This window comes from Balaenoptera borealis (assembly GCF_965194805.1).
Source record: "Balaenoptera borealis genome assembly, chromosome: 13".
In the NCBI taxonomy this organism is placed as follows: domain Eukaryota; kingdom Metazoa; phylum Chordata; class Mammalia; order Artiodactyla; family Balaenopteridae; genus Balaenoptera; species Balaenoptera borealis.
The window spans coordinates 77,667,575-77,739,663 of NC_138870.1; positions in this window are offsets into that span (position 1 = coordinate 77,667,575).

The window sequence follows — 72,089 nt, forward strand, 5'->3', positions numbered from 1 at the left end:
TAATTAAATATATAGCACACTCCTCTACAAATTCAGTATAACAGGCTCTAGTGTATATGTGAAGAGTAGTGGAGTGATGGAAGGAAAATAAGAAATGGAACAGAAGACAAAGATTTCACTATAGGCCAACTAGCGGATGTCCTTTGGCAAAGAACTTTGCCTCTGACCGTTAATATCTTGGGCTATAAAATGGAAATAATGACACTATATCTGACAAGAGTTGTTAACTACTCAAATGAAATCACATATTTAAAAAGTTTTTTCTCAGTCTTAATGTGAGATAAAACATTAATTATTGATATTATTCTAAAATGTTCTTATAGTATTTCTTTTCCTATAAACTGTATTTAGTGAGACTAGCAAATTCTAGGATTGTCCACTGCAAAGCCCAGAGAACATTCAATAAGCTTAATCTTAGGTAATATACTATAACTGATGTTTCCTGTAACAGTTACAAACATTGTTCCTGTTAAAGAGATCGCTAGAAAGAAGAGAAAGGTAAAGTTAGGAAAAGTATTTACACCAGGCATCCATAGGCAAATCAAAGATGAAATGTCTCGATTCTTCAGCAAAAATATAATCATCAAAGGGAGCTATCAATACATTTTTTAAAATCTGAGATGTATTTAATTTTTGACTTTTCACACGAAACTTTAAAATCATATTAACACTTAAAGTTACATTTACATTTCATCTTTTACATTTCAATAGATTTTTGTATATTTTAGATATGAAGGAAAGCATCATATTTTAAAAATGTATATGTTTGCCAAAGTTGCACTTTTTTTTAACCAGACCGTATCTTAGATAATCACTATGTCCCAAGATGAAAATAAGTAGAACAAGTGGTCTTGACAACCACAAACAACAGAATTAACTGCAAGGACAATCTGGCAGATTATAGAGAAATTTATAATAATAATAATAATAGTAATAAGAACAACAATGACAGCAATTTAATTAAAGCTAGTTGAATTGGTTGGCATATTAATTACATATTTCAAAGAAAACAAGATGTGATTGAAACACCTTGACCCACAGCATTAACCCATTGCATTCCACCTATGTAAAATTCTCATTATGACCCACAAGATCCCACTGGGTCTAATCTCTGTACTTGCCCAATTGTCATCACACATCAATGTCACCTTTTCTCTCTTAATTACAGCCACAAGGGCCTACACTCAGTCTTTTTGTGTACTGTACTCTTTTTGTTTTCCAGAGACTTTGAGCACTCTGTCTACCATGTTCTTCCTCCTATGCTTTACCTACCTCTGACTTACTCTTATTTTATCTCAAAGTCACTTCTTCATTGAAACTGTCCCTATCCCTCCAAACTTGGCTGGATTCTCCTCTTCTCTCATGGTGTTCCATATGTTTCTTGCTAGCACTTATTTTTATGCTTATTAATGCCTGTTTCTCTTACAAAATAATAAATTCCTTAAGACTAAGTCCACATATATTTTTCTCATTCTTTTATCCCTAATACCTATTGATATGCTTGCATATAATAGGCAATTTATACATACCTATTAAGTGAAGGACTAAATATTTAGTGTCTAAATGGTAGAGACCCCATTTGATTCTCAACTCACAAGTAAATTAATTCATCCATTCCTTCTGGTAAATCCAAATACTAAAAATTATTACGTAATATTTATTTTGTTGGTTGTGTTGAACTAGTTATATGAAATCCATGGTAGAAGGGAAATGACTAGGTTTATGTTCAAGGGAACACTTTCACTCAATGTGTGGAGCACATAAGGACAGGCTGCTCTATTTTCTGTTTATATTTACTCCCCATTTTTTTACCTGTGGTGGGAGAGTATTCTTGTACATAAGCTGAGGATAAAGTTGTCCAAGTGTTTCAGCTTTTATATTTTTGTTTGTGTATGGTGTATGTGCATGCACATGTATATATGTGTGTGAGAGAGACATCTGATAGATTGATCGATCAATAGATAGATAAATCATCTGTAAAAGCTCTTGCAACGATTTCCAAAAAAGCAATTTGTACTTTCATTTGTGTGAAACTCAGAAATTCCCATAGCAGTCAGTACATAAGAACTAATCAATACCTGGCTTCCCTCCCAAGATCTGCTCCTGAGTTTTATTATACTGTGGAACCATTGTGCTCAGACTAAAGATGCCCATTTTAAGGGTGCACTCTAGATTTCAGGCCACACCAGCCACGCTGGCATAAGATCTCCTTCAGAGAAAGGAGTGATAATAATACAGCTCCAGCACCATGTTTCATCATGATTAATCATTAGAAGTGTTTAGATCTATGGAGTTTTTAAAAACATCATGAATGAAGCAAAGTTGAGAAACTCTTCAACTGAGCCCCCTCCTTTATGGTTTGAAAATAAATAAGGGAAAGCAGCATGGTGAAGTAGGATTTACTTAAGAGTCAAGATCTAATTGAATCCCAATGTCAACTTCTTAATGGCTGCATGACTTCAAGTACATTTTTGACCTCTCTGAGCTTTACTTACTTATATGTGTTAAATGGAAAATATAGAAATGACCTCATGGGGTTCTACTTAAAACAAAAAACAAAAAAACTTACTAGTGCCTACCATTTGTTAAATCCTATGCTGTATACACTTACCTGTAGTTTTCATCTAAACTTCCTGTAAAGTTGTATTAACATCCCCAGCTTACAGTGAGGTTCAAAGATGTCAAAGCCACACAACTACTAACTGTCAGAGTGAATGGTATTGAATGAGATCTTTAGGGGCCTTTATCAAAACTATGAGACTGTTTTGCTGTTGCACAGCTCTTGAAGCTTCAGACCAACTCGCAGCAACCCTGGACCAAGAAATGATTCTTGGTGGTCTTTGACCTTGACCAGCAGCACTGCTTGCCTTAATTGATGCAGCATTAGGTTGTTTGTCATGGGAAATGCCCTATGATTCCTTATCTACCACTTCCAAGTTCAGTTTCTCCAAACATGAGGTAAATTGAGCAGGGACTTTCTCTGAATATGGATGTCATAATAGTCATCATAATTGCCCTTATACCTGTATCTTGTCATGGAGAAATTGTATAATTGACTTTTAATATTTGCATAAAAGGCATTTATGTCTTTTGGATTTTGAGAGGCTGAGTTTATCATATTTAAAAGTGCTCGAGGTCGAGGCACACCCTCTTCACAATGCCTGCTTGCCTGAATATTCGTTCACTCTGGCCTAGCAAAGACACCATATGCAACAGGAGTAGGACAGAGTGGGAGAACAGTAAGTCAAATTACCTCTGTGGGAAAATAAAATTGTATTGTAAAATTCTGAACCCCAAAGCTTTTATATAGAAAATATTCAGAGCATGTGTATCAAACATTTAAGTAATATTTGTAGAAGGAAAGCCAGCATTTGGGGGCAGGTGGCCTGGGTGTTTGAACACCTACTTGTAAGTCTTGGTTCCACCATGTATTAGTTGTGTCATTTTGTCCAGTTACGAAACATCAGCCTGCTTCCTTACTGTGAAATGTCCATAATGATACCTTCCTAGTCCATCTTCCTGAGTGTAGTAAAATTCAAATGAAATAGCATGAGACAGTGGGGCAAGGATATGATTCCATATTATTGTTTTGATTTTATGTAGTAAATTCTTTCCTTATAGGCAGTATTTTCCAAAACATGTTCAGCAGAACACAAAAAAAGTAATAAAGCAATGGAAGTTACTCTTACAAGGGGTTTTGTGTTCAAATATGTTGGGAAAATTCTCGGTTAAACGAAGTTAACGCCTTATCTCAAAACTTCTCAGAGCCTCTAATGGGCTAAAAGAAATCTCCAGAAGGGGAGAATTTGATTCAGTACTTTTTCAAGTTTATTTAACCTCATACCTTTTATCTTCCAGAATTAATATTATGCAGAACACATTTTTGGGAAACTTAGCTCTAATGGATAAATACTGTGTTGAGGTTTGGATTTTCATATGAAACCTTTTCTGTGCACTATAATAACAGCTGCCACATATTGAGTATTTTCTATGTGCCAAGAACTGAGCTAAATGTTTTAAACCTTGTAACATGATTTTAACTGCTTAGAATCATTTGAATTGCATGTCTTATCCCCATCTTAAAAGTGAGTGAAGTGAAGCTTAGAGAGGTTAAATAACTTAGCCAAACTAATGAATCACAAGGCCAGATTCAAATCCAAACCAAAGTCCATGGTTTTGTTCACTGCTGAGCATTTGTTTAAATGACTGGCTGGATAAGCCATGTGATCATATGTGAGATGTATTTTTTCCTAGTTTTATTGAGATATAATTGACATACATCACTGTATAAGTTTAAGGTGTACAACATGATGGTTTGACTTATATGTATTATGAAATTATTACTGCAATATGTTATATGTTATCATCCATCAACTCATATAGACACAACGAAGAGAAAAAGCAAAAAAATATTATTTTTCTTGGGATGAGAACTCTTAGGATATACTTTCTTAACAACCTTCTTATGTAACATATATCAGTGTTAACTATAGTGATCATGTTGTACATTACATTCCTAGTACTTATTTATCTTACAACTGGAAGTTTAAAAAGCACCTTTCTCCAATTCCCAAGGCATATTTTAAATAGCACAAAGCAATTCTGTGAAAATTGACAGATTCTGCCTTTTTCTCTGGAAGTCAGCCCCTCTGAGCTTCCACCAAGAGAAGTCCAGCTCATTGATCAGAGTCATGGACAGCCCCTGAGCCCACTCAGGACCGCTTCTGTGGCATTTTCTGCTCTACAAGTGCCAGACCTCAAGCCAGGCTTAGCCTTCCTTTTGTTCATATTCTTTGCTTGTCAATGTGATAAGCAGGCCTGCCTAGGTCTTTCTCTTTCTGTCCCATCATTTATACACTTGTACTTAGGGTAGGCAGTTGGCTGCTATCTGTACCACCCAGGAGCAGGGCAAAGGACAGGAGAAACTCAAGAGAGTCCTTAAGCCTATGCTAAGTGTTCCAATACAGTTCTTACCAGAGTGCAGAACTGTAGAACTGTGTTTGGCTTTTAATTTCAATATTCTTCTTCAGTAGGGAATTCCAAGGAACAAAGTAAAAAATAGAACCTTGTTGGATGAGTAACCATGAGGTCATCAAAGTACAATAAAAAAGAGCAAAACCTCGAACAGAGAACATTGAGATAAAGATTAATCCTTCAAGAATATATATGTAACTCAACTCAACAATATCTTGAACCAGAATTTTAGGATTTCAGCATTTTTGACCCTATTTTTTTTAACCTTTTAGATATAAAATGATCTAATTTTATTTCATGCAAACCAGGTTAATCATTTCCATAGTAAATTGTTTAAGGAAATTGACGTGACCCATAAAACAAGATGAGTTAATATTATCAAATTTACTAAAACTTAACTCAAGAGTTTATAATTCAGTCATGTAAGAAAAACATTGAATATAGAATTATTCCATTGCCAAGGTTGATACACTCTTGTCAAATAGCTCTGATCGGCAGTTTTCATATTTTTAAAAATAAAAAAAAAAACTTTGTTCAAGTAGTTTTTTTTACAAAGAGCCCAATATTTTAGGCATAAAAAAACAGAACCTGTCTGTGAGAAGCAAGAGAAGTCTAGAAAAGCTTTCTGCTCAGAGCTTCCCTCCACCAAAGTCTGCAGACCCTGAGGTCTAGATTCCTAGAATCCCTAGGAATTTATAGAGCACTGCCTATGAAACTCTGATCCAGATAACGCTCCAGACAAAATCTGGGGGAAGGTGATTTTTCTCTGTTATTTAAGTTGACAGGTAATACTAAGCATATGCATAAGACCATGAAATAAAAAAAGAAATTAATTTTATAGCTGGAAGGAACCTTGATAATCATAAAGTCTAATGTCCACCAATTTTATGAATGAGGAAACAGGCACAGAGAACTTAACTAACACAACATCACACAGCTTATTAGTGGCAGGGTCAGTAATAAAAATCCTGCCTCCTGACACAGCCTGGTGCTCTCCTAATACACTACATGGCCCTGCATAAATCAGTTGGAAGTAGCATATTTTTTTTCTAAAATGCTTTAGCATGAGAGAGAATGTACAAAATATATTAAGAATTTATCTGACTGTTCCTTCAATTTGAGACATAAGGATAATGTCTTCAGTGAACCAATACAATAATCAATGTGTATTATATATCCTGAGGTTTCCTCCTGGTACTTTGCACAGAAAAGCTTTGAGACGGTATCTACATATTAGTAACCCTGCCTCTTCTCTAGTGGAAAAGCCACTGCCTAGCTGAAGACTTTTGTCATTGGTCCTTTCACCATCCAGGACACATGCTGAATAACAATTGCCCAGCAGATGATCCTGTAGCAGTTCCCAAGGTTTAGGTTTTTCATAACCGAAGTATTCCAAAAATTCAAGGATCATAACAATTTAAAGTTCTTAGCCTATTCTGGAATGTTCCAAGTAATTAGAAAATGTTTCTGACAATAATGACATTTTTAATGAGAACATTTTTTCATATATCATATTTTTAAAGTACTCAAATTGATATGAACATACACGTCCCTTCACATTTCCTCTCCTACTCCTGTTCCAGGAGTACTTTGTTACAGCAGTCCTAGAAAACTAATACAATGACCCTGTCAAGATTTGTTTGATTAGGTGGATCCATATTAAAAGCCATTTTTTAAATCAAAGGTAGTCAAATAATGACAATTTCATATGACTAGCCTATACACATTAGTTATATACTAGACATTTCTATGGCTTGTTATCTACAAAAGAGGTTTCACAACTCGAGGAGAGAGAGAAATTAGCAAACTTTAAATCATAATATCAATACTGTAGTCCTTCTTACATGAGGGCACCTTGAGAATGTAAAAACATGTTCTACTATCTGACTTGTTCGGCACCACAGAAATGCATCTATAACTTTGTATGACTTACAGATTTATTTCTGAGATACTTGCTTGACCAATTCCATATGAGGTAAACAGTCTTTGCACTTTTCTGGATCTGACCTCATAATTCATTTTTCTGATCATTGATCTTACTCCTTTACCCTCTGAACCCGAAATTCTCATAGTCTTTTTTTTTAAATCTGAAAATATCTTCATTTATGGGTATCTAGTATACTGAGTTGTTTAACTATTTAGAACTGTGTAGTATACAAAATGACATCACATAGTACACTGAGTGGTAGATATGTAATTTTCTAAGGATAAAGCGTTCAAGATGTAACTACCATAGAAGAGTTTCTATGTGAGAGTAAGACTGATAATACAAAATCGATTGTAACTTTCAAAGGTAGAATGAGCAAGGTTTATACAGACCATATTGTTATGGTTCCAAAAATGTTACTGCTCCCAGTAGTGATGCAATGACAGTTTGTAGTAGCATTCACATTAACTGGGTGCAAATTAAAGTGGGCTTTGAATAAACGAAAGTAATTGGGGCATTCATTCATCAATATTTATTATTTCCTGATGAAATGAGGAATATCTAGGCCATTTTCCCAAGATTTGCTGGAATACTGTTCAAAAAGTGACACATCCTTTAAAACCTATTACAAAGACTAACCAAACTTAACGTTAAAGATGTTTTCTTTGTCTCATCTAATTCCCTCCAGCTATTTAAGCTTCTTTTAGTCAGCCTGTTCTTTCTCATATTTTAATTGGTTCTCACAAAGGATATTCTTGACATGGATTTTCAAGGAACTAAAGTTCCATTTAAGAAAGTTTGGAGGCCTGAATGTTAAAGGAGAACTCGAAAACAACAGTAAAAACAGCAAGATTGCATTTGTGTTACAAGATGATCAGAAAGAAGAACAAATAATCATAAACATCTGATGGGAGAATCATAACATTCCTTTTGAACTCTGCATAAAATGTTTTCTATTTTTCTCCATGATATCTTAGCAAAGGGAACAATTTAAAATTTTGTGTCTATGGATAAAATCTGAAAAGTGCTGAGCTTCCAAATACAAAAATACAGTGTTTTTTTTTTTTTTTTAAAGGCTCTTTGAAAGCAGAAGTGATTGAGATTCTACAGCTTGCCAGGGAAGGATTTACCTTTCTGGTGTCTTCAGCATTCTTAAGATTTGTGGGGTTTTTTTGTGTGTCTCATATTGTGCTTCCTAAATCTAGTTGGAACTTGGACAAGTACTGAAATCTTCAGAGACCGAGGAATTAAACAGAACAGGAATTAAGGGTTTTGATCATACAACAGGCAAAATTAACCTACTGTCTTTAAGAATGTTTCAGGAATTAGAATTTTTGAAGAACAAATGTTTCTAAATTTTCTAGTCTATGCAATAATAAACATAATTTTCCTTAAAGGCTTCCTCAGTGTTTTATCATGAAAAATCGTGCTCTTGTTACCTCATAAAAATTGTCTCATATACAAAATCACTATTGTGAATACTTATTATGTCTGAGAAATATATACATGGATTTTTTTAATCTTACCCTTCAAATAGCTCTGGGAAGTAGGTATTCTCTTATTCATTTAAAGGATGAGAAATTGCAGGATCATAGAAATTAAGTAACTTGATGATGGTTATAAAGACAATGAGTGACCAAACCACAATTCAAATCCCAATGAATTTATCTCACTCCCACTCTATGAGAGCAAGCATACTTTGAATTAGGTGTCCAGAAATAATCTTCTGATATTTATAAACATAATTAAAATAATTAGCCTGTGGATAGGAACATATTAGTCTTGTCCCTTGAATCCTTTATTAAGGGGTTCTGTTTTACAATAAATGAGAGTATTTTCACTGTCAATATTCCAAAACTTTAATTTAATTCACATTATACTAATTTACATAGCAATTTTATTCCAATTTCTATTTTGCTTATTTGACAAAAAATTCTAGTAACTAGTAAAGTTTACTTTAGAATTCATCTAGGAATACAACTCACCCTATTGATAGCCTTAGGCATCCACTGATATGTTAAAGCATAGCTTTAAACAAATATTAGATATAAAATCTAGGATGTATATCATAGTGAAGGATGGTAAGAAGCTTTGTTCATTTATTGATAGGAAACATCAGTTGTGTTGTGGAGGCTAAATATTAGAAGGGAAAATAAGAGTGATCTAGTAACTTGAATAAATAAGCCCCCAAAATTATTCTTATTAGAGCATGTGTGTGTTTGCACGCATGTACATGTGCACGTAAGATGAAAATAATCATCTCTGGTAAGGGAATAGTAAGATGAATATTTTAAATACTGTCAATGAGAATAATCATTGCTTCAGTGTCAATAAGAATGTACGTTGCTTCACTATATATACGTGTGCTTAAAACTATTTGCCAATTGTCTTAAAATATTTAAAATTTTGACCACATAATTGAATTTCTAGAAATCTCTTAGAATAAAAATAATCAAAGGTGCAGACAAAACTGTGTACAATTTTTGATCATGGTATTATTTTATATAGCAAAATGTTGGAAACAATTCTATATCCCACAATAAGATAATGGCTAAAAATTATGCTAGCTTCCTATTGTGGATAATTATAGAAAAATTGAAAATTATATTTTCAAAAATGTTTGATGGTATGATTAAGAGTAAATTATAAGAGTACCTACAGTATGAACCCATATGTACACTTGCTCATAGAGAAAATGGAAAAAAATTCCAAAATATTAATAGTGCTCATCTCTGATAACGTTTATTTTCTTCTTTATTTGTCTTTTTATTTCAAAGAAATTGGGGGATTATGTATTGTATTTTTAACAAAAATAAATTATCTTTAAAAATAGATAATTTCTTGGGAGGAGGTGCCCTTAAGGGTTAGAATGGAGACCTCAATAGGGTGATTCCAAAAAAACCCCGACACCCACCATAAATGCACATCTCCATGTGGATATAGCTGCTCACATCCACATTCAGTGGCATTGCTTTATGCCATTCAGGTAGTGCCTGAGCACTTTGCACACGCCTCTGTTTGGAGAACTTCTAAAGGAAATGATGCTACAGAAAGTGTGATGATTATTTTTTTTCTGATTTATCTGACAACAGTTTTAGATGTAAGTATTGTATCTCAGTAGAGCTAATGCACTGGGCAGAGTGGTTCTAAGAGAACCTTTCCTGAGTTTCTAGTTTGAGAGAAATATCTTACATACATTATTCTTTTAAGCAGCACAATAACTCATTTTACGGATTAGGAAGCTGAAGCTCTTAGAGACTATGTAATTTGCCTGTATAAGCATGGTGAGTGAGAGGCAGAATTAGAAGTCTGTATTCTTTCTACTAATATACTGCGGTACTGCCTTAACAGAATTTTCCATAGCATTTAAGCTGTATTTGTACTTGATATCAGAAATATAATTGTCCTGGTGTATAAGTTTAGAGAGAAACTGAACTGACAGACTCACCTATAAAGTAAAATTGGGCCAACCTATGCTTTTCTAAGATAGTCCTCACACTCTACATGGAGAACATAGCATGTGTCATTAAATTTGCATATATAATAGAAAAGATTCTGAACTAACTCATTCTTGAATGAATACAGGCAGGCTCACACTGCATTTTCTTTTGTTTCATACACGAAAATAAAAGTAAAATATATTTAGACTTAAATCCATAATTACTCAAACCCATTGCATTTTACCTCTGTAAATCCAGATAGCCCTTAATATAAAACTATATACAGATATTGTTTATTTTTATTTATTTATGCCCACAAATTTATGATAAAAATACAGATAAATTCTATACCACTAGATTCAAAGAGAAATGAAACACAAGATTGACAGCAAAGGGGAAGATTTTATTCCATCTGTTAGAAATATGCTTTGAAGAGATCTGCCTATTTTTCAATACACAGTGGGACTCTTTCAAGGTAGCAATTCAAAGCTGTATTTATCATTTTGGAAAAATCACAGCAAAATCCCTGCTTGCTGATTTGTTGTTGTTGGAAACTCAGTTCATTTTTTTTTTTTTTTTTGGTACCAAATACTTGAATATACAGCACATTAAAGAGCTGCTAGGTCTAAATCCACTGTTTTAATTAATGCTGAATAGCAGCACTGAACTGTCAACTATTGATATAGTTGACATCCTTCTCCAACTACTCCAGAATGTTATTTTAAAGGCCTCAGGAATTAAAATGAAAACAAATGCCATAAGGCTTTTCAAAACTCTGGCCCAGAAAATAAAAGCCACGTGCTTGCTCTTCAGAGCATTACGGAGAGATGCATTGGCTGAGATGGAGAATATATTTCTTTAATGTGAGCGGCTAGAAAAGCTACGATTGAACTATGCTAAATAACCCTCCTCTGAAGACTGAAAAACAAATTTTAGGGTTATTTAATCATCAAAACCTATTCTAAAACAGAAAATGATGCTTTTAGATTTAAAATCATTATGCATTACTTTAAAATATAATTTGGCACAAATAGCATTATGAATAAGTAAAATTAAGTCTCCAGTTCTCCTTTAATACTCTTTTATTAGAACAAAACAAAGCAAAACATAACCCATCTCAACTAGCTTCTTTTTCCAAAGCTATAGTTTAGAAAGGAAAGCTGTAGAAAGGTTGCTTCCCTTTGATGGAATTCTGGACACTTAGGTCAGTACAAATGATGATATTTTGGTATTTAAGGAGTAACATAACTGAAATTTTAAATGCTCAGTATAAATCAAAGATGAGTTACCTTAATGTTCTCAGATATTTTTTCCAATTTTGTACTTCAATAACATTTTTAAAAATTAGATTTAAAATACGTTCATTTGAGAACTGACTGTAAAGTTTTGAATAATTGTGATAACTTTTCCCAATAAAATTGAGTGGAAATGATTTGGACTAGGAAATCCAAAATGGATTATCCTAGTCTAACCCAATGCTTTAGAGATGGTTAAACTGAGGCTCCATTATTGACAATTCTGAGAATGTGACACCAAGGTCCTACCTCTCCACCTAGTACTCTTTCCCCTCTCCCACATTGCCTCCACCTACACAATAAATACTAAAGAAAATATTATTTATTTAACTTGACTCCCTTTTTTTTTAAAGTAAATGCTCTAAAACTTCAAAAGGGTGAGCTTTTTGTTTGTTTCCTTAACACCTCCCTCCTTGCCCAATAGGTATGAGCCAAAAAGAAAATTTCGTAATGCATGCTCATTAGAGAGGCATGTTATAGACCAAAAGTGAGTAAAATATGCATTGTTTCTTTTCAGGATTTGAGCGCAAGACAAAACTCAATAAGGCACCAATCTGCTTTTAACTCTTTATTCATTACAATGATACACTGAAATAATAGAGGTCAAAATGGTAACATTTCCATAAAAAGCTCCTCAATGGGGTGCATTAAATTGATATTTCAAGGCTAGAAAATATGAAGTTGTTCTTGTTCATATAGGGAGCTATAATATTTCAACAATGTTTTTAGGAAACTCTAGATAGGAAATAAGTCAAGGTAACCAACTCAATAGAGGACCTAGGAAATTACTTAGTGGTCATAACTATTCCATTATAATTAGTGAGACTTTTCTATTGCAATTAGACATTTGTCAGTGGTTGTCATGCCAATACAAATATTACCCTATATCCTCTGCTGTATTACCTATCTGATCAAGGAACAATGGCTTAGCTACACATAAAGCTTTCAGAGAGAGAGATATGGGATATTACTTGTTTTTATATTTCACTCTCAAAGAATAAAATGGAAAATTAACTTTGTGTTTTTGTTTGGAGAGGACTAACAGAGAATGATTGGAGCCCTTAACAGATGAAGCTCCGTTTGACTTTTTTATTTTCTTCTAATTTTTTCATGAATTGGGGATAATTGTAGGAAGTTGAAAATAGTGGCACAGAACTTCAGAGATTTCTGATTTTTAAATGCATTTTAAGCTGTCGAACTTTTTTCCCAAAGAAAATCTTACGCAGAGCTCCGATATATAACAAAGGTAAGTGTTGAGCTTTTATCTCTGAAGTGGATTGGGAGAGCTCAGAGTCCAGGAAAAGCTAACCCCTTGTCTCTGTCCGACATTGGCATCTTTGCAGAATCCCAGGGCTCTGCAGAATGCAGCTTTAAAATTGTGGTTTAGAATCATACAAAAGACTAAGAGAACAAGTGAAGGACTTCGTCTACAAGTGTCATTTCTTTGTGAGGCTAATAAAGCTTATTTATGGTAGAGAAACAAGTCCTCAGGAAATCTGATGCCTAGGGATAGAAATTTGAGCTCAAATGGCCTAGAGCTTTTGACTAAACCTAGAAATGAAAATGAACTTACAACAAACATTCTAAATGAAGTAGTACATATCATAGCTGGATTAAGTTTAGAAAGAATGATTAATGAGAATAGGAATCACTAGCTACTTTAATAGTTGTTCCTCTAGTAATCAAATAATATACATCCTTTTAAAAATTATTTATGTGTTTGGAAATTTCTGTGTCTGAAAATAATTGTACAGGACAAAAAGAAATAAAAGCCTAAGCTCTTAATATTGGCCAGTACTTTGTGTCTGTAGACCAATAAAAGACCAAGCTATAAAACTAAAAATAATATGTGTCAATGAAGAATCAATCTTAACATCCATATTAAATCATTGATGGGCGTATGAAGTCCTTCCTAAAGTCTTTTCCACATTAGGAATTAGTTATATTAATGGAAATTATTAATATACTTAGTAGATTTGGTCAGGGTATTGGCATATTATTAGCCCATATATTTAGGTCTTAAGAAGATCTTTATTATGTTTCTTTTCTCCAAAAAAGAAAATGGTGGAAGAGAAGCTGTGTTCCATAGTATCCATTCTCCTTTTTTCTAAGTTTTTTTTTTTCTTTTTAATTTAATTTGGTGACCAGGACACATGGCCATTTAGCTAGAGACTGTATTTTCTATTCTCTCTTGCAGTCAGTGACTGTGTTTGGGCCAGTGGGGAACTGCAAAAATATGTGCAACTTCTAGATTATTGCCTTGAAGAGAAAGCTGCTCTCCCAGTACATCCTTGTTTCTCTTATTCTTGGCCAAGAACAGCAGCTAGAGCAGATCTTAGACCCGAAGTTGGAAGCCACATTTTGATGATGATATAGCCACCTGACCAATCAGAGTTCTTATGGATCACACTCTTATCACAAGAGAGAATATTCTTCTATCTAATTCAAGACCTTGTATTTTGAGGTTTCTTTGTAATAAATCTTCAGCCTATGCCTTAGCTAATAAAGAACTTGGTGTCATAAGAGGTGTGCTGCCATAAAAAATATGTGGCATTGTTTTAGCCATTGAGTTGTAGGCTACAACTTATACAAATACTGCAGGTTGGAAAGCTAATGACCTTTCTTATGGCATGGCAACCTATTTAGTAAAACTGTCAATTGTAAAGAAAAAAAGGTCATACCTACAAATTTGGTTATAGTAAGTGAGATTAAGAAAAGGCTAAATATTTGTCTATGTTAGCTGCCTCTTGATACTTTTAGCCAAATACAAGAGAGAAAAGCTTGTGTAAGGATTGCCAGTGTTCGTGTAGAGATAAAAAGGAATAGACCTTGCTAAGAGAGTCTCTGACCAAAGTCTAAACATTAACGCGACCATACATCAGTATCTTTTATAAAAGGGAAATCCCTTGCTTGTATGTCCCAATTAGCAGAAGATAAGACTTTGCTATAGACTGAATGTTCGTGTCCTTCCGAAATCCATATGTTGAAACCTAATCCTCAATGTGATGGTATTATGAGGGAGGAGGAGGGTCTTTGGGAAGTGATTAGATCATGAGGGTGGAGCCCTAGACAGTGAAAAGAGAGACCCCCAGAGAGCTCCCTCGCTTCTTCCATCATGTGATGACTCAGTGAGAAGATGGCTGTCTATGAACCAATAAGCTCTCACCAGACACCGAATCTGCTGGTGCCTTGATCTTGGACTTCCTACCTTCCAGAACTGTGAGAAATAGTTGTTTTTTGTCTAAGCCACCTAATCTATGGCATTTTTGTTATGGTAGCCTGAGCAGGCTAAAACTTGCTCAGAGCCCTTCTCAAAAACCTCCCATTTGTATTCCACAGTCGGACAGCAGCAGCTCTGCCCACTTACAAAGAGCAGATAAAATCACAGTAATTTCTCACCAAAACCTATAGTCTCAGAAAGACAGCCCTTAGAACAGAAACCGGAAAATAGAAGTGAGGAATCTTCAGGTCTAAGAACTATTTAAGAGAGATCATCAAGTATGAGAATTTTTATATGGAATCTGATTGGAAAGCAAATAGAAGCTTCACTAAATTTTTGAGGGGATGAATATGGCTTAAAAATATAAAAGCCACAAGTCTGGCCAACAAGCAAGACCTTAGGTTTCCAAATGTGTATCAGCCAGAAGTGAAAATTATATAGCCTCCAAAGAAAGCATACCCTTCAAAACTCACTTTGATTTTGGCCACAATGTATAATATTCAAGTGAAAACTTCAGAGGGATCCAGATGTTATGAAAGAAAATGGCCAAGAGAATGATCCAAAGGAACAAAAGCAGGGAGAGCTAAGCAAGGAATGGGATATTTCAAAGTTCCTACACACCAGGATCTAGCAGTTATAGACCACTAAGTGCTTTATGTTTTCTATTTTTATCTCCATGAATGAATTATTTTTTACTCCATTATTGTGTATTAGATGATGGGCCTGAGTGAGGCTTGTCTCTTAGTTTATAGATGAGGGATCCCAAGAAGAGAATGGCACATTAGTAAGAGATTGTGGGCTTCAAACTGGACACAGAAAATGCCATGGGTGACTCCACTGAGGATGATGAACATGTTCTGTGTGTCCAGAAAAAGGGGCAGACTTTTGTCAACAACCCCCCAATATCTATTCTGCTTTTATCTCCTTTAGCAGTTCATGTATGTTTAAGGCACAGGGGCAGACAGAAGGATACCCAGAAAGAGATTATGTTTCCTAACAGTGTTAGCAACTAAGGTAGCCATGTGATTAAGTTTGTGCCAATGGAATATGAATGAATATTAGATATGAATGAATGAATGAACATGGAAAACTTCCCCCTAAATACAGAGGGGAAATGCTAAAACTAAAAACGAAAAGTGTATGAATTAGAATTATGATATAATGAGAAGAATCACAGTTCCCCACTTAAGATTTGAATTATACCATAAAATTCTCTCTAAAATGTCGTCACACCTCCCCAGTGAACTAACAATCGGTTGATAATTTAGATTAGTTCATATAATTTGAGTTATTCCTGATTTCTAACTTTAAGCCAATTGGAAGGAAAAGTATTTTATTTGGAATTAAACATTTTTATTCTTTTTGTTTCTTCATGCTTTGCAAATTGAGCATAAATTAGAAAAAAGGCATGCTAACAATTTGGTAGCAGACCCAAATTAGTTTTTGCTAGTTCAAATTTTGAACATATACTCTAGGTATTAAATTCTTTGTTTTTACTGATATTTAGAACTTATCAATATAATTTTAATTCTACTTGACATGGTTTATTTAATTATATGTTTCAGCATTTTAAATTGCAAGATTTTCTCAGTATGTTCTTTTTAAATTTCATAGAAAAGCACAGGTGCAGATGGTCCATTAATAGCAATAAAAAGGCAAATTAAAATTATGCAAAACCCTTTGAAAAGCAGTTCATTCCACAGCTATCTCAAGGAAAGTGTGTTTAAAATCTAATGTAATAAGACTTCCTACTGATATGACATCACCCTAAAAGAAGTGTTGTATCATCTGAATTATCTGCTTTTGGCAAGAAGAACAGACTACCTAATTGATTTTAATAAACAATAGCTATGAATAGTGTTTCAGTCTGTCATGGTTAAATTTTAATTCCTTATATGATTTGATAGACAATGACATTCAAAACCACAAGTTTCTGAATCCTCTGTCTACTATCTACTAATGTCTCCCTACTGATATGATAGAATTTTTCTATTATCTAGGATTATTATGCCCATTAATATTTCTGTAGGAGTAGTGGTTTAAGAAGCTTTTGGTTGAATCAGGCACTGTGATGCAATGGATACCAATAAACTTTGGAACCAAAATACACAAGGGTTCAAATCTCTCCTTTACTCTTTGTTATTTGTGTCTGTTTGGGTATATCTCAATCTTATTTTTCACATATAAAATGAAAATAATTCATAATAAGCCTTTAAAGCATTGTAAAGATTATAATTATAGATGTGAAAATAATTCAAATATTTTAAAGTCCAAGCAAATATTAATTAGTATGATATATCCAGATTGGGACAAGAGGAGGCAAGGTAAACTAAAAGGCTTAAGGTTAGAATCTGACCCAAGTGACTGTCTTTGAGTTAATTTTCTTAGAGGTATGAGGAATGATATGAAGAAAAGCTTATGTCAATGGCAGAAAGGAAGAAAAATGCCAACAAATTTCTGTAAGAGGAATAGAAGAGATGAATGGAGAAGCAAATTGGAGAAAGAACCAGTGAAGCAAGAATGGAGGAGCATGCTTAAGGAAAGATATTTGAGCAAATGAATAAAGCCTTTTCCACTGATGCCTTGTCAGAATATTAACACGGGAGAGGAAAGACTGTGGCACAGTAAAGAATCCTGATAGATTACTCTCCGGCAGAAATTTATTCTGTCGATACCCCCAGCTGTGACCTTATCTACATGAGTAAAAGGATTAGGTTAAAACTATACAAGACAAATCTCATTCTTAAACTAATTAGCCAGTAGATGTGGAAATGTCATACTTCAATGAGAATTTATTTTTGGAGATGGAGGACCAGAGATACTTCAAGCAAGGAGCATAATCAGATTATATCTGATCAACAAAGAAGATAGCAGTGTACCTTCAAGTTTCTGGAGCAGGTGTGCAGTAATTATAACATAATTAATTTCCATTGTGTGTGTGTGTGTGTGTGTGTGTGTGTGTGTGTGCTCAGGATTTTTTCTTCATTTTATTCAACAGTTTAAAAGAACCTTAATTTCCTGGAAGTTGTTTAGAGTTTATTATACACCAGGAGGCTGAGATGCTGTTTAGAGTAACTTCCTTTGTTGTTTCTTATAATGCTGCAGTTGAATTGCATTCCTTGTACAAAATGTATTTACGTTTTTCCTAAAAATAAGGGAAAACCAGTCTGTATTCATAGCACAAAAGGAGCTGTATAGTGAGCAGTCTCATTTCTGATATGACTATAGAATTCTGATATGAAGTCAATCCAAAGAAGGGTGTTTTTCCTAGGGCCCATTTTCTCTTAGCTTATCACTTAAAACCCTTTGAAAGATTTCACAGGGATTAATGGGCAGCACCCAGGGAGGAACTGGGTCTGTTTCAGCACTTCTGAGCTTGGCTTACACAGACTTCATTCTTCAGTGTTCTGGGGTACCAAGCACACATTTTTAGCCTTCATCACCATCCTAAAGAGATGAAAGCCCCTTGAAGTCAGTGGGAGATTCATTTTAAAATTAGTTCTGTAGGAAGCAGAGTAATTTGAGAAACTAGGCTGCAGATAGTATTTGAATTAGGCAGACACACACAATGCCAACTTTGTTATTTGAATTCTAGTTTTGGTGTGGGTGGCTGTGTGTGTGTACAGGAGACATTGTGGGAAATGTGCTTTTGAGCTTTTATGTTGCTTCAGAAACTTCAATAATTCAGTAAGCCTCTCAGCATTTGTTTATACAATACCTGTATGCACATAATTTTGCATAAATATCAAACCTGATGATGCCCATCAAGAACAGACTGAGAGTCAGCTCTCTGTATGCTTGTGTGTATTTTTATCCTCAAAGTATGGTTTGTTTATGTTAGTTTATGGCGTGGTTCTCATTGGAAGCAACTGATATATCTAAAGAAGATTTTCAAGACAAGATTTTAAGAACCTAAAATGAAGCAAAAATAAGGAATACTATGTATTAGGAAGAAACCAGGACATGTTGTTCATCTCATACCTCAAACTTCCAGCAGTAGCTAAGTTGAGAGAAGATATTAAGAGTCCACACAATGTAATTCTCCTTTTACTACATGGCAGGAAGGAAAAAGAAAAACAATTTTTGAAACTCCCCCAGTAATTGACATGTCATAGAAAAGATGGGAACACATTATTTCAGTCTTGTATTCCACATTGGATCAGTCGACTTTCACAAAAGTGTGTAACCCTTCCTGTCCTTTTCCTTCTTGGAACCAGTTTAGTAATTGCAGTGGAACAGCTCCAAAGGGTAAGTTATTGAGGGAGCTGTAATCAGCAAGACAGACTCTGGGAAAGAATTGTAGAAGAGACATTTTCATAGATGCCTACTAACAGAGCTAACAAAGGCAGTTATGAGGAGGAAAATGTGTACGTCTTCACTAATCAGATTAGAAAACTGAAGATCGAAGATAAACAAAATTGATAAACATGTAACCAAACTCATCAAGAAAAAAGGGAGAGGATTCAAATTAATAACATTAGAAATGAAAAAGGAGAAAGTGCAACTGACACCACAGAAATACAAAGGATCATAAGACACTACTACAAGCAACTATATGCCAATAAAATGCACAACCTGGAAGTAATGGACAAATTCTTAGAAAGGTACAACTTCCCAAGACTGAACCAGGAAGAATCAGAAAATATAAACAGACCAATCACAAGTAATGAAATTGAAACTGTAATTAAAAATCTTCCAGCAAAGAAAAGTCCAGGACCAGATGGCTTCACAGGCGAATGCTATCAAACATTTAGAGAAGAGGTAACACCTGTCCTTCTCACACTCTTCCAAAAAATTGCAGAGGGAGGAACACTCCCAAACTCATTCTATGAGGCCACCATCACCCTGATACCAAAACCAGACAAAGATATCACAAAAAAAGAAAATTCCAGACCAATATCACTGATGAACACAGACACAAAAATCCTCAAAAAAATTCTAGCAAACAGAATCCAGCAAAACATTAAAAGATTCATACACCATAATCAAGTGGGATTTATCCCAGGGATGCAAGGATTCTTTAATATATGCAAATCAAACAATGTGATGCACCATATTAACAAATTAAAGAATAAAAACCATATGATCATCTTAATAGATGCAAAAACCATTTTTAACAAAATTCAACACCCATTTATGATAAAACCTCTCCAGAAAGTGGGCATAGAGGGAAGCTACCTCAACATAATAAAGGCCATATATGACAAACTGACAGCAAACATCATTCTCAATGGTGAAAAACTGAAAGCATTTCCTCTTAAGATCAGGAACAAGACAAGGAAGTCCACTTTCGCCACTATTATTCAACATAGTTATGGAAGTCCTAGCCACGGCAATCAGAGAAGAAAAAGAAATAAAAGGAATACAAATTGGAGAAGAAGATGTAAAACTGTCACTGTTTGCAGATGACATGATACTATACATAGAAAATCCTAAAGATGCCACCAGAAAACTACTAGAGCTCATCAGTGAATTTGGTAAAGTTTCAGGATACAAAATTAATGCAGAGAAATCTCTTGCATTCCTATACACTAACAACGAAAGATCAGAAAGAGAAATTAAAGAAACAATCCCATTCACCATTGCAACAAAAAGAATAAAATACCTATGAATAAACCTACCTAAGGAGACAAAAGACCTGTACTCAGTAAACTATAAAACACTGATGAAAGAAATTAAAGATGATACAAACAGATGGAGAGATATACCATGTTCTTGGATTGGAAGAATCAATATTGTGAAAATGACTATACTACCCAAAGCCATCTACAGATTCAATGCAATCCCTATCAAATTACCAATGGCATTTTTTAAAGAATTAGAACAAAATAATTTACAATTTGTATGGAAACACAAAAGATCCTGAATAGCCAAAGCAATCTTGAGAAAGAACGGAGCTGGAGAAATCAGGCGCCCTGACTTCAGACTATACTACAAAGCTACAGTAATCAAGACAATATGGTACTTGCACTAAAACAGAAATATAGATCAATGGTACAGGATAGAAAGCCCAGAGATAAACCCATGCACCCATGGTCACCTAATCTATGACAAAGGAGGCAAGAATATACAATAGAGAAAAGACAGTCTCTTCAATAAGTGATGCTGGGAAAACTGAACAGCTACATGTTAAAGAATGAAATTAGAACACTCCCTAACACCATACACAAAAATAAACTCAAAATGGATTAAAGACCTAAATGTAAGACCAGACACTATAAAACTCTTAGAGGAAAACATAGGAAAAACACTCTTTGACATAAACCACAGCAAGATCTTCTTTGACCCACCTCCTAGAGTAATGAAAATAAAAACAAAAATAAATAAATGGGACTTAAAAGCTTTTGCACAACAAAGGAAACCATAAACAAGATGACAAGACAACCCTCAGAATGGGAGAAAATATTTGCAAATGAAGCAACTGGCAAAGGATTAATCTCCAAAGTATACAAACAGCTCATGCAGCTCAATATCAACAAAAAACAACCCAATCCAAAAATGGGCAGAAGACCTAAATAGACATTTCTCCAAAGAAGACATACAGATGGCCAAGAGGCACATGAAAAGATGCTCAACATCACTAATTACTAGAGAAATGCAGATCAAATCTACAATGTGGTATCACCTCACACCGGTCAGATTGGCCATCATCAAAAAATCTACAAACAACAAATGCTGGAGAGGGTGTGGAGAAAAGGAAGCCCTCTTGCACTGTTGGTGGGAATGTAAATTGATACAGCCACTATGGAGAGCAGTATGGAAGTTCCTTAAAAAACTAAAAATAGAACTACCATATGACCCAGCAATCTCACTACTGGATATATACCCTGAGAAAACCATAATTCAAAAAGACACATGTACCCCAGTTTTCACTGCAGCACTATTTACAATAGCCAAGACATGGAAACAACCTAAATGTCCATTGACAGATGAATGGATAAAGATGTGGTACATATATTCAATGGAATATTATTCAGCCATTAAAAGGAATGAAATTGGGTCATTTTTAGAGATGTGGATGGATCTAGAGTCTGTCATACAGAGTGAGGTAAGTCAGAAAGAGAAAAACAAATACTGTTTATTAATGCATATATGTGGAATCTAGAAAAATGGTACAGATGAACCAGTTTGCAAGGCAGGAATAGAGACGCAGACGTAGAGAACAGACATGTAGACACGGAGGGGAAGGAGAAGGTGGGACGAATTGGGAGATTAGGATTGACATATATACACTACCATGTGTAAAATAGATAGCTAGTGGGAACCTGCTGTATAGCACAGGGAGCTCAGCTCGGTGCTCTGTGATGACCTAGATGGGTGGGATGGGGGGGAGGGGTGGGAGGGAGTTCCAAGAGGGAAGGAATATATGTATACATGTAGCTGATTCACTTTGTTGTACAGCAGAAACTAACCCAATATTGTAAAGCAACTGTACTCCAATTAAAAAAAAAAATCTAACCCAACATCTCTGGGTACGACTAGCTCGCTGTGAAGAGAGGAACAAAATAAAACTCAAGGACTTATGTGACTGTGTCAGTGTATTTCCTCAGCTAGGCTTCTTGGAGGGTTTGAGTCCAAGGAGGAGTATTAAAGGATAGGAGAGAGTTACTCTGAGAGGAATGGGTCATTGTGAAGGGCTTTGGAGTTAGAGTGAATAGTATGTGTGTCACCGAGGCAAGAAATAGAGCAACAAGCAGTTCAGTGTTACTGCCTGGGTGTGGCAAGAGATTAAACTGGAGAGTCAGAAGTCTGATTAGCTATCATATGTATATTTATAAAAATGCATGGTTACATGTCTATACATATGAGAGACTCACATATGTGTGCATATACAAGTAAACATAGCTCCCATAAACCTTTATTTTTGTTTTCACTTTCCCTTGCATCCACGTCTCTCCAAGTACAAGAGCTGCGTGATTTACTTACTCTTTGGCATTTCTTTCAAGCTCTTTGCATAATGTTTTGCCCACAGTGGGCTCTCCATCAAGATATGTTTACTCACCCTGTGACCAACGTGTTTCCAAATATTTTGGATTTCAACTTTGAGGACAACAATGCAGTTGACATTCAGAGGCACAACAAATTGTTAAAGACAAATCAGAGTTCTTGACCACTCCAATCAGACACACTTACAGTCAGCCAAGACTTCTACAAGGGGTCAAGGACATGGGTGGGTGCTCGCATCATCCTCACATTTCCTATTCATTAGTTCATTAGTTGGAGTAGCACCTAACTTGTTTGTAGAAGCAAATGAATACATTTAGGAAAATAGGTAGAGAACCTCCCTTAAGGGAAAAAAAAAAAGGTATGAAAGCTTGCTTCGAGGAGTGATCCAGGTTTGGAGGGAGCAGAGTGTGAATACAGCATGAATATATGTTGAGTAGAAGTAAATGTGTGTTACCACCTCAGTCAATCTAGTTTTCTCTAATGGGGTGCTGTGCACTGAGACCACTGAATTACATATATCAGTGTAATCAAAACCTTTGAGAAAAATTATATTATGATAATATTTCTGTCATGTTAGGTATGCCTTGCCCTGGAGAAGTTAATTCCCAAAACATCTTCATTGATTTACTCTTTAAGTAAAGGTGGCAAGATAAATAAGATTGTAATGTTAACAGCTGGCTCAGAGTTCCCCTTAGGGAGAAAACTGTCTTTGTTTAGGAAAACACCTTGATATTCTGCTTTAGATGTGTAGGCCCTAAGGGCATGTTCTGGAAGGATCCCAGAAGAAAAAAAAGATAAATTTCTGTGTCTAAAAATTTAATAGAATTTTAGAAGAAAACAAGAAATAGGGGAAGGCAGAAAAGCAGACCTTATTCCTCTGAAGGAGAGAGAGAGACAGAGAGAGAGAGTGAGTGAGAGAGTGAGCGAGAGAAACAAAGTTACATGGTAGGAAGCTAGAGATATTGAAACTCTGTTATTACTAAGAAATCCCTGATACCTACCTTTGCGCTGGTAGCCCAGATGAAAAAATAAGGCTATCTAATATTCAGTATTAAACAGTTTGGGAATTTTTGCTACTATGCAACCCTCTTCTATTGCCCTAATTCTTGGTAAAATCTGCTGAACCTACAAATGTCTTGTGTGGATGGCCTTTTGGAGAAATTAGAGATGGACATTCCAGCTTTAGGTTAGCATGGGCAGAGTCATGAACAAATAGAAGATGTGAGACACTCACGAGAATAACAGTTCAGTGGGAAGAGGAATTCAACACTAGAAGTAACCATGAGAATGTCAGTCATTGAAATCTTGTTGAGAACCTCAGACTTACCATCTAGAGAGATTGAGGCAATTTTAAGAAAACTCAAAACTATTGGACACAATAATTTGAATTCAAACAATTGCTTGTTATTGAAGAGGTTACTTAACTTCTCTGAGCTTCAGTTTCCTCATCTCTATAATAATATTTGTTTCTCAGGGTGCCTTGAAGAATAAATGAGATTATTCCTGGCGTATAGTAATGCTCAGTGCATGTCAGCTATTATTAGTTCTAAGACAAAGATTTGCCTTCAAGAATGGGGTTCAGTGGGATCAGACATCCAGCCAGGTTCAGAAGAGCCCAGTTGTGGGCTCTTAGACAAAAGTATGAAGGCATAGTGGTAAACCCACTGTTGATCCTACAAGAGCAATTCAGAGGGTAGACCTGCTAATGGGGTACTCTGCCTCCCCCTAAGCATCTAGCAAAAGAGATATATTTGCTGTTAACATTGGAAGGGCCAGACAATTATCAGATGGGTTTACAATGGTCTGAACTAAAGATGTGAAACATAACGATGATTATTTGTCTTGGGCATATGTACACTGATGTGAAAAACTTGGGGGGGGGGGCGGTGGGAGGGATCAGAAACAGTTTAATTTACTGCCTTTCATCCATTTCTAATTTTTAATAAAATTTTTAGAATTTTCCATTTTGCTTTTCTTATGCTTTCACATATTTAGATTTTTTTTTCTTGGGAATATAGTTATTTATCTGAAGTCTTAATATTTATTCTTGGATGATTCATCTAACAAATATGTGTTAAATGCTTCTTACATTCCCGTCTCTATGTTAGATGTGGAAATACATCAGTCTTTCCACAATAAGAAAGATGTGGTTCTTGTCATCTGGGAAGTTTTACTTTAGTTAGGAAAACAGAGGAATGAATAGGAAATTATTATGCAGTGTTATATGTATTGCAAAAGGGGAACTATATGTTGCTATTGAAGTGCAAAGAAAAGGCATATGACTCCAACATGGATATCAGGGAAAGTGTAACCCACGTGAAAGCTAAAGGATGAGTAAGAGCAAGCAAAGAGAAGCTATTGGATATGGTGAAAAGGAAACGTACAAAAAGAATCCACCAGAGGCAAGGAGGCATAGCACATCTGACATGTAGGTGAAGAAGAGACATCTCTGTGGCCCAAGAAACAATTGCAGAGATTCCTGAAGGCTAAATCACAAGAAGCCTTATAAACCTTATCATGAAGCCCCGTCTTTATCAGGACCTCCTAATGGATTTTGAGCAGGTAAATATATCTTTAAGTAATCACTCTTCGGTGTGGAGAATGGTTTGGAGGAGAAGCAAAAGAAAAACCTGGGAATTGGGAGCTCTGCTAAGAATCTGCCTCGGGATCTAAGTGAGGGACCTATACCAGGGCTCCCTTTAAGGCATTGAGTGGAGACACGGAAAGGTGGATGGATTAGTGAGTTATTTATAATGTAGACACCATAGAACTTGTTGCTTAATTAGATGTGAGGCATAACAGAGATAGAAAAAATCAAATTTCAGGCTTGAGCAACTATACAAATAGTGACATTATTTCATGAGATACTGAATATAGAAACAACAGAGGAGAAATGGGTGTCCAAGATACGATGACTAATTTATTTTTGAATCTGAGGACATCCAAGTGTAGGTGTCCTGCATGCAATTGATTACAGTGGTCTGGCTTTCAGGAAGAGATTTGGCCCCAAGAAGTGGAAAACATTTACTCAGTTATCCAGATGTTTTCTTCTGATGATCATTTATTTTAAAATTGGCATTAGGGAGTCCCAATATCTGGATATTCAAAGGAACTTTTTCTCTTCTTGCATGAGTTGTGTAATTCAAAGCCTGTGGACCTCACTTCTAAACACAGCCTCCAAATCAGATTTTCAGCTGACAAGTGTTGATAGTTTACCTTATCTTTTATTTAACCTGTGTATTTCTCTCAGAACCAGAATATATATGGAGATTTTTCAAAGTAATCAAAAAAAAAAAACTTGGTTCCTTATTTTTAAATTCTTAAATGTGACTCATTTTAAATAATGGGCGAATGAATTGTTTGAGCAAGTTGATTCTCAGTTGGCAAAACTTCTTGTTCATCACTGTTAATCATCTAGTATTTGAACCAATTTGGAGTAACATTATAGACAATGCAGATGTAAGGTCAGCAATCCTACCTAAAAGATATGAGGGGTGTATTTCAATAACTGAAGCTTTGCTATAATCAAGCTGTCAGTTTGTTTTTCACGATGAGATCATTATGCAAAGGCAAACTGCAGGTGAAGAAAATTGGCTGACTAAGACATTTCTGTAGCACAGAGACACTTTTCATGAGTGAGGAAAATAAAGTTCATTCCTTGTGTTTAAAATGAATTATTTACAAAAAAATTACAAAGAGTAACATCTAAGTAGAGGTGAAATGAGAAGCTTCTAGGATGATCTAGAGGGGGAAAAGAGAATTCACACATGTTCATGGTTAGAAGTCAGTGTCATAGCAAGGAGCCTTGGACAACAAAGTTACATAGCTGTTTCAATGCCTCTGCCAGTTTTTAAAACACTTGAAGAAGAAAAAGTAACATATATTGGATTAGCAGATATAGAAATTTAGATGTACAGCCTTTGATTTTAATTCCTGGGAGAATTTTGTTCTGCCCTCATGCAGTTATCAATATCATTGAACTGGTTCTATCAGTGAGCCCCCTGGAAAAGTCTAAGAGTGACATTTGGAAAAGTGCCTTATGTCAAAGCCTATCTTATTTGATTTAGCAGGTACAGCAAGTATGAGAACTTAGAATGTCATTCTCACAAATGATTAATCACGATTCTCCCCTTGAAATTTCACCTAAAGTAAATTTCCAGAGTTCTTTTAGATGAAAGCTATTTAAATAATGGGCTGTTTACAACTAAAGAAATATTTATGATCCTAGACTTTAGGAAAGAAACAGAAAAAAATAGAGAAGGTGAAAGAGGGATTAAGAAAGTGGTGATGTCAGTGAAATGAAATAGATTTATGAGACATGCATTCGTTGAGGCTTGGCTTACCTTTCTAAAAATATCAAGGATGCTCCAGATAATGTCAGAACTCTTTTATGAGCTGTAGGCCAAGAAATTAAACACCTTCAAATATTGTATTGAAGTCCTTGTCTAGGAAAATGGAACTCATGATCAAAATAAAATGTGTAATTGTGCACTCACCAGCTCTGTAATTGTAGGCAAAATACCTAACTTCTCTGAATCAATTTCCTCACCTTAAAAATGGAAGTAGTAATGCCTGCATCACAGGGTTATTGCCAGTATTAATTTAATCATTTTGTCTACACTTCTTTTTTTTTAATTAATTTTTATTGGAGTATACTTGCTTTACAATATTGTGTTAGTTTCTGCTGTACAGCAAAGTGAATCAGTTATACATATACATATATTCACTTTTTTTTAGATTCTTTTCCAATACAGGTCATTACAGAGTATTGAGTAGAGTTCCCTTTGCTATATAGTAGGTTCTCATTAGTTATCTATTTTATATATAATAGTGTGTATATGTCAATTCCAATCTCCCAATTTATCCCTCCCTCTCCCTTTCCCCCTTGGTAACCATAAGTTTGTTTCTATATCTGTGACTCTATTTCTGTTTTGTAAATAAGTTCATTTGTACCATTTTTTTTAGATTCCACATATAACGGATATCTTATGATAATTGTCTTTCTCTGTTTGACTTACTTCACTCAGTATGACAATCTCTAGGTCCATCCATGTTGCTGCAAATGGCATTATTTCATTCTTTTTTATGGCTGAGTAATAATCCATTGTATATATCCATCTATATATATCTATATAGATATCTATGTGTGTGTGTATGTGTGTGTGTGTATATATATATATACACACTTCTTAAAGTATGGTAGTGGGCTATGTATTTGGCACTACTTACAGCCACCAAATAAACATGGCACATTATTCAATGGTAAATAATTTGAAACACATTTGAAGCATGTATAGTTGGAGTAATATTCAAGATAAAGCCTGCGAGTATAATTAGGCTTGCAGTGGTCTTGTCAGGCTACACATAACCCCTTCCCAAATCTTTAGGGATGTAGAATAAGTATTCTTTCTTATTAAGGTAATTTTAGGAGGAAAAAATGAGGAGTATTGTTTTATGTGCACCTAGTACACAGTAGACTTTCCATAAACTTTTAAAATAATAGTAAAAGCTCAATTATTAAAAGGTAAATATTCAGTACATAATAAGGACATGTAAGTATACTTAACTGTGTATGGGTTATCTCATCGAGCTTTTGTAACAACCCATGAGGTAGGTACAATTATCATCACTACTTGATAGATAAAGACATTGAGAGGGAAAAAAGGGTAAAATAATGTGTCTAAGTCCAGATAGCTAATGAGTAGGAAAAGCAGGATTCAAACTCAGGCCATTTGACCCCTAAGTTTATGCACTTAGCAACCGTGTTGTACTAAAAAGTAAAATCATGGGTCCACAAACTCCTAGAAATCAGGGATTCATGTAATGGACTGAACACCTGCAGGAACAATTAAGCCTAGGAAACAACACAGTGACTTTCATAACCCAGAAAATGTCCTGTGAGAATGACCTACAAGACCAAGATCACTGCTAGGACTCCTTTCTGCCTCACTCAAGGCAATTTCTAGGAATATTTTAAAGCCTTCTCTACATTTCTGTATTTAATGTATTGAGTCCTTGGAAGACATATTATGATTATCTGAGCCTGAGTTACACATCTGATTCTTGGCTTTCTCAGGCTTTCAGAAAGTTTTTCATCATTTTGGATTCAGTCATGGGAAGCTGAATCCTACCTTGTATTGAATAATTTGTGTTATTTCTCTAAAAGAGGAAGGAGCATTTGATGCTGAGAAGTTAAAAACAATCTGCAATTTTTCCACCTAACATGATGAAAATATTCTTTGTATAGCTAAATAGAGACCCACTGGTTTCTCAAGGGAGATAATCCAAGTCTTTAAGTCAATATTACCACATAATATATGTTTGTCCTTTAGTCTTTCACATCTCCTCTGAATATTCTGAAACCTCTAGACCTGCCTTTTCCAGTATGGTAACCACTAGTCCCATGAGGCTAGCTCTTAAGCATTTGAAATGGGCCTAGTGTGTATTGAGATGAGCTGTAAACATAAAATATACAATGGAGTTTGAATTCATGTACATTAAAATGGCAATATTTTAAATATATTTAATTTTAATTAAGTAAAGTATATTATTTATTGTAATTCTGCCTGTTACTTTTAACTTTTCTAATGTGAGTACTTGAAATTTTTTAATTTTTAAATTCCATATGTGATTCATATATTAAATAACAAATGATTAATCACAATTAATTGGGCAAAATGTCTATTGGGCAGCGCTACTCCAGACTAAATGAAATAGTTAATACAAGCACTAATGCCAACATGTCCTGCACACTGTATTTGGAGAGGCAATTACTTAAAATGTATTAGTGTATATGATACATCTACCAGTGACCATGGTGAAGTGTCTAGTTTAAACTAACATACCCACAGAGAATGACTATGTATGTTAAAGTGTCTAGTTTAAACTAACATACCCACAGAGAATGACTATGTATGTTAGATTAAACCCTTAATAGAACAGATTGAAAGCATCAGTGAAACTAAAATTGCAGGGATTTGAAAAGCCAAGATCTTAGAGGGAAGTAAAATGCACTGAGATAAACTCAATATTCTCCTGGGCAATTTTCCCTCAAGTCTTGGCTCTTAAGTTGCAAATGTGCAGAGTGAGACACTGAGGAAAAAAACAGAAAGCAGCTGCTAAGATGCTAAGAAGACAAGCAGAAGATATAGAGGTGTTTTTTAAGTTGCCTCCTGAGGCTGGAGACATTTGAGTCACCATGCTGTATATTAATTAGATCCCCAGAACTTATTCATCTGATACCTGGAAGTTTGTACCCTTTAATCAATATCTCCCCATTTCTCCCACACCCCAACCCCTGCCAACCACCAATCATCTGCATTTTGATTTTGTGAGTTTGGCTTTATTTAGAGTCTACATATAAGTGAGATTATACAGAATTTGTCCTTCTCTGTTTGACTTATTTCACTTAGCACAATGCCTTCAAGTTTCATCCATGTTCTCACGAATAGTAGGATTTCCTTTTTTTAATGGCTGAATAATATTCCATTGAATATACATCTTCCATATTTTCTCTATCCATTCATCTATCACGGAACCATCTGTTGTTTCCACCTCTTGGCTATTGTAAATAATGCTACAATGAATATAAGGATGCAGATGTCTTTGAGATAGTGATTTCATTTAAAGGCTTTCCTTTTAATATTTTCTTGTAGTTCAGATCTTCTAGTATTGAATTCTTTCAGCTTTCGCATGTCTGAAAAACTCTTCATTTCACTTTTATGTTTGAAAGTAATTTTTTTCCGAGTTAAGAATTCTAGCGTGATAGTTTCTATCTTTCAGTACTTTAGAGTACATTCAGTTGCTCTTCTGTATTCTAGCTTGCATATTTCCAAAAGAAATATTCAGTACTCTTTACCTTTGTTCCTCCACATAATGCCTTTTTCCCTCTGTCTTTTTTAAGATTTTCTCTTTCTTACTATTATAAACAATTAGATTATTTTATGCTTTGATGTTTTCTTCATATTTCTTGTGCTTCTAGTAACTGTGGCTTTATAGTTTTCACCATTTCGGGGAAATTTTCATCTATTATATTTTCACAAATTTTTTCTCTTAGACTCCCCCAACCCCAACCCCTGCCACCACAAAAAAAGGCAAGAATTTGTGTTTTTTTATTTTTTGCAATTTGAATAAAATAAAAATTTTAAACCAAAGTGAAGAACGAAGAAAATATGACCCTTCCCTCCTCAGTTCTTTCTTGGAAACTGGATAACCTCCAGTTCCTTCCATCCCATCCCCCTAACCAAGGGACCCGGGCAGCTGGGCTGGTATAGCAACCGGGTAAGAATTTAAGACTTAGGTTCTTATTTTGTACTTAAAAGCAGTGATTTAACTTCCCTGAACTTCTACCTCTAAAAGAGAGAGTTGGGCAAGTTGATGTTTCCCATCTCTAGCCCAAAAGTAAAGTTCAATCCTGAAATCAATTTATCTAAACTGGAAACAATAATCATTTTTAAAAATCATCAATTAACACCCTTAGGAATCCCCTCTGTCAGTGGATCCCAGTGGTTATAATGTATTTATAGTTATTGTTTTAGTCTGGAGCCAATGTCTAACAATCCCCCAAGGTCTGTGTGGATCTCCTTTCCTAGAGAGCAGTTTCCTAAATAAGTACTTGCACATTCCTTTGGGAAAGGCCACTTCCCAGACATACTTGTGATGTTATTTCAAAGGCCCTTCATGAAGGATGCCCATTCATACCTCAATTTGAGACTCAGGTCTTAGATTTGGGGAAGGGCCATGATTCTCTAAAATTGTGACACAAACAAGCCTCTCTTCAAGTCAGGGTGGTTGTCCATTTTACATGTCAAGCAGGACCTTAGCAGGCTGCCTACATATTCATCTCCTGGGAATGTCATAATCACTAATCATCAACAAATCTCTCTGAGGACTATATTCAGACTACCGCATAGGCTGTGTTGATTATTATAGGAAACATGCCCAATTTGCTTCAGTCAGCTAAATGCCATAACATGGTCTTAGCCATCTCAGAATCCTCCTAGCTCCAGTAGAATTTTACTTGTAGAGTCTCCCACCTCCTACCTGCATGGCAGTGCTTCCCTTACCAATGTAGATCTCAAGGTTATGGTGAAGAGAGTGAGCTGGACTCCCTAAGAAAACATAAGTGCATGATGGTCAAGCATGATAAATCCTTGTATTTCATCTGGCATATTATTCTAGAAGAATTTCTTTAATTTTAACTTCATGTAGGTTGGGTCACCAATGAATCACAGTTTTTATCATTTAGAATCTCAAAATCAAATTCAGAATCTCTGATAAATTCATCAGTTATCAGTAAATTTAGCCAGATCCTTGGCTGAGAATCCTAGAAATCCATTCCCACATCCATTACTGAAATTTTTACCAGTAAAATTTAGTGGACTCAAAGTCCTATGTATATATGCCTTCTTTTTCTGGGTTTAAATTTGTCATTTGTCTTTCAGGTCATGCTGATATTTTCCTCCAACTAAAATATAAGCCACATAAAAATAGGACCTTTGTCCTATTCATTGCTGAGCGAAGATGGTACTTAATATTTAATGAATGAAATAATAGATGAATATTTTCATTCACAGATCTGGAAGTAATGACAGGTGGTAGAATAAGAGGAAAGTTGACTCCTCCTCCAGCGCACTTAGGGAAGAGACACTGCAAGCTGTTAGCACTTTGTAGAATTCATATGTTGAATTCTTTCTGTGTTGAATCCTAGTTGTCGCCCAGAATATGTGTAATATAGCTTTTCTTATTAGTCGAGGTTGCTCAGCCATTATATTCGTTAGTTTTACTCCCCATGGCTTTTGTTCTCTGTGAGAAGTAGATTAAGCAATAATTTTCTTTAAAAATGTAGCATTCTAAGTATCTAAATAAATGCAATATTGGCATTCAGAGCAATAGATCTAAAAATTAGAATGACATATTCTCAAGCAAGAGCCTTTCTGTTGAGAGTGTCCTTAAACAAGTTTTCTGATGCACACTCCAAGATGTAAGTAGCATACATTGAACAACTTCTTTGGATTATATATTAAGATGCTCCTTTTAGCTCCTTTTGCTCCCTGTAAGATGCTGCAATTTTTCCCAAAGCTAAGATCTACAGAAAGTAAACCTTGACCTCATTTAGTCAGTTGCTATACATTTTAACTTGGAACTGCTTAGATATAAGAAGTTGCAAAGCTTCTATTTTTCCACGTAGCTCTTTTACTAAATTAAACTGAAACTGAACTATAAAGAATAATACTTTCACTGCTCCCTTTTCTACAAAATAGATACATACACTATGAACTGGGAGAAGGCTAACCAACCAACCAGACTTAGGTCAATCTCTTATAACATTTCTTGGAAGGTTGCCTGGGCTTGTCCTAGCTATTTAGTGATAAAGGGGAATTAATCTTTCATTTCACTTCATCTGAAACCAATAAAGCAAAGCACTCTAGTTCCCTATACTAGCGTTCTTTTTTTATATCAAATAAATATGAAAACGCTTATTGTAAATTAAGCAGTGTTTCCCCCTGAAGCCTCTTTATGGAAGCTCCCCTGTTTAGAAGATAATAGATAGTATCTTCAAAAGCATCATACTTCATGAAATTCCTTTTCTAATCTGGAAAATCTTCCTTGTGATTTCTCGTTGCCTAAATTGCTTTTAATTACATTCCTGTTTGCTTTTTGTCTCATCTTCTTTTTTTTTTTTTTTTTTTAAGACTGAATATCTTTTTTCTTTAAATTAATTAATTAATCCATTTATTTTTGGCTGCGCTGGGTCCTCATTTCCGCGCGAGGGCTTCCTCCAGCCGCGGCAAACAGGGGCCACTCTTCATCGCGGTGCGCGGGCCTCTCACTATCGCGGCCTCTCGTTGCGGAGCACAGGCTCCAGACGCACAGGCTCAGCAGCTGTGGCTCACGGGCCCAGTTGCCCCGCGGCATGTAGGATCTTCCCAGACCAGGGCCCGAACCCGTGTGCCCCGCACTGGCAGGCAGATTCTCAACCACTGCGCCACCAGGGAAGCCCTTGTCTCATCTTCTGAATTAAATTTAGCATTAATGTGATGTGTCCCAGTAAGCTATGTAGCTTTATTACTTTTGCAATCTGGATTTTTTTTTTAACAGAAATTTTCATGGCCCATATTTCTTCCTACCTTCATCCCCATCAATGAACATTTCAAACCTGGATTGAATATGTAAAAGAGAATAGTGTATGAGCATTCAGAAAAGTTTCCCACATTAGCTAAAAGTTAAAACATTTTAAACTGGTATTAAAATAAAAAACACTCCTCAAAATTGATGCTACCCAAAAAATAGAAAAAGATGATTTTTAACTTACAAAACAAGTAGTTAATTTAGAATATTCAGTGCTAATTAGCTCAAGCTTTTTTTTTTGGAGGAAAAGGGGTATATTAGTTTTCTATTGCTGTGTAATAAAGTACTGCAAATTTAGCAGTGTAAAACAACACCTCACAGCTCTGTAGGTCAGAAATATGACATGATATAGCTAGTTCTATTTTCAGAGTATCATAAAGCTAAACCCATGATGATGTTACAGGGCTGATTTCTTGTGTAGATGCTCTCTAGGAAAATCTGCTTTCAAGTTCATTCTTGGTGTTGGCGTAATTCAGTTTCTTCAATTTCTAAGGCTGAGGTCCATGTTTCCCTGCTGGCTGTCATCCAAGTGCTGCTTTCAGATCATAGAGGCCTCCCACATTCATTCTTTGGTATGTGGTCCCCTCTGTCTTCAAATCAGCAATTATATGTTGAATTCTTCTTGTGCTTTAAATCTCTGACTTCCTCCATCTCTGTCCTTGAGAGCCAGATTTAAAAGGCTAATGTGATCAGATAAGGTCTACCTGGATAATCTTGCTATCTTAAGATCAACTGATCTGGAAACTTAATTACATCTGCAGAATCCCATTTGACATATAATGTAAAATAACTATGGGAATTATATCTGCTAATAACCACAGGTTCCACGCACACTCAAGGAGAGATTATATAAGATCTAGTGTCATTGGAAGTCATCTTAGAATTCTGCCTACCATAGGGGGCATTGTATTAATTTGACGAAGCCTGCTGAAATTTTCCCCTTTCAACTAGATTTTTTAGGCAATGCCAAAGTGATTATTTACTACAAAGCATTATTGGATAATACAGAAATTTACATGGCTATTGAAAACTAAAGTGAAATTTTAGTTTTATTTCATTATGTAATTGAAGTAAAAATCAAATTCACAAAAATATTCATAGATGTGTTGCCAAAATGGATCTCAAGAAGCAGCTTATTTTTGTTTTATTATCTATTTATTTAATTTTTTTCTTGTATGATTCCATTTACATAAAATATACAGAAGAGACAGAAAGCAGATTATTGGGATGTCAGAGGCTGGGAGGAAGGCATATGGAAGTGACTGCTAATGGGTATGGAATTTCTTTTTTTTTAATTGAAACGTAGTTTATATACAAATATTACATTGGTTTTAAGTGTATTACATAATGATTTGACATTTGCATACAATATAAAATGATTACCACAATAAGTCTAACAACTATCTGTTCCCATGAAAAGTTATTACAATATTATTGACCATATTCCTTATGCTTTATATTACATCCCTATGACTTAGTTAATATATAACTGGAGGTTTGTACCTCTTAATCCCCTTCACCTATATCACCCACGTCCCAGACTCCTCCCTTTGGGTAAACCCATTTATTGTGTGTATCTAGGAGTGTACTTTCATTTTCTTTTGTCTTGTTTTTTAGATTCCACATATAAGTGTGAGATCATATGGTATTTGTCTTTCTCTGTCTGACTTATTTCGCTTAGCATAATACACTCTGGATTCATCCATGTTGTTGCAAGTAGATGGGTTTTCTTTTTTTTAATGTCTCAGTGATATTTCATTGTGTGTGTGTATATATATATATGTGTGTGTGTGTGTATTTATATACCACATCTTTATCCATTCGTCTATTGATAAACACTTAAGTTGCTTCCATATTTTGGCTACTGTAAATAAAGCTACAAAAAACACTGGAGTTCATATATCTTTTTGAATTAGTGTTTTTGTTTTCTTCAGGTAAATACCCAGAATAGAAATTGCTGGATGGTATGGTAGTTGTATTTTTAATATTTTGAGAAACCACCATGCTGTTTTTTATAGTGGTTGCACCAATTTACAATCCAACCAGTAGTGCACTTGTTATTTGTTGTCTTCTTGATGATAGCCATTCTGAGAGATGTGAGGTGGTATCTCACTGTGGTTTGATTTGTATTCCCCAGATGATTAGTGATGTTGAGCATCTTTTCATGTCTGTTAGCCATCTGTATGTCTTTGGAAGAATGACTATTCAGGTCCTCTGCCCATTTTTTGGTTGGGTTGTTTTTGATGTTGAGTTATATGTGCTCTTTGTATAATTTGCATATTAACCCCTTACCTGATAAATCATTTGCAAATATCTTGTCCCATTCAGTAGTCTGCCTTTTCATTTTGTTGATAGCTTCCTTCATTTGTGCAAAAACCTTTCAGTTTAATTAAGTCCCATTTGTTTATTTTTGCTTTTGTTTCCCTTGTCTGAGGAGGTGTATCCAAAAAAATATTGCTAAGATTGACGGCAAAGAGTGTACTGCCTGTGTTTTCTTCTTGGAGTTTTATGGTTTCAGGTCTTACATTTAATTTTGTAATCACTTGGGCTTATTTTGGTATATGGTGGGGGAAAGTAGTCCAATTTGATTCTTTTTTGAGTATAGCTGTCCAGTTTTTCCAACACTATTTATTTAAGAAACTGTCTTTTCCTCATTGTGTATTCTTGCCTCCTTTGTTGTAGATTAATTGAACATATAAATGTGGGTTCATTTGTGGGTTCTCTCTTCTGTGCCATTGACTTACATGTCTGTTTTTGTGCCAGTACCATACTGTTTTGATTGCTGTAGCTTTGTAGTATAGTTTGAAATCAGGGAGCATGATAAGTCCAGCCTTGTTCTTTCTCAGCATTGTTTTGGCTAACTCCAGCTTTGTTCTTTCTCAACATTGTTTTGGCTATTTGGGGTCTTTTGTGTTTCCATACAGATTTTAGAATGATTTGTTCTAGTTCTGTGAAAAAAGGCATTAGTATTTTAATAGGGATTGCACTGAATCTGTAGATTGCTTGGGTAGTATGGTCATTTTAGCAAAATTAATTCTCCCACAGTATAGCTTTCCATTTGTGTCATCTTCAGTTTCTTTCATCAATGTCTTATACTTTTCCAAGCACACATCTTTTACCCCTTGGTTAGATTTATTCCTAGGTATTTTACTCTTTTTGATGCAGTTGCAAGTGGGATTGTTTTCTTAATTTCTCTTTCTGATGGTTCGTTGTTATGTGTAGAAATGCAACAGATTTATATATGTTAAATTTGTATTCTGCAACTTTACTGAATTCCTTGATGAGTTTTAATAGTGTTTTTGTGTCATCTTTAAGATTTTCTATATATAGTATCATGTAATCTACAAACAGTGACAGTTCTACTTCTTCCTTTCTAGTTTGAATTCCTTTTATTTCTTTTTCTTGACTTATTACTGTGGCCAGGACTTCCAATGCTGTGTTGAATAAAAGTGGTCAGTGTGGGCATCCTTGTCTTATTCCTGATTTTAGAAAATATGCTTTCAGCTTTTCACAGTTGAGTATGATGTTGGTTGTAGGTTTGTCATATATGGCTTTTATTATGTTGAGGAATGTTGCCTCTATATCCACTTTGTTGAGAGTTTTTATAATAAATGGATGTTGAATTTTGTCAAAAGCTTTTTTGCATCTATTGAGATGATAATATGGTTCTTATTATTCAATTTGTCAATATAGTGTATCACATTGATTGAGTTGTGGATATCAAACCATGCTTGCATCACTGGGATACATCCCACTTGATCATGATATATGATCCTTTTAAGGTATTGTAGAATTCACTTTACTAATATTTTGTTGAACATTTTGCATCTATGCTCATCAGTGATATTAGCCTGTAATTTTCTTTTTTGTAGTGGCTTAGTTTGGTTTTGGTATAAAGATGATGCTGGCCTTGTAGAAAGAAGGCATCGCTCGCTACACAAATTTTTGGAATAGTTTGAGAAGTATAGGTGTTAACTCTTCTTTAAAAGTTTGGTAGAATTCACCAGTGATGCTGTCTGGTTATGGACTTTTGTTTGTTGGGAGTTTTTTGATTACTAATTCAGTTTCATTGCTGGTAATTGGTCTGTTCGTATATTTCTATTTCTTCCTAATTCAGTTTTGGGAGATTGTACTTTTCTAGGAGTTGATCCATTTCTTCTAGGTTGTCCATTTTATTGGCATATAGTTGTTCATAGTAATCCCTTATGATCCTTTGTATTTCTCTGGTGTCAGTTGTAACTTCTGTTTTTTTTCTGATTTTATGTGGGCCCTCTCTTTTTTATTCTTGGCTAAAGGTTTATTAATTTGTATTATCTTTTCAAAAAACCAGCTCTTAGTTTCATCAATCTTTTCTACTATAGTTTTACTCTCTATTTCATTTATTTCTGCTTTGATCTTTATTATTTATTTTCTTCTACTAACTGTCAGTTTTGATTGTTCTTCTTGTTTTATTTCTTTTAGGTGTAAGGTTAGATTGTTTTTTTTTTTTTTTTTAAAGATTTTTCTTATTTCCTGAGGTAGGCCTGTATCTCTATAAACATTGCTCTTAAACTGACTTTGCTGCATCCCATAGATTTTGGAATATTGTATTTTCCTTTTCATTTATCTCCAGGTATTTTTTATTTCCTCTTTGATTTCTTCAGTGACCCATTGGTTGTTTAGTGGCATATGGTTTAGCATCCATGTGTTTGTGATTTTTGCACTTTCTTTTTCTTGTAGTTGATTTAGTCTCATACCTTTGTGGTCAGAAAAGATTTTTGGAATGATTTCAGTGTTTTTAAATTTATGGAGACTTGTCTTGTGGCCTAGAATGTGATCTGTTCTGGAGAATGTTTCATATGCACTCGAAAAGAATGTGTGTTCTCCTGCTTATGGATGGAATGTTTTACATGTATCCATTAAGTCCATCTGGTCCAATATGTCATTTATAGCTAGTGTTTCCTTATTGATTTTCTGTCTGGATAATCTGTCAATAGATGTAAGTGGGGTGTTAACGTTCTCTGCTATTATTGTGTTACTGGCAATTTCTCGCTTTATGTTTGTTAATATTTTCTTTTTGTACTTAGGTGCTCCTATGTTGGGTACATATATATTTAGAATTGCTATATCTTCTTCTCACATTCATCCTTTGATCATTATGTAATGCCATTCTTTTTCTCTTGTTACAGTCTTTGTTTTAAAGTCTATTTTGTCTGATATAAGTATTACTCCCTTAGCTTTCTTTTTGTTTCCATTTGCATGGAATATCTTTTTCCATCCCCTCACTTTCAGTCTGTGTGTGTCTTTAGATCTGAAGTGATTCTCTTGTAGGCAGCATATATATGGGTCTTGTTGTTGTTGTTTTTAATCCATTCAGCCACTCTGTGTCTTTTGATTGGAGCATTTAGTCCATTTACATTTAAATTATTGATAGGTATGAACTTATTGCCATTTTGTTCATTCTTTTTAAGCTTTATTGGTAGCTATTTTTTGTTCCGTTTTTCTTCTTTTTTCTCTCTTTCCTTGTAATTTGATGACTATCTTAAGTGTTATGTTTGTATTCCTTTCTCTTGTGTATGTGTGTATCTATTATAGGTTTTTGGTTTGTGGTTACAGTGAGGTTCATATATAACATCATGAATATATATATGTCTATATATATATCTGTCTCTCTCTATATATGATCATTTTAAGTTGATGATCTTTTAAGTTTGAAAGCATTCTAACAACCCTACATTTTTACCCCCGCCATGTTCAATGTTTTTGATATTATATTTTACATCCTTTGTTTTGTGGATATAGATGATTTTGTCTTTTAACCTTCCTACCAGCTTTATAAGTGGTTGTTCTACTACCTTCACTGCATGTTTGCCTTTACCAATGAGATATTTCCTTTTGTAATTTTCATATTTTTATAGTCGTTTCCACTTAGAGATATCCTTTTAATATTTCTGGTAAAGCCGATTCAGTGGTGCTGAACTCTTCTGGGTTTTGCTTTGTAAAACCCTTTATCTCTCCTTCAAATATGAATGATAGCCTTGCTGGGTAGAGTATTATTGGATGTAGGGTTTTTTTCCTTTTATCATTTTGAATATATCATGCCACCCCACTTCTGTTCTATAAAGTTTCTGCTGAAAAGTCAGCTGATTGCCTTATGGGAGTTCCCTTGTATGTAACTAGTTGCTTTTCACTTGCTGCTTTTAAGACTCTCTCTATCTTTAATTTGCCATTTTAATTATAATATGTCTTGGTGTGGACCTCTGGGTTCATCTTGTTTAGGACTCTCTGTGCTTCCTGAACCTAGATGTCTGTTTCCTTTCCCAGGGTAGGGAAGTTTCAGCTATCATTTTTCAAATAAGTTCTCTGCTCCTTTTTCTCTGTCTTCTACTTCTGGGACCCCCTATAATGTGAATGTTAGTATTCTTGATGTTGTCCCAGAGGTCTCTTAAACTATCCTGTTTTTTTTCCTGTTCAGCTTCAGTGATTTCTACTACTCTGTCTTCCAGTTTGTTGATCTATTCCTCTGTATCATCCAATCAACTGTTGATCCTTTGTAGTGTGTTTTTATTTCAGTTATTGTATTCTTCAGCTCTGTTTGGTTCTTCTTTATGATTTCTAACTCTTTATTAAACTTCTCATTGGTTTCTATATTCTTCTCCTGAGTTTGTTGAGCATCTTTAAGATCACTACCTTGAACTATTTATCAGTAGGTTGCTTATTTCCCCTTCACTTAGCTCTTCTTCTGGGGATTTATCTTGTTTTTTCATTTGGAACATGTTCCTCTGTCCCCTCATTTTGCTAATTCTCTGTGTTTATATGTATTAGGTAGGTTGGTTAGTTACATTTCCCAAACTTGGAGAAGTAGCCTTATGTAGAAGACATCCTATGGGGCCTAGCAGAACACTCCCCTTTGGACCCCAGACCTGTATGCTCTAGGAGTCCCCTACATGGGTTGCTTGGGGTTCTGTTGTGGTGGGGCTGAGTACTGTGGGTGCACTGGTATGCCAGGCTGGCCCCCAGACCAGTGGGCTGCCAGGCCCTGTCATGTGCAGTGACTGCCAGCCCACTGGTGGATGGAGCCAGGTCCTGGTGTACTGGCTGTGCAGCAAGGGGTGGGGGCAAGGCTGATTCTAGCCCACTGGTGGGACTAAATCCCAGGGTAGCTACCTGCAGTATCCAGGGGGAACCAGGGCTGGTGTCAGCCTACTGGAAGAATCAACTTCTTTTTGATTTTTGTTTATAAAATGTTTTCAACATATTTAAATCATACTAGCTTTAGCAGTCTCATATAAAGACCTTGACAGCTAAAGAGCTAATTCATGCAACAGAATTTTCAGCACCTTGTCATTTGCTGCCATCTCTGCCACCACCTCTGCACACCAGGGAAGTAGCTATTTGAAGAAGGGTCAAAGGGCCTGAAATGGTGTTGGAGCTTGCATGTGAAATGACACCATTTTGACTCAATGTTAAATGTGCTGGAAAAGAGCAAATAGCCAGAAGTAACTGGCAGTTCAAAATAATAAATTTGAAAAAAAGCAATCTGTGATAAGTGCAATTATGTTAATAAAGATGCAAGAACATACTACTCTAGCACTGTAAGATTGCCTTGAAAGAATAAGAAAATTTCAGACAAATTAGAAATAATTCCATGTAAATTTCTAATTTTACTTCATAAAAATTATTATGCCAACTACATTTTATTTTTTTCATTTTGGTAATTTAGTGAGAAGATATTTGAGTCCTTTTAAATCACATTTTCTGTGTGGATATTTTGAACTCTCTCTCCTATTTCCAAATTTATTATAATTACTGTGTCATGAGAATCTGATATCAAACTGAAATTTCTCATTTGACTAAAATAGTATAGACATCTCAACAAGCAAGTGCTACTATGGAAATAAAGCTAAAATAAATAATATTCTCTATACATCTTTTACATTTCTTAGGGTGTATCTGTAAAGAGTTGCTACTGCAAGAATTTTTGTAGTACAAACTGTTAAAAACATATTCTCCTTTACATCAGAAATTGGATTCTTTCCTCCTTGGACTCTGAGGAAACTGCTCAGTAGCCTGGGGCTGTTGGTACTTAGTTCTTGGTCCAGGTACTATAATAGTAGCTGCTACTGAATGACTGTTATTCTGTACCATGGATGGTGCTCAAAGTTTTCCTCTCCAAAACCATAAAAGTATTATCATTCTGATGTAACAAATGAAAAACAGATTAGAAACATTAGACAATTTGCCCAAAGTAGTAAGTGGCAGAGTAGAAATTATCTGAATTCAGAACTCGTTAAATTCTTAACAATAACCAATTATATAGAAAACATGAAGGCCTAAAACAGAAGAAAAAATAAAATCAACTCATCTTTCTCAATATGGCAGTAATCATGTTTTTTTAATGAAAACATTTTAGGCTTCTCAATCACCACTCAATGTGTACCACAGTTTTTATTTTTCAAAACATTTGTTTTATAGCTACTGTCTTACTAAGTAGAGTATATTTCAGATCTTAGAACGGAAAACTCTCTAGAGTAATCAACATTTTTTTAAATGAATTAATTTATTTTTAAATATTAAACCCATTGCCTTTTTTAATTGAAGTATAGTTGATGTACAATATTATGTTAGTTTCAGGTGTACAACATAGTGTTTTGTTTTGTTTTGTTTTTTGCTGATAAATTATCGTTATTTTATTGACCAGTAGCCTCATGTGAAGAAGGAAGCAAAATGGCAACAAGTTCTCATAAATACCACAATGTTTATATCAATCAACAAAACTGATTAGTTTTGCTCACCAGTATAACTGAACTTCTTTTTTTTTTTTTACACACACACACTGTATTTTATTTTTACAAGAGATAAATAGACTGACACCAAGCATTGTAAATGGATGACCACAACAAAAGCAACAATGATTGCAACTACCAAACACGAAACACACTCATGCTATGTCATAATATTGACATTCAGTCCAGTAATCCTCCACTGTAACAGCTCCTTTACTTTGCAGTGAAAATTGATTTGTATATTCTTTGCCTCTGAGTCCTTGTGGGATTTTTTTTTTTTTTAATTCAAACAGAAAGTCACAAAAATTATAATCATCCTCACCAGTTCACTCAGTCCCATGTAATTAATTTTTTTTTTCATCTTGATCTTTTGTTAGCACTTTTATGAGTTCATCAGTTTTTCATTAGAGTTCTGAAAATGCTTATTCATTCAGTTCAGCAGTACAGTCAGTTACCAGAAACCTGTACTTGTCAGAGTCTTTTCCATGAATTCCTTGAAGATGAAACCCTTTTATAGGAACATATTTGCAAAAGCATCAGAGTACACCCAGAACTGTCTGTAAATGACAAAAGACTTAAAAATGACCACGGTTAAAGATTTGATGAAAGTTCATAATAATGCAATTGACAAGGAAATTTAGTTATTTCTGAGATATACATTTTAAAGTAATAACTAGAATTACAACATAGTGATTTGACATTTAAATACATTACAAAATGATCACCACGATAAGTCTGGTAGCCATCTGTCACCATACAAAGTTAGTACAGTGTTATTGACTATATTTTTTATGCTGTATATTACATCTTCATGACATTCATTTTATAAGAGAAAGTTTATACCCCTTAATCCCCTTCACCTATTTTTAACTTTTTATACAATTTTAAAGGTTACACTCCAATTACAGTTATTACAAAATATTGGCTATATTCCCCATGTTGTACAATACACCCTTGTAACCTATCTTACACCCAATAGTTTGTACCTCCCACTCACCCATCCCTATAGAGTAATCAACATTTGAGAATTGTTCCTTAAAATAAGATTAGAGCGCTCTACAAGCAAGAGGCACAACAGTTAGTCTCTACGGCAGCTGGTTATTAGGCAAAGAGAATGGTGAATATGAAGGAGGATTTGAGAAGAGGTAGAAACAATCTGTGAAAATTGTGAAGAGTCCTAGAAGAGAACCAGATTGCACTTGGGGTCTCTTTGGGGGCAAGGAGAGATTAATGAAGATGCAGATAATGAGGATTCTACTTAGCAGTAAAATGTTTGTAAAAATAAGGTCATGGTGGAAATCCTGCAAAGGAGGGTTATTAAACCCATGAAGGTCATTGAAGGGAAACTTCAGATTTGGAAATTTTGAATAATTTAATCCAAGAGCAAATTATTTAAAATAACTTTCAATATAAAAAAAGGAAGTCAATACATTGACAAATTGATGTTGAATAAAAGTTTTTGAATGAATAGTATGTGTTCCCCATTTCTACAGTAAGTTAGTATTTTGACTGTGGCTATTCGAATAGCACCAAATAGCTAACTACAACAATCATTGAGAATCATTATTTGGCTTCATGAGTCATGATTAGTATAAACCATCTTTCCTGCTGTAAAGGAAACATATGGCCTCCTTCTACTAAGAATACTTGTATCTTTCATGAAACTCTTGTTAATGAATTTTCATATGTATAATTGTCTTTCAAATTCTTATATTTTAAATGTAGTTTTAGCTACATTAGCTTGCTCATGTACAACCCAGTAATGAAAAAAAATGGGAAACTTAAGGAATAGGAAAAATAATCATAAATGGTAAAACTCTTTTATATAAATCTATAATTACCTTGTACCATGTGTCATTTAGAAGTTCAGAATTCCAATTATACTGGCCTAAAGTATCTGTTAGATTTTGGCCTCCTGCTTCAGTCATGGGCTGATGATGATCAGGATCATGATTAATATTATTTTACCATTTTATTCCAGGGCAGATTTAGGTAACTCCCTCAGGTTAACAAATTATTATATTTTATGATGGTAATATCTACATGACTTTGTCTTCTACATGACTTTGCTTCTCTTTCTGTGGACATTAGCATGCAGTTATACAGAATATGATAGATTTAACAAGGAGGTAAAATCATGGAGCTTGAGTGATCTTCTTTTTTACATTGGTTTTTGTTTCCAAATACAATAAAATATTGTTAAGGTTGGTTTATTGTTTTAAGTAAAAACCCACTTGTAGAATAAAGTGTAACTTTTATATTACTCAACAGCATGTATAGAAGTAGCATTCACAGTAACAGCTCTTTCCAGAGGAGGCAAATCTGTATCTCTACTCCTATTCCCATCTGAATCAGCAAACTTTTCTTGTAAGACTTGATTAATCAAGAAGCTGTACATAAATTCACAGCGTGATGATGATTTTCTATGCAAAATAAGGACTTTTTAGAACAATAAAATATTCCTTTTCAAGTTAAATTTTAGTACAAAACAAATATGTGGGTATATAGTTATTTTTTAGCATATTCTATGTGTTATAATTTGGAAGAAGGCATAGATCTCTGTGTAGTAGTGGAGTCTTTGTCTGTAATTATATCTAATATTAGAGGCAGAAGTGTTAGCAAAATATTTTTAATTGCCATTTGCCCTGCCTTTGCTCACCTGATTTCAATGAATAACATAGAAATGTTAACTAGAAAGTTAAGAAAATAGCACATGGGCAATTCTTTCAAATAGCATATGGGCAGTACTATATTTCTTTCATAAGATTAGGTAAAATTTTTAAGATTTGTAAAACTCAGTCTTGGCAATGTTGTGGGGAAATGAAAAGTGACGTCATATATTGGAAGAAATATTTTTTTCAATTTAACAACGTTTAAAACATTAAAAGGATGTATGGGTTTTACTCCAACAATTTTATCCTAGCGAACTGTTTGCACTTCTGATATAATACATGTAAAGATGATCATTACAACATTGTTTGTAATTTATAAAAAGCTGTTAGATAAAAACTTATCAAAAGAGCAAATATTTAAAAAGTTATCATGTATCTGTATGAGTAAATGCCTTGCAATCAAGACTTAAATACTTTGCAATCATTATAAGGGAAAAGGAACATCTATTAGTACTGACATGAAAAGTTTTTCAAGTACATGTTGTGTGAATCAAAGCAAGATACAGAAAAGAATGCATAGCATGATCTCATGTACTTAAAATTTTGCAACTGCATTTATTTGCAAATGTAGAGAATAAAAACAGGAAGAATCACTCTAAGCAGGAAACAGTGGTCATATCCCATGTGGGACTTCGGAAGGAGAGGAAGGAAAATGAGGAATTTCACTTTTCAAATTATACACTCCAATACTGTTTGACTTTTTACAGCTAGAATGTATGCCTTTTGTAATTTAAAATATGTATTTAATATTTAAAATATGTATTTAATAATTATGCATATAGTTTCTAATTGTAAATGGTAAAGTTTATAGATTTAATAGGGTCATGTGATTGATTTCATCTGGCTTTGTAATTAAGTACTGATGTTTCAACACAAGTAATGTCCCTGAGATATTTTACTCTCCTCCCTCAGCCACAATTTATATGAAAAACTAATTTGTCTGGTCAATTATGCAATTTTTCTTTTTTCAAGTGAAGTGGTTGATGTTGATTGATAGTCCTCAAAAATCAACTAAAAGCCATATTTACAGTTTGTCTGTTTTCAGGTAGCTATAGGTGTTTCAAATTTTTAAATTATAAGTACAAATAATACTTTTGAATATTATCAAATGTATAATTGCTTAGATAGGATTTTAAAAAACATTATGAAATTGTCCTTTAATGTAAGATCAAGCAATTATTTAGTGAAATAATCAAACCACATAGGTTCAGGCTTTAGTTTTATCTTATAAAATATTTGCATTAAGTTCTTTATAACAAATGTTTCATGATATATTCACTGGCATTCACCCAGAAGAAAGCACAGTACCAGGCACATTGTAGACTCTGAATAAATATTTCTTGATTTATTCATTTTTATTGACCATCAATAGGAAACTGCCTTTTGACATCTTTGTATTAATAAAAACCTACTTCATTAGAGAAAAAAAAGAATTATGTTCAAAATAATAAAAATAGAAACCTCTGCTTGTGTTAAGACACAAGATTATGGAACTGATTTAGATTTATTCTGTCCTCACCTAATCTCTCGTAACTATTACATAGAACTCAAAAAACATTAAATGAGTAGTATATCAGGACTTTACATCATCAATGTCTCATATCTCTTTTCTGCTTATAATTTCTAAATTTTCATTGACTTCCTCCTGTCATCCATAAAGGTCAAAATCCTTGGCCTATTAACCAGAATAGATTCATGGTGTGGACTTGCCAAACCCTTGGACTCACTTCACATCCACATCATGCTAGCTGCCTTCTACCCTGCTGATTTGCTGTATTATTCCCCTAGGAATTAGGGTCCCAGAAAAATAAATCAAGCCTACCCCATCCCATTCCACATCCCCCAAATGATAAAAGATGAGTTTGGGTAAATATATCCAGAATTTTGCCATCAGAAAATCTAGAAAGAAGCTATTTTAATCTCAGCATGCATGCATATCTTGTGTCATTTTTAAAAATAGCATTTTATTTTTAATTTCTTTCTAAAAGTCTTCGTCTAGGCCTGTCCCACCAGTTTCACTTGTGTTTTTCTCTCTTCTTAAAGTCCATTTTCTTGATCTATCTCACCATATCTCAGCCTACCCAGGCTATTCTTCATTTTACCCTTTGCCTGGCTGACTCTAATTTATTCACCAAGATATAGCTGCTGGCATCATCTCTGCCAGAGAGACTTTCCTGATATCAGCCCCTTGGGTTAGGTGTCCTTTCTTTATGCTCCCTTGTGTGCATCATAAGCTTATATCTATTATTACATGTACTCATTCTATTATAATCATCTATGTTCCTCTCTTCACTAAACATGAGATGGTTTATTGAATAAATGAATGAATGAATAAGTGAGTAGAAGAATATTTATTTCAACTTTTTGCATATTTCAAATTCTTAAAATGATTCAGTTCTAAAATCTTTGCATGTATATAATATATACTGTTCATACAATAAAACACTAGTTGGTGAACTACAGAACCAGATAGAATAAATTATGTTCACCCATCTGGTAGAAGGCTATTAATTTATCTTTTTGGCCATTGATAAGGCCAAAAATGCCAAAAGGAAGAGTGGCATTGAACAATGCTCACCACTAAGCCGTCTTTATTTAATTGGCATTTTAGGCATTTTCAAAAGATGCTTGGTCAAAGAGATGTATAGTAGCCTTATGCTGAGCACTATTTAATTATTCCAGTCCTCATCTGTCACATTAGCACTCTCCTGTCTCATTTCCAGTGCCCCCAAAGCAATGCAGTTGATGGATTATGGAAAATAAATCTAGTGTGGAAATACTGATAATTTGCTCAAGGTCAAAAAAAAAAAAAAAAAACCAGGCAAGAGTAATTTGCAACTACTAAACTGCTAGATGTAGTGCTTTGGCTTGCTGCTCTGTAAAAGGTGGGAGGGAGAGTTGACAAGAGTCAAGACTCTTTAGAGAAATATGCAAATCAAAAATTTACCACCTTTCTAAATCCTTTTAATCCATCACTTAATCTCAAAAATGACCTAGTTTTCAGAACATTGAATATGCTTGGCTACCTAATCACATTATCTCACTTCCCTTCTGCAAACTTTGTAGTGGGAAAGATATAATGTATAAATGAACACATTGATAAAGCATAGCTGCCTGTCATATTTCCAGTCTTCTCAGAAAAACAAGTGATTTATAGCATGATGAGATCAAATCTTCCTCCATGGCATGCTAATGGCTATATTTTAAAACTCAGTTAGCAGAACTCATGCAATAGGCCAGACTGATGACATTAACATCAGATCTTTGAACAAATCTAGTTAATATGAAAGAGGAAGAGAAAGATGATCTCATTTTGGAAACAACAATAAAAATGATGCTGTTTGGTGAGAAATTGAGACCATGACAGTTTAGTGTTATGTCTTTGAGCTTGTCTTTTATTAGCCAACTTTCCATTATAAAATAGATTTAAAATTTATTTAGAAGGAATATAGCTCAGAACTGCCATAATTGGGTACTTTGCTGAGAGAAGATCATCACATGGTTAGCTTGTTTCTGTCTTTATATCCAGAAGTGTTTATTGAAGGCCTACTGTGTTCATCGTATAATGCAAGGGGTTATAAAAAGACTACAAAGATAAGGAAGAACATAGCTTGCCTGCCAGGATTGGTAAGTGGGAAATACAAGATATATAAACATATCTTGCTTAACGTACCTGTATGTTAAATATAAACATATACCTATTATTTAATAATCTGATATTGAATGTCTTAGTTCAGGTTCCCTAGAAGCAGAAGCTAATACATGGATTTTTATTCAGTTAATTTATTGGGAACCTCTCTCAGGAGAAAGGTGATAGAAGCAGCATAGAGCAGGGGGAAAACAAAGCAAGGATACAGTCTCAGATGGAGACTAGTTTCAGTCTGATCACAGGGGCAAGTTTTGGAAAAAGATTGCACTACAGAATTGTTCCCACTTTGAGAGAAGGGGGTCAATTTTTTGTATTCCATGCCAGTCAGTCATAGGCCAAGCTCTGAATTCAGGGATGTAGAACTGGGCAGCAGTGCCTCCTGGACAAGGTATCTTCATTTGGCTGAAGGCAAATCTGTAGCAAAGGGGAGAGCTGTGAGTTGTCATCAATCAATTCAATAATAGGGAATAGTGTACAGGCTGGGACAAATTCCAAACTGTACTGCTACAGTTGATCCTTAGGCCATAACGGATACTACTCATTATATCCCTCCTTTATCACCCATTCTAGATTGCCCTCCTCCTCATCTAGGACTTCTGTTGGTCTGGATATCTTGCCTATTGAGTTTACTCATATCCTCATCCCTGAGAGTCCTGACTTCCTACTTACTGCACCCCAAAACACCATGGTTGATGTGCTTATACATTTCAAATTGTTACTGGGCCAGGGAATACCATGAACCCACCAGTGTATCAGCTAAGTGCTATAGATACTTGTCTTTGCCCTCTTTATGAAGAACGCTTCCATTTCTCCATCATGATCATGGTCAATTACCTATGCCAATGCAGCAGCTATTTTCTTTGCTTCCTGGTCTGCTGACACAAAGATCCTGAAGTAATCAGGTAATAGTCAAAAATTTTTATTTACTGTGACTCTTTCTGTGTCACCTGGTGGAATCCTATTTTCTTTGTGATCCAAAAGTTCTAGACCCACAGAACTTAGAGTAACAGAAGTGAAAGTGAATGTTGGCACTCCCTTGCCCCCAGACCCTTATATTCTGTCTGTTGGTGACACAGCAATACAGTGTTGGTTAAGATGTGTACTGCTCTATGAAGGATAGAGCTCCGTCTCTGTACTACCTCATCTCTAAAACGAAGCTTCAGCTGCTCCTTCAGGGGTCATTTCATCACTCTATCAGGCCAGTAGCTTCTGCTTCTGGATAGTGCAACGTGTGGTAGGATGAATGGATCCTGTGTTTATATGCCCACTCTCACAATTCTTTGGCTGTAAGGTGGCTACCTTAATTTGAAACGATGTTGGAAAGAATCCCATGTCAATGGCTAAGATATTCTGAGGCCTTGGATAGTTGTGCTGTGTGAAGTGTTGTAAGCAAGCAAGGCAAAGCCATATATAGATTATATGTCAATCCCATTGTGACAGCTACCCTCATCTAAAGATGTCCGTGTCCTACTCTCTAGAACCTGTTGTGAAGGTTAATTTTATGTATTAACTTGACTGACCATGGGATGTTTAGATTAGACATTATTTCTAGGTGTGTCTGTGAGGGTGTTTCCAGAAGAGAAATATATCCTGTCCATAAAGTCCACCAGAAGCAGTTTGCTTTCAGCTGGCAAGGCCAGTAATATACCTTCACTGTCCTACCTCAGGGGTGTATCAACTCTCCAGTCATACATCATAATCTACTTTACAGGGATCTTGATCACCTTTCCCTTCCACAAGATATAACACTGGTCCAGTACATTGATGGCACTATGCTAACTGGACCTAGGAGCAAGAACTAACAGCTACTCTAGATTTGTTGGGAAGGCATTTGTGTGTCAGAGAAGAGAAATGCATCTGACTAAAATTCAGGGGCTTCTACTGCAGTGTAATTTCTAGTGGTCCATGGTGGGGGGCATGTTGATATTCCTTCTGAGGTGAAGGACAAGATATCGTGTCTGGCCCCTCCTACAACCCAGAAAGAGGCACAATGCCTAGTGAGCCTCTTTGGAGTTTAGAGTCAACACATTCGCCATTTAGGTGCGTTACTTCAGCCTATTTACCAAGTGACCCAAAAAGCTGCTGGGTTTGTGTGGGGCCCAGAAAAAGAGAAGCCTCTGCACCAGGTTCATGTTGCTGTGCAGGATGCTCTGCCACTTGGGCCGTGTGATCCAACAGATCCAATGATGCTTGCAGTGGCAGTGGCAGGCAGGGATGGTGGTTAGACCCTTTGGTAGGCCCCTACCCATGAATCACACCACGCAGGCCTTTAGAATTTTGGAGCAAGGCCCTGCCATCATCTGCAGATAACTACTTTCTTCTTAAGAAATAGCCTTGGCCTACTGCTGTGCCTTAGTGGAGACCAAATGCTTAACCATGTGCCACCAAGTTACCATGCAGCCTGAGCTGCCATCATGAACTGGTTATTATCTGACCCACCAAACTGTAAAGTTGGGTGTGCATGGCAATGCTCCACCATCAAATGGAAGTGGCCTGAGCAGGCCCTGAAGGCACAATAAGTTATATGAAGGTGTGGCCCAAATGCCCATGGTCCCCACTCCTGCTTCACTACCTTCTCTTTCTCAGCCTGCAACTATGGCCTCACGTAATCAGTTGGCAGAGGAAGAGAAGTCTCGAATCTGGTTTACAGATGGTCTGGTACATTATGCAGGCACTACCCAGGAGTGGACAGCTGCAGCACTACAGCCCCTCTCGGGGGTCCCTGGTGGACGGTAGTGAAGGGGAATCCTCCCAATGCGCAGAGTATCTGCTCGTTCACTTTGCGTAGGAGGAATGGTCAGAGATGCAATTATATAATGACTGGATAAAATTGGATAGAAGAACCAAACCCAACTATGTGCTGCTTACCAGAGACACATTTGAAATATAACATACATGTAAGTTGAAATGGAAATGATAACAACAATAAGCACAAGAAAGCTAGTGTAACTAAATTAATATTGGACAAAAAATATGGCAAGGAATATTGCCAGAGATAAAAAGGGATATTTCGTAATGATAAAAGAGTAATAGTCTAGAAGTTACAAAAAACCTAAATGTGTATGCACCTAATAAAAGAGCTTCAAAATATATGGAGCATGATAGTTGGAGATTTTAGTAACCCTTTATAAGTAATTTTTAGAAAAAATATCAGCAAAAATATTTAAAAACTGGCCTAATAGACGTTTTGAGAACACAACACTTAACTGAAGAATACATGATTGCAAGTAATAAATGTGGAAGAAAACCCTAAAATGGGGAAAGTCTTAAGAGACTGAACATATAGTTTACATCAAGATAAAGTACTTGTATTTAACCCAAAGGACAATGAGAAGACATTGAAGAATTTTAGCAGGGATGTGAATGAAATAAACTATATATTGTCTGTTCACTCACATCCACCCCAAACATCCTCATGTGAGTGTTAAGCAAAACATTTAAACAGGTTTGGGCCATAAAGAAGAGGATTTGAAAAACAAAATGAAACAAAAAGTATGTTATCAACACCAAATCATTTTTAACATGTAAAAATGAAATTCATAGAATGAAGGAGATTTTTGATAATGCTTAGGTATCCATTAAGCCCAAGAATGAATGAGCAATAAGGAAAGAGATTCAAGCTTAGTGTCACTCCCAAAACACATGTGTACAGGCATGCTTGTGCATGCACACACACACACAGCTGAGTCAGCAGGAAGAACTTGTCCTGCCTCAGAATCTTCTAAGGTATTCTTGTAGGATAGATGAAGTTTCCTATTTTTTTTGGTCTCCCTTGACCACAAACTCCACAATTCAGTCTCATGATTTTGTGAAATTTTAGTCATCTTGAGAGTAAAGAAATGTAGAGACAGTGTATTTCAGGCATTACATGTGCTTTGAGATTTCTCTTTTTAAGAACTCAATGTTTCTAGGCCACCAGTCAGATGGATAACCTCGCAGGCCACTACCTAACCTAGAGGCACATATTTGGACCAAGTACAGTTAGAAAATAAGGGCTGAACACAGAGATTTAACAATGACAAGTTCAAGTGAATTTTATTATCCTTTTGGTCTCATAAATTTAAGGTCAGACTCAGATCCCACAAAACATTACTCCTTCCCTATTATTTTTTTTCTCTATTTGGGTCTCACAGTTTCATGGGGCTACCTAGAAGGATCCGTTTTTTGGCTGGCTTACCCCATGCCTGCAATAATCTTTTAACCTTTAGATTTCCAGTCCAAAGAAATTGACAAAGCAAGATCTAACCTGACTTGAAATGTAAATGTTGACCCAGTTTCCTCTTTCATGTTGCTCCCTCAGTACTGATTTGTGTGAAATAAGAACAGATGGCAATGTGTTACTTGTGGGGGAAAAAAATCTTTACTTCTAAAATGCTCCCCTTCACTCAATAACATATTGCTGTCGATAAAATGTTTCATTTGCTTCATTTAATTACTATGGCCCAGATTCCTTTGGCCACACAAGTCTAATAAAAACTCATAGATGATATTGTTCTGGAAGGAAAGTAGAAATATAATGATAATATAAACCATTTTGATAGAGAAATATTAGAGATTAAAATCTTTGTGTCTCAGACTGAAGGGCAGTTGAAGAGATGGTCTCAGGGGCAAGTTTCAAAATAAGCTGTGGAATTAATAACATACAACTCTGTATGTTCAGCAGCCAGCACAAAGCAGGCTTGAAGCAAACCAAGGAATGAAGTACACAAGAGAGCTTCAGTAGACTGAAAGTGTGCAAATGTTGGCTGACCAACACAGACCTCAGAGTGGAAATAAGCATACAAAATAATTCATTGAAAAACAAACCCCAACATTTCAAATTCTCAAATAGAATTGAAAAACAATATTGAACTGAAAAATGCGAGAGTTCCTTTGGAATAAGGGAAGAGTTCCTACAGGGATGGACTGAAGGTAATACTCAGCTGCTTCTATTGAAAATCTCCCTTGTGTGTATGCTTTTCCCTCAAGAGGAAGGGCATGGAGAAATGTTTTAAAAACTTCAGTTCCCCAGTGGTCACAGCAGGGTAGGAAATTGGTTCTCTTCCTTTTATTTTTCCTTTCTTCCCTTCCCACCTTTTTTTCCTTCTTTCCTGCCTTCCTTCCTTCTTTGCTTCCTTTCTTCCTTCCTCCCTTCCTCAACATCTTTGAGGCTAAAAAATAACTCCCTTGACTAGAGGCATCACATTACAAAACAGTATTTCTCCCTGTGCTTTTGGACCTCATGGACAAAAGTTCTAGATGACTGATACATTGGTGTCAGTCCAGATCATGGTGGAAACAGATGGTTCAAATGAAGGGAGTTTACAGAAAAGACTACTCTTAAAAGTTCCCAAAATTGAATTTCCTGATCATGGTCCCAAGATTCAACTTCTAAAACTTGGGTGGCTATATAATGACCTGAAAATGTGGCAGGTCAATTGTACTAATTAGATCATTGTCAACCCAATACTCTCCTGGCATCAATTTGAATACTTTTTCTCACATGTTTTGCTGATCTGATTTAGGCTGCTCTGGGCGAATTATGACAAAGGACACTGGTGGCATAAAGGATAGGATGATATTTGGGATATGAGAAGACCTAGGCTTGTTTCCTCTCCTTAGAAAAGTCATTTAAACTTCTCTGGGCCTCGATTTATTTATTTATAAAATAGTGATAACAACAGTCCATCCAGAAAAATAGTCTGAGTATTAAATGAGATAAAATCTGTGAAAGTGCTATGAAAGGAACAAGACCCTTTGCCTATATTAAGTATTGTTACTATTTGTCAAATAGGGCTAGAATAAAAGTATTGATTTTAATTTAATGTCCATAAGGCAGCCTTTAGATGCTCACTACCTGGTCTTTTTGAATTCTGACTTTACCACTTACTAACTATAATCTTTGACACGTTATTTAACCTTCCTACTCTTAGTTTCCTCATCCATCAATGGAGGTTTTTGTGAGAAATTAATAATACATTGAAAGTTTTTAGAATAGTGCCTAGCACATATTTAATCTATAGAAAATTCATATATAGAAATCTATATAAAAATGAGTCCTGCAAACGTGAAGATACAAACTCAATATGCATGCTTAGATTTCCATTTTAACTGTTCACAACTGTTCATAAGTTTAAATTCCTTTGCTGCAAAATATTTACTAACAAATTCTGTTGCAAAATGCTCAGAGTATCTCAAAAATTTTATGCTTGAGAATTGAAATTACGCTGGCACAGTGCAAGGTCTGGTTGTATACATCTAGTTCAGCTGGTGTGGAGGTGGATGTTATGTATTTATGTGTTGTGTGTGAATTCTTCATTTTCCAGACTTCATAGCTAACAAATTCTCTCTTATAGTTTTCATGTTTTCTTTTATTTATAGACTCAGAACTTTTTTCTTTTTAAGTTTTGTTTTTCCTATATTTCACATATTTCTGAGAATTTGATGCTATGCTTTATTTTTTCGAATGCTAATTTTAATTCTGCTGCTTTAAAAGTCCTTATAACGTTTCCTTACCTCACAAAACTTTAAGATTTTTGTTAGAGTCTGCCAATTTTTCAGCTAATATTTTTCAACTGACTCCTTTTATATTATCTCATTTTAACTCTTCTATTATAATTCATTATCTTAGAACTTAATTGAGAGCATATGGCAATTGTTTTCAACTTTGCTAAGAGCTCAGACTCTGGAATCAGGCTACCTGAGTTTGAACCCCAGCTTTGCCTTTTACAAAGCCACATGGCTGTGAGCATGTTACCAACCTTTTGTAAAATGGGAATGGTATCATAATTTTTATGTGAATTGTAAGAGGCAGTATACATTAAATATTTAGAACTCTGTTGAACAATAACTCTCAATAAGTAACTATCATTTTTTAAATTGGTTCATTTCTCCATAGTAAGTATCTATATTTATATGGGAAAATACACATATACATACATATTTATGTACCTATGTATATATGTGCACACACATATATAGTTTTTCTTCTGCATTATCGAGTGTTATATTTTCAGTATTTTTTATGTTGTAGATTTAAAAAATTTTTTTCTGTATTCTCCTCCTTAAAAGTCTATTCAGTTCTGATGTTTGCCCATAAACACAGTGTGTGGATTCTCCCTGGTTGCCTTCATGGGCCACCTGCCACTATGAGAACACTTCTCTCTATCATAACTTGGGTGCTATTTGATTTCCAGGCACCAGACACTCTCTGATATTTCAGGCTTTGATGTGCGGTATATTTGTTGGCCTAAAAGAGGTTCTCCTGATGTTGCTGTTTGCTTGTCTCAGTAGAAAGAATAGTATTTACCCCTGGTTACTATATAGGATTTCCCACATAAATAAGAGTAAATTAAAAATTTAAACCTGTCACCTGGAAGAGTACAGGTCACTATCATTATGAGCATCTCCTGCTCAGCTCATTTCTACTGCTGCATCCCCACCCCCACCTTTTCTGATTTAGGACTTTAATTTGGCTTTTGATAGAGAAATTGTCTATTGGTATCTTGAAGATGGTTGACTATTTGTGACTACTAGTGCTTTTCAAGATACTACAATGTCCTAGACATTTTTCTAGGTTTGTGAATACAAAGCTTAAAAATAAAGACAGTTCCTGGCTCCCAGATGTTGATAATTAAAAAAAAAATTTCTGGTGATAAAATATACGTAACATAAAATTTACTATTTTAGCCATTTTTAAGTGTATAGTTCATTTTTAAGTAACATAAAATTTACCATCTTAACCATTTTTAACTGTACATTTTTAAGTGTACAGGTATTAAATACATTCACATTGTTGAGCAACCATCACCACCACCCATTCCTGTAACTGTTCATCTTGTAAAAATGAAACCCTATACCCATTAATAATTCCCCATTCTTCCCTCTCCCCAACCTCCGGTAACTACCATTCTACTTTCTGTCTTTATGATTTTGACTGCTCTAAGTACCTCGTATAAGTAGAATCATACAGTATTTGTCTTTTTGTGACTGTCTTATTTCACTTAGCATAACGTCCTCAATGTTCATCCATGTTGTAGCATGGGTCAGAATTTCCTTCCTTTTTAAGGCTGAGTAATATTCCATTGTATGCATATACCACATTTTCCTTAACCATTCATCCATTGATGGACACTTAGGTTGTTTTCATGAATAATGCTGCTATAAACATGGGTGTACAAGTATCTCTTCAAGACCCTACTTTCAATCTTTTAGGTATATACCCAGAAGTGGAATTGCTAGATCATATGGTAATTCTGTTTTTAATTTTTTGAGGAATACAGTCGAACTTTACATAGGATAGGGAGCTATGTGAAAATATGAAGAACAATTTTATGCTAATAAATTCAATACCTAAGTGAAATGGTCAAAAATTTTAAAAGACACAAACTACCAAAACTCATTTAAAAATGATAACCTAAATATCCCTGTATTTATTTAAGAAATTGAGTCTATAGTTTAAAACTTACCCAAAGATATTACAAAAATACTGCAGATAGATTTCCCTCATGAAAATATGTGATGCATTTTTATAAAATATGCAAATAAAACCCATATATGTATTTTATACATATATATATATTTGTATAGCTTTGTATGAGGGATAGAGAAGAGAGTAAAACAATATTGTTAACTCGGTTAATGTGGGGAGATTACCATGGTGAGGAAATTGTTGAGTTTTCATCTCTGTATTGCTTAAATTTTATAGTATACACTAGTCTGTTTTTTTTTTAAATTTAAAAATGTAACTTTTTTGACAGGTGTAAGATATATAAAGTACTCAGAACAAGGCTTGGTACATAGTTTTGCTTTATTAACTGTTAGTTATTACCTTTGGTATTAATATAAACCATCTCCTCTGCAAGCTCTTTATAAATAAATAATAACATTTAACGCAAAGAAAAAGAAATGTAACTTTTTAAAAAAGAAACCCTCAAGGTACTCCACTTTGTTATTTATGGCAAAAGGGAAATTTGAAATCAACACATCTATTTAATGCCTACTAGGTCCTAGCCCCCATGTATGGTACTGGCGACCCAACAATGAAAAAAGTAAAATACAAACACGGTATCAGTCTCAGTGATCCTTAATATAATAGAGTGAGAAGGACAGTAAGGAATTAAGTTCATGTCTAAACTACACATATAACTAGTTTTCGTTGTCACTGAGAGCATGAATCTCCTCCCTCAGCATGACAGCACCTAGCACAGTGTCTGGCACATAATAAATGTTATTTAATAAGTGTTCAATGAGAAAAATGAATGAATGATTTGTGTGGTACAGTAGGGCACACAAAGAAAGTGAACAATTCTAGCTGGAGTGGGAGAGGAGAAAGTAAGGGATACATACAAGAGATGTTTTAGTTAGCCTTTCTGGGTTGCAAGACTGCTAAGGAATAGAGGTAGGAAGTTGCAGACAAAGCAAGATGCATATGAAAAGGTGGGAAACACATGACATAATTAAGGAATGGATGTAACTCAACACAACTGCTGCCCACAGTAAAAAGAGATGGTTGGGTTTGGAAATAAAGCAGGAAGAGTTATAAGAAATAGCGTCATTTGCCATGATAAAGAATTTAGATCGGAGTTAAGGAGGTCAGAGAGAGCACAGGAGGAGGGGCCTCAGAGACAAAAGAGTATTTCTCTGATTGTGTACGTGGGGACTAAAATTGTTGGTCACACTTTTTCTATGAAATAGTGAAATAGAAGATAGGAGGAGGGACCTCTACCAATGAATAAATGTGGGGATAGCATAAGTTAGGATGCTTGAAGAGAATAGAGAGGATTTGTTATTACTATATTCATTATATGATTCTCTTGGGTCTTCAAGAGGTGATACCAAAAAAGTCAACCCCAAATATCCTTATCATGTTGTCTCATCGTGAAGGGAGTGATACAGCTACTGCCTGACAAAGCAATGTCATGACTCGCTCTCTGAACTTCAGGCTTGTATTATAAACAGCCTCACCCTTTCCATTGAATTGGAAACTGTTTCCTACAGACCACTCTCATGAGTCAACATGAACTTGCAAATAGTAGTATCCAGAATTCATTTTTATTTATCTTAGAAACTTTCACCTAACTCCAAACGGGGACATATTTTGACACTGATAATCTAGGGCTAAATTCTATTGACTTTAGAGTTTCAGGTTGAGAGATGAGAAACTTAGTGAATGGTGTTGAATTATTTCTCTCTTTTCATTTCAAAGTAAACTGTTGGTTCAACTACCTCCTCATTCCTTATATTTGTTTAGAGGTATTAAGATTCAACGGTGGAATTTCTGAAACAAGTATGAATCTCAGTCCATAAATACAATTGTCTAAGTAACAAATTGTGGCTTCTTTTCTATAATTTGACTTAATTTCTTACACAGAACCCACATTACACCACCGATGGGAACCTTAACCTCCTAAACTTTTAGGATTTCTTCCTTGGTCATATTACAACTTTAGGTCCAGGATATCACACAGGTCAGGTAGAGGGAAGGGTGGAAAATGCAGGTGGGGGAGGGAAGCAATCTGTTTTTCAGTCACTTGTCCACATTGATTTTCACTGAAACATTCGTTATCCCCATCTGCCTGGTTCCCTTGAGATCCAGGGATACTCTGCTGTTCTGAGCCATGATTCTGGCATGGAATTTTTTTTTCCAGACTGCATATGGGGCTGTCTGTCTTGTGTGCCCCATAGCTATTTCTTTCTTGGGTCTTGTGGCCTTCCCAGCAGCACTACAGTGTATAGTTTCCCTCTGCTTTGGGAACACATAGACCTCTCTATTTAGCTTACCCTTTCTCCCCCACCGTTAACTCAGAGGTCTTTTAATAAGGATATTTGGTGGGGGTTATTTTTTGTGTGCTAGTTTATTGCAAAATAATCCATCTATGCTTTAAAATTCCTTCTTGCATTAGACATTTTGTAAACCAAAACCCAGAAAGACTTGTGGGAAGTTATAGGAAGAGAAAAAGATAGTATCTCAAAATGTTTACCCACCATGTTTTTATATATCGTAGCCATTCCTTCTGTTAGACAACAGTAAAATTGGCAAAGTTGGGCTTTGTCATCCATAAATATCCTTTTGGTAGGGGAGGAAAAAAAATCATATACACCTATGGACTCAAGTTCAGTTTTATTTAACCAATGTTTACTGCACATTTGCTGTTTGTAAGGTACTTTGCATAACACGAAGTTGAAGAAAAACAAGATTCCTGTCCTAGAGGAATTTGCAGTCTAGTGAAGAAGGAAGACTAGAACATAAATAACAGTAATGCAAAACCTAAAATGGTTAATCTGCCTGCATGAGTCATAAACAAAGAGCTTTGGGAGTACTGAGAAGACGATTAATTTTAATCAGGGGATTGGAGAAAACTTCAGACCTAGCACTGACTCATAGCCTACCAGTAAACAGAATGTTAACAACTCTCTGGGCAATTTGGGGTGGAGGTGCAGAGGATTACTCACTGCTTCTTCAGCCCCTGGACAGGCTCATTTGTGTGTCTTGGAGGGTCCAGAACTTTTTGCTAAGGGATTCTTCACACCCATCCTCACTCAGTGCTAGAGCCATCTCTCTGCCTCTACTTTTCTAAAGCTTATGCATTCTGGGTCAGTCATTCTCTGGCCTCCTTGTCTTTTGGTTGTGGTGGCGACGGTGGTATTGTTTGTGAGTTTTCTCTGTCTTTTTGTAATATTTCCTTTCTCTTTTATTTTCACTTGAGAAGTTGATTGCAAATTCTGAACTACTTTGTGCTTGGCATTTTCTAACTAGCTAAACTAGAAGAATCAGAAGCTTTAGGAAAATGAAGTGATCAATATGGCAGAAGAGAGAAATGCTAAAAATTTAAAAAGCATGTTACTAAGTGAAAGAAGCCAATCTGGAAACTCTACATATTATACGATTCCAACAGTATGACATTATGGAAAAGGCAAAACTATGGAGACAGTAAAGAGATCAGTGGTTGCTAGAGGTTGGGAGGGTGGTGGGAGGGATGAAGAGGCAGAACACAGAGGATTTTTAGAACAGTGAAAATACTCTGTATGGTACTACTGTGGTGGATATAAGTCATTATACATTTGTCCAAACCCGCTGAGTGTACAACACCGAGAGTGAACACTAATATATGGACTTTCGGGGATAAGGACGTGTCAGTGTAAGTTCATCAATTATTATAAAAATATCACTCTGGTAGGGGATATTGGTAGTGGGGGAGTCTCTGCATTTGTGGGGCCAGGGGGTACATAGGAATTCTCTGTACTTTCTACTCATTTTTGTTCTGAACCTAAAACTGCTCTAAAAAATAAAGTCCGTTAAAAAAAATAGTATGCCTGTCCCGCTCCTAGGTTCTTCAGAACCATTTTTTTTTTTTTTTTTAGATTCCATATATATGTGTTAGCATATGGTATTTTTTTTTCTCTTTCCGACTTACTTCACTCTGTATGACAAACTCTAGGTCCATCCACAGGAATAAAGACACAGATGTAGAGAATGGACTTGAGGACACGAGGAGGGGGAAGGGTAAGCTGGGATGAAGTGAGAGAGTGGCATGGACTTATATATACTACCAAATGTAAAATAAATAGCTAGTGGGAAGCAGCCGCATTGCACAGGGAGGTCGGCTCCGTGCTTTGTGAGCACCTAGAGGGGTGGGATAGGGAGGGAGGGAGGGAGGGAGATGCAAGAGGGAGGAGATATGGAGATATATGTATATGTATAGCTGATTCACTTTGTTATAAAGCAGAAACTAACACACAATTGTAAAACAATTATACTCCAATAAAGATGTTAAAAAAAAATAGTATGTATTTTTTCCTCTGTCCCACCAATTAGGGACTGCTCTTATGTTCATTGAGCCACAGAAGTGTCTTCTGATTGTCTGTACTAGTCTCATTGTTTGTCAGCCTTGGTGAGTGAAACTGTCTTTCAGCTTAACAGAACATAAGTCGTAGGTGAATCTTTCACTATCCCGGTCCATATTTTTTTTTTTCTTTTTAAGATTCACTGTATCTTTGCTTCCTGTAATAAGCATGAGGCCTTGATGTATACCTCAAAGAGATATGGCACAGATAAGAAAGGACAAAAAGAAAGGAAAAAAATCAATATGGGGAAATATCATTTATGATTGCTGTGAACAATTTCAATGTACCCTATTTGTTTTATCGCTCAAAGAAAAACTGATGGTATACAAGGATACAAGGCTTATTTAGCGCCATACAAAATGTGTTTTTGATGCTGAGAGAAGATAGTCTGTCCTGGCCAGTCACCATGGTAACCTCTAAAAGCAAAGATTATGTCTGATTAGGGCGCCCTTCTCAGGAAGAATGACCAGAAAAAAATCTTTTGAAAAGTTTAAAATGGAGGGTAGGAGGATACTGGTACTAATTTTGCACAGCTGCTCTCCGCCCTGCCTCTCCTAATAAGAGTGACTCAGACTATTTTCTAGAACCTTTTCCCAGTCCCATAGAAAGCTTCCAGTGACGTCTTCCCCTCGTTAAAAATGTACCTCAGCTCAGTTCTTTGTGGTTATTGTCTTCACAGCCCATAATCGGAATTCCAGATATCTTTGTGAGTGCTTGCAAAGAGATGAATGAATGTTCTTAAAAAAAAGTAAATAAATACGAAAGTGAAACATACTCTGCTCTAACGAAGTTGTAAGAGGAAGCAAAAATCCAATCATGTTTGTCCTATAATGACTTGGGAGGCAGACAGCAGTAAGGTGGAAACACTGAGGAAGCCAGAAGACCACTTTATGTTAGAATTATTTTTTTGGAAGCTCTTAATGCTCTCTGCCTTGGAAAAAAATCCGTTTAAAGAAGATTTGGTATTTTTTTCTAAGTTTCTGCTGCCAGTACTCGTGCCTGTAAAGCACAATGTGTATGTGTATCAATTATTCTGATTTTCCTATTTCATTTCCTAAATAATGTAATAATCAAGTGACTTTATTGGAGGCTGACTAATGTAAAGAGGAGCATCAAGTAGAGGAAATGATAGTTTTATTCCTACTTAACTGAGAGGATAAAATCTTATTGGGGTGATAAGATACTCTGTATTGGTGGGCTTGGAGAGAATTCATATAATCTGCAAAATATTTGCAAACCTGTTAGTGCTTTGTAAACCTAAACATTGGGTGGCATAAAATGTCATTCTAATGTCACTTACACTGACATAGTAAACAATAAAGGGATCATTTATTCAACCTAATGTAGAAAAAAATTTTTTTACTTTGCATCTGAACAAAAGGTAAGAACTAAGAGTCATTATTTTCTCTCTCTTTACAGAAAGGAAATATCTTTTTCCCTCCTGGCTATACATGATTATTATAACAAGTCCTGGAGAGAAATGTGGTAATATACATCAAAATTAAAAATGCACAACTCCTTTGCCTAGAGATAGATTTCCACATATGCACGTGGAATTGCATTCCAAGATTCTTAGTGAAGCAAAAGATAGGAAGTTATCTAAAAGTATTCTGTGGGCAGGAGGTTAAAAAATGATGGTATAGCCATGCAATGTATTACTATTTTGTTTTTAAAGAGAATGAGGGTACACTGTATGGGCCGATAAGGAATAATCCCCCCAATATACTCTTAAACGATGACAGAGCAAATAGGCATGTCATATTAACTTATCTGATCCTCACAGCTACCACCTTACGTAGGACCCCTTATAATTCCCATATTATAGATTAGTTTAACAGAGGCACAGAAAGGTTAGGTAACCTGCTCAAGGTCACACAGCTAGTAAAACTTAATGTCAGGATTTGATCCCAGACAGTCTAACTTCAGGGTCTGTGCTATTAAATACTGAGCAATACTACAAAGAAATGTTCAGAAAAACATATGTAATATATTGCTAGTATGTGATAAAGGAGATATATGCATATATCCATATATGTGCATACACAGCACACAGACACATATAACAGTCAATCCTCATTATTTGTAGATTTGTCTACTTGCTAAAATTTGTTTATAACCCCAAACTCAATACTCACAGAACTTCCTAGATTAAACAAGACAATGCTCTGCCTTCTTGTTTCTGCTCCCATACTGTAAAAAACAATGTCTCTTTTGTGGTCTGTTTAATGCCTGGTTTTTCTCATTTTTGTGCCTTTTGTTGGTGATTTTGCTGTTTAAAATGGCCCCAAGCATAATGCTGAAATTCTGTCTAGTATTCCTAAGCAGAAAAATGCTGTGATGTGCTTTACAGAGAAAATATGTGTGTTAGATAACTTTTGTTCAGGCATGAGTTATAGTGCTGTTGGCTGTAAGTTCGAATAAGTAAGATGTCTTCAAATAGAAACACACATAAGGCAAAGTTACATATTGATCGACTGATGACAACATTGTGACCAGAGGCTCACAGGAACCTAACTCTGTACTTCCCCTAGGAGTAATGATACAGTAGTTGCTAATTCAATATGCACAGAGAGCTATGGAACATGACTACTGTGAATAACAATCAATTATATACATATATATGTGCATATGTGTGCTACTTTATGTATCATGCATGGAAAAAAACCTTTAAAAGATGATAAAATAAACTGTGTACAGGGGTTGTTTGGGGGAGTGAAACTAAGATACTGGAGTTCAGAAGTAGGAGAAAGACTTACTTATCTCCTTATGGAATTTTACCACGTATATTATCTATTGAAATATTTTCATGCATGCAGTACAGAAGGGAACATAAAAAGGTTCCCAAAGTTCTGCATAATTCTACTTTCCTGCAAACAGTTTCATAAATAATTTTCTAGGCTTTTAAAATGCAAATATAATATACATGATCATATTCTACTGTAGCTTGCTTTTTTAAACTTTATGTGCTGAACTTCTTTCTAGGGCAGGACATACAGAGCTACCTGTTCCTCCTTTTGCTTCTATGTTCCACCACAAACACAGCCCCATATGAAACACATACATCACAGATTTCTGTCTTTCCAGACTGCCCTCGCACGACTGGCATTTCTGCAAGAACACGACAGCAACATTTTGAAGACAAAATCATGCCATTACTCTGAAATTTAAAGTCAGAGCATAGAGGAGGGTATATCAAAAAATGAAGAAACTCTCCTAAAAAGTTTTACAATTTTTATGTTTTTACTTCACAGAGTCAGAGAATTTTTATTAAAAAAAAATGGAAGAGAAAAGGAATTTTCTCTGAGTCAGTCACATACTAGGCAATGAACATGTATTGTTTGATCCTCACACTACTGGAGATAGATATAATTATTCCCAGTTTACAGACAGAAAAAATAGGTTTCCCCAAATCAAGCTATTCATGTCTCTAGACAGAAGAGAAAGGAGCCCTTTTCTATACTCATCTTCAGTTGAAAGACGGATATTTTTGTCCAGATCCTAATATTTTACCGTCCTATATTCAGGGTACTGGGCCACTTTTAATTGTTATATTCAATTTATACAACTGCCATTAAATGGCAGCCAGTGCCCTCAAAGATGTAATGTGAATCCCAGAACACAATAATCAGACTGATGGAATCACAAATGCACAACACTCGTTGTATCAGACACTGAAATTCTAACATTTACAGTACATCCACCTTTCCTAATGAAACTACTCTTGACCAGGGTTAAGATTTTGGTTTTGCTATTAAAAAGCAAACAAACAAACCCCAATCAAAAAACCTTAAGATACTGACACTCTGCCTTAAAGAAAAAGATGCTGAAGACTTAGAGCTACTTAAAATAATGACTTCTAGGACTAAGTTAAATATAAATGAAATCAAGGAATTATTCTTACAATTGTGTTTCATTTAAACCTGCTGCTATATTAGATTTTAAAGTTTGAATTGTAATACCACTAATTTCCTCTAGAGGGAGAATGAAACAAGAATAGACAGTATTAAAAAGTGGATAACGTAGAATGAACCTGAAGATTGCCCCTTAACAGAGAAAAGACATTTTGCTAAAGCTGTCATAGCAAAACCAGAGTGGTTGGTTTCATTGTGGTGTATTTTCTAAGTTTAGCTGAATCAACCTCTAAAATAAAATGGATCATGTTTTTAGTTTCCTTTTAATTTTGAATTAATAGAAAAAACTGCATGCACACACACACACATACACATAATTTCAATCACTGAACTCTTTATAAATTGCAACAATATCTGTATTATAAAAGAGATGATGAGCTGCTTAAAATACATTTTTCAAACTGTACATCTCTTAGTATTCATGAAATAAATACAAATTCATCTACTTAAATATTACAAAGCAAAGCAGTTTGAGAAAGAAGGCATTCTGCAAAGCAAATTACCCAATGCTATAAAAAATACAGCATAAAATTAAATATCGAGATGCTTATCCCTCCTCCTCTGACAATTTCCTTAGGATGTCAATGTTTTGCTAAAATGATCCAATCTTTTAAAGTTTGGAGACCCATAGAAAAAGTACTGAAATAAGTGTTTATGTGCATTGTACAAGAACTGAAATCCAGGTAGCTTCACTGTTATTACAGAATCTGAAGAAATAAACATCAAAGGGAAATGAGATCACTATCTTCAGAAATAAAGGTTTCCACAAGAGAAACAACTGTGGAAGAAAATTATCCTCTTTGCGAACAATATGGTGATCAGCCTTTCCTGCTTTCTCCTGATGATGAGGTGATGTCACTGGTCAGAAGTGCTGGCCTATTTTCTGTTCTGCCTATGGTGGGTTGGATTGGATGAAAATAAACATCTTACATAACAGGCCGGCTGTGCACTTCTTCTTTTTTTTCCCAAGGAGATTTTCCCAGCATGAATTCTGCATGTACAATTAACACTGGCAAAATTTCAGCTAAAAAATCTGTTAAATTTATAAGCAGATTAACAAATACAGTCCATGTACGCTGCCTCCCACTCCCCCTGACCCACCCTACCTCTTTTATACATACACACACACACACACACACACACACACACACACACCCCATCACCATCACCATCACCTTCTCTATCACCACCTCCACCACCACCATCATCATTGTCTCCATCACCTCCACCCCTCCTGTAATCAAAACAGCTTTGTACTGAGAGAGGAGGGAAAACAGGCAAGTTAAAATTGAAATTAGTCTTCAAATAGTTGTAACAAAATAGAAGATTGCAGATTAGAGCTATTGTCTTATTCCAGTGATGGAAAACAGACCCCCTTCAGGGCTTGCTTTCTCAAAATTGAAGATGAATCAAAGATTATGAGCCTAATGAACAAGATGAATCCCTACATTAGTGGCCTTTATACTCATAAAAGAGCAAACACAGCAGAAAGAATTTTCAATTGTAATTTTTAATAATTTACAAAAATTCTGGAGTTTTCTGTCACATTTCCTGTTTTGTAGGGAGGGGTTTATGAATCTGTAAGCTCTGGCATTTATTGTGGAGGCTACTTATGGAGTGAATATATTAAACTGAGCATTCAACTTGATTTTCCTAATTCCTGAAGGTACAATAAAATTAGAGATGCCAAAGAGCTGAAGGAAACATGTACTTGAACAGCCTGGGTGAAAGCTCATTTGAAATCAGCAGTATAATTCACAGTGATTTATAGGGGCCCCATCAACTGACCTAGTGGTCTTAGTTTCAGAAAAAATAATCACATAGTTTTTGCTCAGTAAAGTAAATATTTGAATATCTATCATATGCTTATCACAGGACAAATATTGAATAACAGAAACAGTATAGAGTTGAATTTAGACTATGAGTTTTTTTTCTGTATTGCTAAGGAATAAATGTAAACGTAGTTCAAGAGAGGAAAATCATTTAAAGAGAAGGTAAAAGAGTAAATAATGAATTAAGATTAGCTGATTCTTCCTCTCATAAGAATAATCACCATTTTTCTGTCCTAAGGACAAGCCATGTTGGAAAGGGCCAAAATGAAACTCTCTTTTACTCACTGCTGATATCTAATGTCAAATCAAGAAAGCAAGCCTGTGTGGTCATTACTGTGTAACCATTTAGAGGTCCTTACCTATGCTTGGAGGCTACTCTGTCTTATATAATATGCATTAGCCTAGTATATACACAATATACACTAGTAATACTTGCTTGTTTGAATGGAGAATATGTATGTAATAAGTCAACTGTGTTACTTTGGAAAGATAATTGAATTTGTATTCTAAAGGTTTGCATTTAAATATCAACTTTGATTTTTACTGCCAGTAAGACCTTAGACAATTAGTTATGCTTTTCTAATCCTCAGCTTTCTCATCTAAGATGTGAAGACATTGATGCTTTTAAGGGGTATTGTAAGGAATAAGAAAGAAAAATGTACTGAAATATCCAAAACAGTGCATAGCAAATAATTGGATATACATATGTATGTATCTTTGAATGTATATGAATGATCAAAGTCAGAGGTATTCATTCAGTATTTTCACAAAGAAACAAGATAAAATTATTTCATATTTACCAAGAAATGAAAAAATAAGATTTTTGACTACTTAGAACAATTATTTATTTACTTGACTTAAAGAATGATAATGGTTCATACTTTTGGGGTAAGTATGCACAGCAATTTACATTGAATGAGTAGTATTTAAGTTAATTTATAATTGTTGAACCAATCAAATGTATTTTGAATATCTATTTTATGTTTAATAATAGAAGGGAGTAACGATAAATTTTTTCGGTAGTTTATTGTCTTTCTGGAGATTTCAAAATTCTTGGGGAGATGATAAAGGAACAATTAGAATACATTAAGTAATTGTTATATTACATAAGATATAAGTGCTCTAGAAGCTAAGTGGATATTTTAGTGAATTAAAAACATTTATTGCATTCATATGTATTTCCAAGATGGCAAAATATCTTTACACGTGGAAGAAAATTCTTCACAAGAGTTTAATACAGAATTATGATCTCTTCAAATATTTCCACGAATTTTTGGAGAAAAAATATTTCTTGAAGTAGTGTTTTTGGCCAGTGTGAAAGAATTCAAATCTAGGAAGGTTTACTGCCGATAATACTTTAAAATTAAAAAAAAAATGAACATCTCAGATAAATATAGTTGTAACAAATGTATATCTTTTAAAAATACATATACAAAATAAGAATTTTGAGGTTTATTGAAATATTGTCATGTTATAGCTATGTAAGAGAATTTTTTAAAAACTATGGAATTGTCCTTCTGTATAAGCTTTAAATCATGAATGTAAAAATTGTTGGTGAAGGCTTATTGACTTTACAGTTTAAGGTTTATTTTGCTGTTTCTGAGGAGATTTTAACTGAAGAAAATTTAGGTTTCATAGGCTCTGGAAAAGGAGGAGGAAACCCAGCTTTTTCCTTTGTGTAGAATCTCACGTCCAGATGCTGGCTTTTTTCTTCATGAAAATTCATAATGTATCTATTATAGCTTCCTAATTAAAGTCACACATGTATGAATAATGTTTTGAAAATCAGTTACTATCCACTTTACATATGTTAACATATATTATGTTTTAGAGTCATTTTCTGCCAAATAGCTCAGTGTGCTACATAACTTACAATGAAGTGGTAGTACCATTATTTTTTTACCCATTGACTGGGTTCAGGGATTTTATAATGTTGAAAAGTGAAAAATGCTAGACTAACTTATTTTCCAAAACTCAAACTTGGTGACTAAAAAAGTGTGTTTTGTTTTATTTTCTTATGCTTCCAAAGAGATGTAACTTTTAATTCATTCAACACATAATTTTTTAAACATTTACTTAATGCCAGTCACTCTGAAAAGCATCTGGAATATATCTGTGAACAAAGCAGAAAAGATCTCTCTACTATAGCTCATATTCTGAATCAACAGTAAACTAAAATAAAACAATTACATCTAATTCTATACCATAGTAGATGGTAATAAGTGCTGTGGAAAGCAATAGAACAGGGGTTGTTCAGAGAAGGAAGTGTGGTTTTGAATGAAGTGGTCAGGGTTAGCCATATTGAGAAATTGTCATTTGAACAAAGATGTGAAGGAGGTGAGGGAGTGAGAATTCAGTGCCTTACTGTCATAGAACAGAGCATAGTACCAAGTATCAGGAATCTGGCTCTGTCAATTATTTAACTTCGTGTTCATGGCCAAGTATCTTGCTTCTTTACCTACAAAGTAAAAATAGGGAAAATATCTACACAGGATTGTGGTGAGGAAAAAAGTAAGACCATTTATTTCACAAATACATTGTTCAGTGCCAACTGGGAGGTAGGCACTTGAAATGAACAGCACGTAATCTTGAGCCCTGGAGGAACCTGCGTTCTAATAATGATTACATTCTAGCAATGAACAGTGACAGTGTATTTCAAAGCTTTTTGGAGATTGCCATGTATTCTGTAATTGAATAGAAACTGAAAAACAGAATTGCCTTTCTCATGTGTCATCCTCTTAGACCTCTGCATCATCCATCTTGCTGAAGCCTCTCCTTTGCTGTCTCTGACTCTCTACCCTCCTGTAGCTTCTCATACCTCTCAATCACTCATTCTCCATTTAATTAACTGACTCCTTTTCTTTTTTCAGATTCTTTATAAATAATATGTTTTTAAGAATTCTTTCTCAGTCCTCTTTGTTTTTGTCTATTCGTTCTTTTCATGGGCAATTTAAGTATTACTGATTTTAAATATCACTTCTAAAGAAACATTTCCCTCTCTGCCTTACCCAAATTCTGAGTTGAGATATAAGACAGGAGTCTGCAGAAGGAGAACAAAAGAACTTTTTTATGGCTTAAGGCTAAGAAAAAAGATGCAGCTTTACATGGGAACCCAGTGGGCTGGCTAACTGAACCTCATAATTCCTTGCCAGTAGGCAAGGCAAAACTTTACTTCTACCCTCTTAGGATCTCTGCTGGTCCTGAAAATTAAAATTGACATCGATATATTAATAGGAGAAAAGCATACAGATTTTTACATGTACATGTGGGGGGTCCCGATAGGAAAATGAAAACCCAAAGAAGCGGCAGAAACCTAAATGCTTATATACTAAGTTGAACAAAGAGAGACAGTTGTGGAAAATAACTTAAATAAATGGGGAGACTAAAGGAAAATGAGTTATTTTAACAATCTGTGTGAACAGCATTCTCTTGGCCTGACGCCGCACCTCTGGTGATAAGACCATTTCTTCCTTCCTGGTGTAAGGAGAGCATCTTTCACTTGGGAGTTTTATCTCCTGATTTCAGGAAGAAAAGGGGAGGTCAGATAATCAATCCTTCTTGCACCTGCTATTTCTCAAGTGCCTTTAGCCCAAAATAATCCTTATGCCACTCTTCACAGCTGTAGACCATGGAAACGCTCCTCACTTTGAGTATCTTCCTGGGACTTCTGTAGGCCGTGTAAAGTTTGATCAGAAGGTTCTGTAGGTAAAACTGAAATTTTCTCCCTATTCCTTTTCCATCCTAAATTATGTCCAGCTATATTGTCTAACATTGTATGGCAGAGGTTCTCCAATAAAATTAAAATACAACATTAGAATACTCATATAATAAAGATTCTCCAGTTTTAAAAATATCACAATACATAGATGTCCCAAATGTGAATATAAACTCCCCAACATTATCAAATTTCCAGATAAAAGTTAAAAATTATATGGACTTTCAAGTTGAATTCTAACAATCAATGGCATTGAATTCAAAATAAAATTCCACATGAATTACAAGTTTGCAGAAAAAAGAGTCAAAAATTCATTTTCAGCATTTCCTTATCTTCTCAGCATTGGCTAGAGAAGTTCTCGATACCTGGGCAGAGTTGAGGCTCCTTCAGCAGCTCAAACCTAACCTGTTGTTTGCTAGAATGTTTATAGTTCTTTCAAAGCTCAGAACTTTATGCCTCATTTTTTAAAGCAGGGATTTTTAAATTTATTATTTATGCTTTTATTGAGGCATAATTGACAAATAGTGAAATGTACAAATCTTCAACATACAGTTCAATTAGTTTTGGTATACACCATACCTCTATCAAGAAATGGAATGTTTCTTGTCACTCCAGGAAGTGCCCTTGTGCAACTTCCCAGTAAATTCCTGTCCCTCAAGAACCAATCATACTGATTTCTCTCATCGTACGTCAGTTTTGCCTGATCTACAGGTGCATATACAAAGAATCATAAAGTATGTACTCTCTAGTGTCTGGCTTCTTTCACTCAGAATATTTTTGAAATTCA